Raw genomic sequence first — 58969 nt, 5'->3', positions numbered from 1 at the left:
GTTCAGAACCTGCTGAATACCAACTCTGGACCAGGGGTGACATGATAGCAGTGTTCTGATCAGGGACTTGCAGTCAGGGGAGGCAGGGGAGGCGGGGCCTCACCAGTGTCATGAAGAAAAGAAAAGAATAATTAAAAGGAAAAAGGCTAAGGTAGTTGCTGACAGAGTCACAGTGGATGACTCTGCTTAGTGCTTAACTGCAGTGGGAGGCGAGAGAACTACGGGCCTCCTTTACTCTAGCTTTATGATCATTTGAGCAGAGTTAAACAAGGGTTAAAAGATGAAAAATTCCTTATGCAAAGGAGGCATGTGTTCTCTCACCTCCTGTAGAGGGCATTTTTAGAGGCTTTTTAGAGTTCTCTGGGAGCAACTAGCTCAGTCTGACTCAGAGCTCTGGCCTTTCATGAGGGCAGGCAAAAGCAGAGTTGAAATCCTCTCTGAAACAGCTGGAATAGGTGCGTGTGTGGGGAGGGGGAGGAATGCAAAAGGTTTGATTGCATGCAGAACCGCATTGCCTTTTCAAACACACACACACACAGCTAGATAAAAGTATATAAGCTGATTACAAGTTTGAAAAGGCTTCACCTGCAATCAAAGGCTCAGATCGGAAGGCAGCAGGGGAAGGGGGGGTATGGCAGAGGAGCTGCTTTCAAGCCATTGGAAAATATATCCAATCCAACTTCTGTGTTTGTGTTTGTTTGAGAGTGAGTGAGTGAGTGAGAGAGGGATCCAACTTCTCTGTGTGTGTGTGTCTGTTTGAGAGAGGGAGAGGGAGGGAGAGAGGGAGGAAGGAGGGGGAGGGAGAAGAAAAAGAATGGGAAAACTTATTTTGCAAGGGGGAAAAATGTGTCGCTTTAAATCGGATCTGAGCATGCCTGGCTGTGGAATTCTGGGAGTTGAAGTCCACAAGTCTAAAAAAATTGCTGCCTCGCCAGCCATAAAGCTCACCACACATCACTGGTTCTGATATATCAGGGGTTGCCACAAAGAAGAGGGAGTCAAAGCATTCTCCAAAGCACTGAGGGCAGAACAAGAAGCAATGGGTAGAAACTAATCAAGGAGAGAAGCAACTTAGAACTAAGGAGAAATTTCCTGACAGTTAGAACAATTAATCCGTGGAACAGCTTGCCTCCAGAAGTTGTGAATGCCCCAACACTGGAAGTCTTTAGGAAGATGTTGGATAGCAATTTGTCTGAAATTTCCTGCCTAAGCAGGGGGTTGGACTAGAAGACCTCCAATGCCCCTTCAAACTCTGTTAATCTATTCTAACATAGAACACTGAGCAAGTAAAGAAGTATAAAATAGATCTGAGAAATATAATACATATAAAAAGTATGCAAAACAAAGAGGAATAGACTAAATGACATTTACCCAATATCATGGCAAATGAATAGTATTTTCTCTTGTCAATATGAAGTTTTATCTGTACATATTGAAGGAGATCTGTCCACACTTGTCCAAGAACAATCAATTCAGTTAATGGTGTGCTCAGACAGCAGCAGAAAAAGTCCTGCTTTGCAAAATTCTCCCATTTCCTCACAACCCATAGTTTCGGAACCTTTTATTTAACTGATCTAAAGAGACTTACTCATGGCTGATGTTTATTCTTTGTTCTTTGATAGGAATGTGAATTTAAAAATAAAAAGTCTCCCAAGTATCCGTAATATGAATCATATAAAAAAGTTTAGTGCATAAAGCATATATTAAATATCATATATTTATTTAGTACTTGTCACTTTTTCCACTTTTTCCACTTTTTCCAAAGGACATACAACAGATAGGAGTAGTCAAACAGAAAAATCCTAGACAACAGTTCCTACCATTTAATGTCATTGGCAAGGCTGACAGAAGCTGATATTCAGAAAAACTTGAAAACAATGGGTTGCTCATCTTCGAAATAGAACATAGAATTTGGAAAATCTGGGTAACTCTTGCTTCTGAATGTTTATGTATTTATTGCAGCTTCAGTAAGTTAATACCTTAGTTTCCTTTAAGCAGTTGGTGAAACCACTGATTTCAGTACATTCAAGTGTTCAGTTGAGTCTTTAAAACAATGGTTCTTTGGTGGTTGTTTTTAAATAGGGCCAATCACTCTACCAAAAACCAATGATGCAGATAATGTTCGCTTGATTCATTAATTGTTTTTGTTCTGAAATCTGATTCTAACCTGATTGCTTTTATTAAAATCTAGTCAACTAGCAAAAAAAATACAAAATGTCAAAGAAACAATAAGTCTACAAAAAATTAGCTGTGCCCAAAACTATAATTGTGTTTATAGTTTAATCTCTGGGCTTGAAACTGAGATCACAAATAGGTATTGTGATTGTCCTATTTTTTTAAAAAGAACAACATAGTACCTTTTTATTATTTTTTCAATTATGCCACCCATCACGCCTGCAGGCAACTCTAAGCAACTTACAATGAATTAAAAACATTTTTAAAATTGATATTAACACTAAAATGTAGTTAAGATTACCAAAGACAGAAGGGAAGGGAGCAAGATGCACAAAGGAGAGGTGGGATTTATTTTAATAACACTTTTGATTCAAAGGTTGCACTGTGTAGGAATTAAAAACAGCAGACAGTTAATTTATAAAAGATTAAGGTAAATTCATATGGTAAATAAAATTTAGCATTAGGTTTTTGTTGCCATATAGTGCTCAACCTGAATTTTGCAACCCACATCTGAGAGCCTTAGGCAAAGGTGAATTCCAAATCATTTATAATTAAAGACAACAAGCATTGATTGCAAAGTTTGATTTGGATTTACCTGGGCCAACCTATTCACTGTACTTAGTCTAACAAATAAGTAGGACTTGTTATAAATAGGCCAGAGCATGCCCATGTTATACCATTGTTATATAAGCTGCACTGGTTGCCAGTTTGCTTCCCGGTCCAATTCAAGGTTTTGATTCTTACCTTTAAAGTCCTTCATGGCAGCGATCCAGATTGTCTGAGGGACAGCCTTGCTTCAATGAGATTAGCCTCACTTTCTGGCTTGCTTGCCCTGCAGCCCAGCTGATTTCAAGGAGAGAAGCAACTTAGAACTAAAGAGAAATTTCCCGACACTTAGAACAATTGATCAGTGCAACTTCTGGAGCTTGCCTTGTGAATGCTCCAACACTGGAAGTTTTTAAGAAGATAACCATTTGTCTGAAGTGTTGTAGGGTTTCCTGCCTAAGCAGGGGTTGGACTAGAAGACCTCCAAGATCTCTTCCAACTCTGTTATTCTATTCTATTCCAGCTGGTGGGGTCCAAGGTGAGAATTTTTTCTCTCATGACTCCCACACTCTAGAACATTGTGCCACCTTCAAAGTGAGATCTGCACCCACCCTTTTAGCCTTTCAAAAAAGGCCTCTGCCAATTGGCTCAGGCCCTGATGAGAACATGTTAAATTGGAGGTGATTAATGGACTGAGATAAGACCCCACCTCCCCTGTGACCTCCCTTACCACCAGTAGAGCAGGGAGGCAGGGAATGTTACAGGTCCCGTCTCCTAAGGAGGTATATCTGGCAGGAGTCAGGACCCAGAAGAATAGCCTTCTCCATGGTAGTAGCTCCCTCCCTTTGGGACACCATTCCTACAGAGATTAGACTGGCTCTCACTTTGACAGTCTTTTGCAAGGCCCTCAAGACCTAGTTCTATCAACAGCCCTGCAGTCCCCAGAGTAGGATGGAACCCATCAAGTGCTTGTTGTCACCAGAGGGCTATTGTTTCTCTCTCTCTCTCTCTCTCTCTCTCTCTCTCTCTCTCTCTCTCTCTCCTCTCTCTCTCTCTCTCTCTCTCTCTCTCTCTCTCTCTCTCTCTCTCTCTCTCTCTCTCTCTCTCTCTCTCTCTCTCTCTCTCTCTCTCTCTCTCTCTCTCTCTCTCTCTCTCTCTCTCTCTCTCTCTCTCTCTCTCTCTCTCTCTCTCTCTCTCTCTCTCTCTCTCTCACACACACACACACACACACACACACACACACACACACACAAAAGAGACCAGTCCAAGCAGTCACTAGAAATCAAGAACTGACTCAAAGGCATACATGCACATAAACATCATGGAAAATTCATATTTTAATGGACATGATAGAATTAAAACACTCTTACTCTTAAGTAACACACTCTTACTCCTTATTTCAAGTATTTGATACTTCTTTTCTAAGACATGATACAGGTAGTCCTCACATAATAACAGTAATTGGGACCAGAATTTCCAACATTAACTAATATTGTTGTAAAATGTGGTTCCACCACAAAACCGCGTTCGACTAAAGCGCACCCGACGAAACCGCGTAGCTGACGTCATCAACAGGGCGACAACAGCGCGGAGACAGAAGCACGCTGTAAACGCTAAATCTAAAATTAACCCCTAAACCTAAACCTAACACCGCTAAACCTAATCCTAAACCTAACCCTAAACCTAACTCTTAACCTAACCCAAAACCTAACCCAAAACCTAACCCTAAACCTAACCCTTAACCTAACCCTAAACCTAATCCTAACCCTTAACCTAACCTCATGTGAGCAAGATTTGTGACATCCACCTGGATACCCACAAGCGAAACAAAGTAAATACTATGGGTGAGGTGGTGTGGGGGTGCTGCAGCAAGAAGGAATGACCTGGGAATGGTGCCATATGACTATGTGTGGGCTGGAAAAGGATTGCTGCTATGCTGCAAAAATGCATGCAAACACGGGAGAGATGCTGCAATATTGTATGAGTGCAGTTCGGCAGGGTGCAGGTGCTGCAGCCACACACATATGGCTGGGAGGGAGGGAGGGAGGGAGGGGGAGTGAGTGAGTGAGGATCTTGCAGCGAATCTTCAGGACAAAAAGTGGCAGGGGTGACTTGCAACTTTCCCTGCCAGTTTCCCCACTTTGCTTGTGGGAAGTTAGCCCACCATACCACAGATGTTATTCAAGATGAAGGCATATTTAGCCTCCTTCCAAATCTTTCCCATCAGAGTTTTTGGTGAGGAAAGGGTTACTCCGTTAATAGCTAACATGCGAGCCTCCAAGGTGACTGACAACACCTCATTTTCAACCTTGGAAAAGAAAGGAATGTTAGTGGGAGTCTTGTCTGGAGAAGAGCACAGAAGCTGGCCTCATTAACGCTTTTGGTGCTCTCCCAAAGAAAGAACAAGACAATATATTATACAAGTTAGAAAATTTAAAGAAATCCTTATTGGTCACAATGGACACAGCAGAGCCACTTATAGACCTGGTTTCCCCAATAATTGAGCTTCTCACTTCCCTCCCAGAGGACAAGGGATTACATGAATACAAGATCATAGAAAATAGAAGCCAAGCCCCAAAGGGGGTATTAGAGATCCCAGTAGAGATGGAGATGTTTTCATCCCTGTGTGAAAATCCCATACTCCTTCAGCACTGCCAGCTCCAAACCAAGATACTGAGAGTCAACCCACGTCAGAGCCACCATTGCAAAGAATGAAAGATAATGCCTTGTCCTATAACCAGAGAAGAGGCTTCGGAATGGCAAGCTCTGTTAGCTGGTGCTAAAACCTCTTACCCTGAACAAGTTTCTCAAGAGTCTACACATGACCTAGACGGGTCCTCCCTATTTTTAAAGAAGGCCAATTCGGTGTGCGATGACACTTCAATCCATGGTAACAACCAGACAACTTCCCTTTGTATAAATCAAGTTTCCTGATGAGCTCCAAAAGGTGACCCACTTTCCCTTATAACCTGGAATATAGCAGGTTGGTCCGTCCCATCAAAAGACCAACTCTTTTTTGACTATATATCACAATTTGACATCCTCTTCTTGCAGGAAACCTGGGCCTCCACAGAGATTCAGTTAGATAACTATTGGGTTAACTCAATTCCGGCTGTTCCCAGCAAGGTGGGGGGGGAGAGCTAAAGGGGGTATTGTGACATTAGTTAATACATCCTTGCATTTTAAATGTGTACCACTGCCACCTTTCCAGCCATGGGTTGTAACTACATTACTCTTATTTAAACAGGTGGAGATTTTGCTTTTTAATATCTATATTCCTCCACTTAATAAGAATAATGTGATTAACAAGATTTGGAACAGCATAGAAGATTTTATTATTGGCTGTTCAGCCAAATTCCCCAAAGCTGCAATAATTATAGGGGAGGACTTAAACGCTAGGATGGGTCCAAATGATCAAGCATTATATAAGCAGTGTAAGATTCACTATGATGAAAATGTAACAGATGAATCTTTGCATGCCAGATAATTTAAAGACCCTAAAGCTAATCGGGCAGGCTTATGTGTAAGACAAATGACTGAACTTTTGGATCTTTGTATCCTTAATGGGTCCCCATGGGGCAACTTCCCAGCAGGATATACTTATCAGGGAGCAGGAAGAAAATCCACAGTTGATTACTGGATAATATCATATGACCTCCTGAAGTTCTTATAGAAGATTGAGGTAGACTCACGACTGGAAAGTGATCATAATACAATACTCCTTACTCTCACATTGCACCAGAATTCTCTAAGGGCAGGCACAGCCTATCTACCCAGGTTAGAGACTCAAAATACCCAGGTAAAAATTAAATGGAACGAGAAAAATGCTAAGGAAGTTACCAAATGGATGTTAGCCCCTGAAACCATAGAGTTACGTACATCTCTTTTAAGAAATAACTGTGGAGGATCTTACCTAGAGGGGTTTGAATCCTTAATTTTAAATTTTAATTCGGTTCTCAGTAACAGATCACTAGCTCACCCCAAAATGATAGTTTCAAAAAACAAAAAATGGTTTGATAGAGATTGCGTTCAACTAAAAAAGATATATAATGAGGAATACAAGAAAAGTAAAAGTGCTCCCTCCGAGAAGCACACTCACTACTTAAAGCAGCAGAAAGCACAATATAAGAACCTTCTAAAAGAAAAGAAAAGTGCGGCCCTGAAGGAGTCTTGGCATAGACTAATTAGGCAGTCAGGACAAAAAATACATCCCTTTTTTGGTACATCACCAGGGGACTGGGAAAACCTCCCCTACCCCCCCCCCCCCGCAACAAATCAGGTTCCGATTCATGCCTGGGAAGAGTATTTTAGGGAGCTTTATACAGATCCTGACTATGTAACCAAGGACAGCCAAGCTAGTTTGGACCATACTCCTTACTGGCCCCCTGTTACACCAGAAGAGATATCCCCGTTGATTGGAACCCTAAAGGCTAATAAGGCACCCGGAGCGACTCTCGGTGCTGCTGGAAGAAAGATGTGGGCATAGAGTTTGGCCACCTTCATTACCCGAACCCCGCTGGCCCCGCAGCCCTCCGGCGCTTCCCTTTTATCCACACCGCCTCAGCCACGCCCCTGCCTGGGACAACCACGGCCGCTCGTGGTTCTGCCAACCTCTTGCCCTCCCCTCGTCCTGGGCTTTCCTCATGGTCTCTTGTCTTGTGTCCGAAGGGGAGGGGTCCCTGGCCAACCACAGCCTGTCGCCCTTTCTCCCTCCACTCATCCCCTCCTGAGAAAGGAAGGAAGGAAGGAGGGAGGAGAAGGAGATCGAGAGAGGAATGGAGATAGGAAAGGAGATAAGAAAAGAAAGAAAGAAGAATGGTGTTAGGAATAAGGAGGAAGGAGGAAGGAAGGAAGGCTCCTCAGAGGCAGATCTACAGAGATCTACTGCACATGGGAGAAGTTCTGGCAGATGGGACGGAGCGAGCTGGAGGAGGTGTGTGGGGCTTATAAGGCCGTCCGGAGAGGCGAGCTTCCCAGAGGCTGGTCTCCTGCACCCCACGCCCTCCCCTCCAGCCGGGCGACAATGCCAAACTCTTTACCACCAGCGACTCTTGGCGCTGCTAAAAGAAAGAGGCGGGCATGGAGTTGTCTGCCCCCCCGACTCTGCCTTGCCCGGTCACACCTCCTTGCCTTGCGGAGGGCTTGTCCGGTGAAGAAGACGCTTGGAGCGTCCGTGCCAGCAGGCAGGCAGGAGGGGTGCAGAGAGAGGGAAGCGCTGGTGCAGTTAGCTCGAGGCAGCGCGCCTTGTCACAAACAGCTCTCCAGCCACCTGGAAGAAAACAGCGAGTCGAAGGGTGGGCTGTTTCTGGCAGGAAGTTCTAAGCGAGGCGGCAAGAGCGCAGTAAAATCAGTGCCCTGTCAACCCCTCGGTTGCCCCCCCCCCCGCCTCTCGAGCGCACGTCTGGTTGGTTTGGTTTTTTTACATAAAAGCATAAAGGAAAGCTGCCCCCGAAGCCCCGACGCATCCCGCTCTATGGTCGTTGTCCTGGTCTATGGTGGACGCAGCGGCCATAGAGCGGGACATGCTGGCAGACATCGGGCGGCTTTTGCCTGCTTGCCTCATCGGCCGTGAACCTCACCGCACATTACTGCCTCTCTCCACACAATATCTTGGAGGCCACTGCCCCTCCCTCCCTTTCTCTCCCTGCCTCCCTGCCTCCCTCTCTCCCCTCTCCCTGTGTGTTTGTGCAGTTATAGCCTCTGTAATACGTAGATAATTTATGATTTCTGCATTTCTGAATCTGGGCACTGAACAGAGAATGTTTCTACAGAAGCTAATTCTGCTTCAATTCTTTCACAGAGGGGACAGATAAATGGGGCTGTTTTACAGACGCTACTTTTCAGTGGATGCACCCAGATTGTTAAACAGGCTACTCCACATTCTGTAACTTCTATACAGGTAGTCCTCAACTTACGACCACAATTGAGCCCAAAATTTATGCTGCTGTGAGACATTTGTTAAGCTTTGCCCCATTTTACGACTTTTCTTGCCACAGTTAAGTGAATCACTGCAGTTGTTAAATTAGTAACACAGTTGTTATGTGAATCTGGCTTCCCCATTGACTTTGCTTGTCAGGTCACAAAAGATGATCACATGACCACTGGACACTGCAACCCTCATAAATGTGAACCAAGTACCAAGCATCCGAATGTAAATCGCATGATCATTGGGATGCTGCGATGGTCATAAGTGTGAAAAATGGTCATAAGTCACTTTTTCCAGTGAACTGTTGTTAAGTCGGGGAACAACCTGTACTATAAACTGAATGGTTTTTGATAACCAAAGGAGGATAACATGTCATCATCAGTTTGTTATTGTTGCTTGAGTTCAATTTATTAAGCCAGCTTTAACATGTATGTTATAAATGTTGAGCCAGCTTTGTTGATGGCTCTATAGCTGGTTTTAACCACGGAGAACAATAGCTATATAAGCAAATACATAGACTTCCGGAGATTTTTTTTTTTTTCACAAGCGTCATCTCGCCTCCACGTGAACTGACGCACAAACGCGTTTCCCCTGCTGCCCTTTTTCCAGCAAAGATGTGCCTGCCTGCAGAGGGAGTTGTATGAATTCGCAGTTTCGTAGGAATGCGAACCCATACCCTTTAAATAAAAGGACATGGATAAAGGGATAAGGCTACACGAAAAACCCAACTCTTTTTTACTGGGAGGGAAACGTATATACATATATTTAAATTTAGCTTGAAGGTCTGAGGCAACCTGCAGATCCGAAGAATTGTGTGGAATATGCCGAAGCGGAAACGGAAGCCGCGATCTGTAATCTACCTGGTTCCTTTTGGGCCTGAGAGGAAAGGAGAGAAAGAGGCCGTGAGGTCTGACGAGAAGCTGGTGAGTCTGCAGAGGCCGGACTCAACCCGTTTAAAGAGAACGGCCTGAGAGGCGGCAATCTCCCCACGCCCCACTTAACCGACGGCCTTCCCACTGCAGTAATTGTGTGAAGATGTTTCTTCTTAACCCTTTGCTTCCTTCTGCCGGCCGAGATGAAGAACAAATGCAGGGGCGGGTGTGGTGGGGGGAGGGGGAAGGATTCTGTTGTGTTCTGTAAAAACGACGGTTTAAAGTCAGAGCCCTTGATTTTGGAGACAGATATAACCTTAATATCTTTGGCCTTACCTTTTATTTTTTGCTTCTTGCAGTATTGATTCAGATCAATACCGGGGATAAGTGGGTAGTGGACTGCGAACGATCATCTCTTCGGTTCCCCTTTGACAGTATAGTGCTTTAAGTTATAGGTATGGCAAAGGTTACTAGTATAATGGAGCAAAACGCATCTTGGGTACCTTTAACTCGTTTTGAAAAGCTTTTAAGAGTTACCTGTTTTTATCCTATGCCAGTGAGCCAAAGGAACCAGGATACACATGGAGGTTTCAACAGGTAGCATCTGTGATGAATAAAAAACAATGAAGATGAAATGTAACTAGTACTGAAAACCATCAAATCTTATTTCTACTACGTACCTTTATTTTTTTTTAATGGTATTCTAAACTATAAAGTGTATTAAAGTATATGGCATAGATAGGGTTCACACATCACCTAAGCCAAAATGTAGTTGGCTTGGTTGTGGTTTAATGTATTCCATATATCTAGATATTACAATGTGTAAACATCACAGGTAGGTTTATTCAGTAGCATTTTAAGTAGGTTTGGCGTATCAAGTTAATGAAGTTTCAGGGTTATCCAAATTCATTATAATTTGTGAAATCTAAAAGGCCAGATCTTGCCATTAGTAGCATGTAAATACCAAAAAATGAGAGAAGACAGTTAAAAAAAACAGTGAATAAACATTTTATTCTTAAGACTTAATTCTTCCAAATTAAACAGCATGGAACAGAAAAAGTAAAAATAAATTGATAAAGAAACATCGGTAAAACTAGTTTACATCAACCATCTCCTATCCTACTATGTCAGTATATACAACTTCATGTATAACCTTTTATTTTTCAAGCTTATCACTTCCCTCTCTTTTAAAATCTTATCAAGTTCAATCACAACTTTCCTGGTCTTTCCTTTCCTCATGACTTATTCACTCTGCTTCTTTTGTTTATATTGTGTATGCTATTTTTTTTCTAGAGGACCAAACCATTTTACACTCTTTCTACCTGTGTTATTCACAGCCCTCCATCACTCATGCATTCCTTATACTATGTCATCTTACTCTAGCACACAGATTTCTTAAGAATCCCACATTTCCACTGCCCTTAATTTCTACTAATATGTCCAAGTCTAACAAAACGAGTAAAAGCACAATCATATACACAACAATGACATATATTACCTTCCATGTTTCTATATTTTGCTCAACTTAAAATTTCTCTCTGCATTTTCCCATCTTTAGAAAACATACAAAGTACACAAATGCCATTTACATATGTTACAGTTGTTCAGTCTATTTTCCTAGTTAAATGCAAGATTGTTTTGCCTTTGATAGATTAACTAGACAATCCGTGACACATTGAGTCATCCTTTCAGATGACAGTGACAAAACTTCTAATAGATTGCCTTCAAAAAGTTGGAATACATCCAGATATATATTTGCCATGAAAATAGCCCATGTTAAACTGCATAGCACAAGAAAAAACTTATGACACTTTATGGCCTGACAACAAAATTTTCATGTAATAAAAGATTTCACAAAATTTATCAAATCTCAATTCCATGGGTGTCATGGTCCCACATTTTGGACACTTTCTGTTAATTGGTCCATTTAAAATATCTTGATTCAAAAATTGTTGCCCTATGCTGCACTGTTTTGCCAAGTTAAAGGTAGAAGTGGGAGTTTTAGTAGAATACAGATTTTCACACATATTCTTTAAGATCTTTTGCTGCAAGTTTATTGAATTTCTTAAATAATGTAGCATCATCTGCATAGAAAAATATGTACACATTTGTGCTTAGATCCAATAGAGTTGGTGAAATTGGGCAAATTAAATAAATAAAACTTCTAATATAAGCATTATTATATCTATAAATATATTAAACAAAGACAGTACAATCATTTCTTTACTCTCTGTTAGTGTTGAACAATTTCCTAACCATTTCTATCATACTCGTCAACCAACATTCAAATATATTAATAAAAACTGAAAATTGTTCTATAATTCAAACATATTTCCTTTATCATATACCTTTTAAAAAGGTTTGTGAGCATATGCTCCTTTCTGACATTGATAATTGCTGAAATTGCATTGAACTTGTCACCAAAAGCATTCTGACAACCTACCCAGGCATGCTCGTCTAAGTATTACATTAGATTTTACATTCATTCTTGTTATCATTTCATTCTTCCAATAATCGGGTATTAATGCAGTTTTCACACAGTTACTAAAGAAGTTGCACAGCTTCTCCATAAGCAAATGACATCAGTATTTTCATCTTTCTTCAGTTACATCTATACCATCCCCAGTATCTAAACTTCTAACAGCTATTTTTATTCTGATTTTCATTATTAGAGTTAGCATTTCCACCTATCACAGTAATGTTATCAACATAGTATAAAGTATTGATGTTCCTTCCTCCAAATTTAATACCATACTCATGATCTAATCCAGCTTCCCACAGTATATATTCTGGTATTTCCATTCACTTAACAACATTCCACACCCTATCATGGTCAATACAGCCAAAAATTTCCAACAAATCACAATATTTTTTTGGTATTGTTTGGCTTTTCAATTATCCAGCATGCATTAGCTTAATGTTTCTTGTTCCTCAGCCTTTTCTGAAACCATATTAGATTTCCCTTTCCATGAAGGATTCTAATCTATGTTGGGTTATTCTAAGCATTATTTTGCTAACGTGAAATTTAGGATACTGTGATAGTTGGTATAATCAGTTAAAACTTCTTTCTTTGATATTGGTATATAATCTCTTCCAATAATCAATTGATTATTGTGTCATTCTTCAAATTGTTTGGTTATACCTTTGCATATTCTTCAGGTGTTTGCCATATTTCTGTAAATATTCAATTCCTATAGCTTTTGACTAGGTAATAACCAGAGTACTGATCTCACTTCATCTTTTAGTGCTAGAGGTTTTATAAATAGGTAATATTTTCTAAGATACTTCAGTTGCTGATATCTCTACTCTATCCAATTTCATTAAGCTCTTTTTTATCTTTGGTGAATCAATTACTATCTGATTGTAGGCATTCTTTAAAACTGATTCTCTCTTAGTTGAAAATCTTTTGGAACATTGTCCATGTACATATCTATATTGTGTTTTTACATATGTCATTGTAATACTGCATCATGAATATTCTAACATCTCTCTGAAATTATTTGTTAAGTTCCTTCCTGTTATCATTATATTTCTTGGGTTTGGCTTTCTGGCAGTTTTGCCCTTTGTTTGGACATCCAGTTTGTTTTGTTTTCTTTCTTGATGTTTAACAGTCATTTTTTACATTTACCCTTAAGAATTTATTTAATTGGTTATTACATTTCTTCTGGTTCTCTATCAGTGACACTGAGGACTTAAAACTCCTAATGTTTTGCTTGAAAATGAACTATACTCAAGATTATATTATGGAAACTGGTGGATTTCTTTCACTTCAGCTTGATTTGAAATTTGTATGTGAGCAGTTTATGATGTGTTTCATAGTTCCCCTGGCCACATCCTTATTTGTAACAAAGATCTACAATCTCCTTGCACCAATAATATAATTAGATTTTTCTGTGATCAATCTCTTGATTTCCATTTATATAGATATTATTTCTGTCAATGAAAGACTGTTAGCAGTGAAGGAATAATTGGATTGGTGGAAATTGATAAATTGTTCTACTTCATTTTAGTTTCCTAGGTCATACAAAACAACATCATTTTCTTTTTAACTATTTCCAACAAGCAATGCATATAATTTGCATGTTCTATCAATTTCAGATTGAATTTTACCCTGAAACTCATCAAATTCCTCTTCTTTTTCATTAGTAGCATGCAAAATGATTACCATATTAAAGGGTTGGATGTTAAATCTAATAGTATTTGGTTATTGATTCCATTGTAGCTGAGTACTGTCCTGCCTACATTGCTCCTAATTATAAAGATACTGTTGTATTTTTTTTCATGCCCTAAACAGTAAACACTGATCTCCTTTCAGTATCCCCTTAATATAAGTTTCACCCAAATACTAACATCATTTTTATTTTTAATTTCACTATGTTGAAGGCTTTTAGTTTAGCTTTTTTCAATTATTTCCAAATGCTTTTTGTTTCCATAACAATTACTGTACATTTTTTCTTTTAATTGTGCTCTATAAGTATATATCTTCCTTTTCTTTTTGTGTGATGTAGCAATAGCCATTAGACTTATATACTGCTTCACAGTGCTTTCCAACCCTCTCTAGGATAAGTTATTCTCCTAAATGCGGTTTATTTTCACCTACATCAAGCTTCACATTAGTATAAATCCGTGTTCTTAGGGATACACAATTCACTGTTTAAAAACAGTTGTTTTTATTATGTATTTTATGTATTTGTTTTTATTTAGCATTCCCTTTTCATTCTTTTTTTAGTATTTTATTGTGTATTTTTCTTGTCTAGTATTTTTTAAGGAACATAGCATATTGTAGTACATTTCTGTGAACTCTGTATCACATAAGAAAGTTTTCAAGGAACTGGATTTTTAATGGTGGCACCTGGTGGTACTAGGCTCAAAGTAATAACTGTGAAAAAGATCTAGATTTCTTAGTGGAAGTATGAACCGGCAGTGTGCTTCAGCTACCAAAAAAAAGCCAATGCAGTTCTGGACTGCTTTAACCAAGAGACAGCACTGAGACCATGAGAATTGATAATACCACTTTATAACAAACTAGTGGGGCTATACTTGGAATACTGCATCCAGTTTTGGTCACAATACAAAAAAGCTGCTGAGAAAGTATGCAGAGAAAAATTACAGACTCATTTGCTGTGAGATGGGCTGCAAATAAATTCAATAAATAAGTAACAAAGATGATAAGGGAGGCTAAATCATATGATGAATGGTGGAAGCAATAGCAGCAATAGCAATAGCAGTAGACTTATATACTGCTTCATAGGGCTTTCAGCCCTCTCTAAGCGGTTTACAGAGAGTCAGCATATTGCCCCCAACAATCTGGGTCCTCATTTTACCCACCTCGGAAGGATGGAAGGCTGAGTCAACCCTGAGCCGGTGGGATTTGAACCGCTGAACTGCTGATCTAGCAGTAGCTTGCAGTGCTGCATTTAACCACTGCGCCACGTTGGAAGGAGCTAGATATGTCTAGCTATCAAAGAGAAGGATTGCAGGGACATAACAATTGCCTTCTTGTACTTGAGAGGCAGACACAAAGCAGCAGAGGGCCGAACAAGAAGTATTGGGGTGGAAACTTGTTAAAAGAGATCCATTCCAAGGAGAAATTTCCTGACAATGAAACCAATTTATCAATGGAATAGCTTGTCTCAAGGAATTGTGGGGTTTTTCAAAATATTGCACAATCATTTGATCTGTATGATATAAAGTCTTCTGCCTTGAGTAGGGGATTGGACTAGAAGACCTCTGAGGTTCTATGTTCTAATGTTCCACTAGACAACCCATGACCCAGTGGGTCATTTTTTTCAGAGATATTTCTTTTATCTAAATAGAGAAACAGAATGACGAAGAGAATAAAAGCGGTATGACTTATGAATAATGATCGATGTAAAATACTACTTAAATTGCCCCCTATTGTGCTATTTGTAGATTTCCATATCTCCATTTCTTCATATATACTAAAATGACTAACAATACCTAATAGAATATTTCTGTGATCCAAATTGGTCATTATCATAGTAGTAGTGAAAAAAATGAATTATAGACTACAAGCTGGACTTGAACATCAGTAATATTGTCTCACCATATTCATTTTTATAACATGCTTCTAATTTGCTGAGAAATAAGATTTTTGATATATTTCTTTACTAAATTAGTAAATTATTCATATACTTCAGAGCTCAGAAATTACAAATAAGTTTACTATTGTTTAAAATTATAATTCAAAAAAGGGGTGATTGTGTTTATGTATTCTCTTCAATTTATGTATTTTAAGTGTAGAAGTTTTAATGCACTGCATTGGACCAACCATATAATAGGCTAAGATAAACTTTATTTTATAGCATTTTGTTATTGCTGTTTTTCAGATCTAATTTCCTCTGGTTGAAACTTTTACCTACCAAAATGTCAAGTAAGTTAAGCTGTATTTTTTCTTAGTTTAATCTATAGTATTCACATTTGAAATGATATAGAATTTTTATTCAATAGTTCAACATAAGTTATACAGTACCTGTGGGCAAACTTATAAAAGAATAAGCTCCATTTAACACATATGTGTTCAACCGTGACCCGTCAAAACCGCATTCCACAAAAGCGCGGTCGACAAAATCGCATATGTGACGTCATCACAACGCGACGAAAAAGATCGAAAAATTGAAATAAAAATTAAATTACAGCAAGCCGATTCACATAAAGGTAAGCGTTAGGGTTAGGGTTAGGGTTAGGTTGAGGGTTAGGTTTAGAGCATTAGCGTTACGTTTAGCGTTAGGTTAAGGGTTAGCGTTAGGTTTTTCGTTAGGTTAAGGGTTACGTTTAGGGTTAGGTTAAGGGTTAGGGTTAGGTTTGGGGGGGTTAGGGTAAGGTTTTCGCTTTATTTTTACATTTTTCAATCTTTTCCGTCGTGCTGTGATGACGTCACATACGCGCTTTCGCCGACCGCGATTTTGTCGTCTGCGGTTTTGTGGTGGAACCGTGTTCAACGTATCACAATACACTGTAATGTGGCTTCTTTAGTTTTGTGTTAATACAGGTAGTCCTCAACTTGCAACCATTCATTTAGTGACTGTTCAAGGTTATAACAGCACTGAAAAAAGTGACTTATGGTCATTTTTCATGCAACCATTTTGGCTCATAGTCATGTGATAAAAATTCATACACTTGGCAACTAGCGTATATTTATCATGGTAGCAGTTTCCCAAGGTCACACAATCACCTTCTGACAAGCCAAGTCAATAGGGAAGCCAGATTCACTTAACAACTGCAATGATTTACTTAACAATTGTGGCAAGAAAGATCATAAAATGGGGCAAAACTTACTTAATAACTATTATTTAACAATGGAAATGTTAGGCTCAATTTTGTTTGAAAGTTGAGGACTACCTATATATTGTGTGACTTCAAGTATTATATTTTGGGATTGTTTTTATTTATCAAACTTGTAGGCCACCCATCTTGCCAAAAGCAATTAGTGTGAAATTAATTTTTATGGGTTATTCAGCAAACCAAGTTTCAATAAGCCATTGTTTAAGACTGTGCAAGTAGTCCTAAACTTTCAACAATTCATTTAGTGACTATTCAAAGTTACAATTGAACTAGGGGAGAAATGAATTATTAGCATTTTTCATACTTACGATTGTTGGAACATCCCAATGGTCATGTGATCAAAATTTGAATGCTTGGCAGCTGGTTCATACCTATGATGGTTACAATGTGCCAGGATCATGACACCTTTTGCAGTCAATAGGGAAACAAGATAAAAGTCGTGAAATGGGGAAAAATTCATTTAACAAACATCTCACTTAGCAACATAAATTTTGGACTCAATGGTAGTCATTAGTCAAGGGCTGAATTTGAGCCTATTATTTCTAAATAAGATGAATGTATGTGGTTTAGTTTTAGATGTCAAATACACAGCTAGCTCTGTGATTCCCCACATGCATAAGGATGGTCATAATGCTGATGGAATATTTAGTAATTTTAAAGACAAAAAATGAGCTGATGTAATAACTAAATAACAGCAATAAATAACTTATGAAGTCAAATGTAAAGTTGTTATTTCAGTCATTGATTTTCATTTGATTTATTGTATGCATATCAAAGTTTGTATTGAAACCAGTATAATGGGTTGACTAGACATCCAAATAAATTTCAGATTTAGTCATCTCTAAACATTGTTATATCCATGCCATCGTTTTTCTGAAATCCCTCCATTGTGTTTGGATCCCTTTATGTGGACCTTGATGTTGACCACCATTTAATTAATCCTAGATTTAACAAACCTTTTTTTTGTAGTCTTCCTTCAAGTTTAAGTGCTATGAGAGCTTTTGCAAAATATTTTGCAAAAAAAAGTTTGTACATTACTGTTGTTGTGGGCAGACATTTGTGCAAAACTATTTGCACATTAAAGTTTTACTACCTCTTAAATGGAGAATAAGGATAGGGGTTTAGAACCTTTCTGCCTCAGAGACCCACAGGGCAAAGGAAAGTAAATCATACCTTGTGTAAAGACTAAACATGTCCAATTACATGAGAAAAGATACAAGCGGGATAAGTATATTTTGATTTGCTGTACAAAACTTAATTTGATGTCCTTGTGTTATAGTCCTCTACATAGTCATTTTCCCCACTTCTTTTTAAAACAGAACGACCATCTTATGCTCCACCACCCACCCCAGCCCCCACAACCGTAAGTATGGAAGTATTTTTCCTTATTTTGCAAACTCTGATTCCTGATTTCATTTTTGCCCCACAAAGGCAATACAGGTGAGACATTTTATGGATCCTATCACCCAGTAAGATTAAACTTTTCCTGAAATCAATACCAAGATGTTTTTGGAATCCTGTCAATTGGCCTTTTTTAAAAAAAATAAAGATTTGACATTTCCATCTGTACAGAATTCAAGTCTCCATCTTAGGACATAAATCCATTTGATCGGGTCTTTAAAGTTTAATTTTAGAAATATTTTTAATTTTAGTCTTTACAGAGGTTATACTTTTGATTAAAATGAATTCAATGTTGATATATCTGTAAAAAAAATCTTAAATATCAATATATTGTAAAAAGCGTGGCTAAACGTCATTGGAAACCAAAAAACAGATATTGTCTTTATAATATGCTAAATGGAAGCATGTGTATTGCTAATAATGGGATAGTTTTTTTCTAATATGTTACTTTTATCTTGCATTTATTTCTAAAGGCTGAGAAGTAGATTTGTGAAGAAAAAAATGTTTTATAACCATTAGATAAAAGCAGAAAACACTGTGCAAAATGGTATATAAAGTTTTCAGTCTTTAGTTGAAATGTTCTGTTTTTAAAAAATAATATAAAATAAACTTCTTGAGTAGAAATGTTCAAATTTGTGATGCACATACGGAGGAAAAGATGATAAAACAAATAACTTGAAAAATGGAAAGCTACAATTAAATCTGGGCTTAAAAAATCTCTTGTTTGTAGCTATCTTTGGGATGAGTGGAATGGAGAAATTGTGAGATACATTTAAATGAGGCTTGCAGATTAGATTTTCACCTGTTTCTAAAGCAGCCTTCTTGAGTAATGATGTATGCATTTGTCAACTGATTCATTTTCTGCATCGTTTTAGAATAGTTAAAAAAAACTTAGTAGAACAGAAGCATATCCTTGATACCAGATATTAGAACAAGAATCTTATGCAGTGTATGTTCCTGCTGCTCTGTTAAAGTTATAATTCACCCAAGTACAAGTAGTCTTTAACTTTCAACAGTTCATTTAGTGACTGTTTGAAGTTATAACAGCACTAAAAAGTGATTTATGACCACTTTTCATCCTTACCAGTATTGCAACATCCCCATGGTCACATGATCAAATTCAGCTTCTAAGCAACTGACTCATTTATGATGGTGTACCAGGTCATGTGATTCCCATTTGTGACCTTCCCACAAGCAAAATCAATGGGCAAGCCAGATTCACTTAACCGTGTTACTAATTTAGTAACTGCAGTGATTCACTTAACAATTTTGGCAAGAAATGTTGTAAAATAGAGCAACATTTGCTTAACAAATGCCTCACTTAGCAACATAAATTTTGGGCTCGATTGTGGTCGTGAGCTGAGGACTACCTATATCATGTTACTAATGTTCCAACCTCAGAAAATTTAGCATCTTGCCAATGATTTATTGTTCAAAATTTCCTATTGCTTGCATGATTTAGATTCTTTGGATCAAGAATAGTGAACCAGTATATAGTATTATTGAGCAGTTGAAATATTCTAATGCTGAGGATTCTAATCCTGTAACATTTACAGACTTGAGGAGATAGCTCAGAAAAGGTTCTCTGTGATCTTCCTCTTTCAATCACTTTCTGCTTGGGAACAGGAAAGTTCATGTGAAAGAGAGGGATCTTGGTTTTATTTATTTTTAATAAGACAGTCTGCAGGTCCCATGTAATTTATTTGTCTATAGAGATAAATTATTATATAATTCTAGAATAGAGTTCTTTATTGGCCAAATGTGATTAGACACACAAGGAATTTGTCTCTGGTACATAAGTTCACAGTGTACATATAGCCAGAAAGTAATTGGTCATAAAACATAATAAACAACACTTAATAGATCATAAGAAACAAATAGGGAAGGTATTATTTAAGAAATATTAAAATGTATATTTTATTGCTACCCCTATTGAATAGTTTAAAAACTAATCACATAATATTTTTCTCTGGATATACGTACTATTGGTTTGCTATCTATTTGAACTCTTACCACACTACTGTTATAAAATTAGTAAGTGACTAAAAAGAAGGGCTTTTTTCTTTACAGAGTCTTTCCTAGATAAGCTTTACTAAATATTTTAGAGATTTCTACCAGCAAATAAATAAAATTAATTCTCCTTTACCTTTTGCCTTATTTTGTTGCTCAATTGAAATATTTTTCTGTGCTATGGGATTTTAATTTGGTTTCCACCCCAAATATAAAGAGACAATTGGAGGAGGAGGAGGAGGAGGAGCTAAGATGGCGGAGAGGCAGCAACTACTGTAAATAGCTTCTCCGGAAAAGTATTTCTTTATCACTATATTTCTATTTCTTATCACTTTAAAATTATTGTGTTAAATTCCACCTTCCGCTGACTTTTGGAAGCCTCAGTACTTAAAAGAGTTGAGAAAACTCCAGGACATTCCTAACCATCATGGGGAAAAGTAAGAAGAAACATCCTACACATTCTGCTACACGAGCTGCGTCCAAGCGCAAAAAACAGCAGAAACCTAAAAGGAAAAGGAAGCCAACTCGTGTAAGTATTCTTACTCCCTCAAACCCCTCCATTGGATATGATATTTTAGAATGGGATTTACAAGCAGAGTTCAAAAGTCAACAGCTTAAAAATCTCTCCTCCTCAATGGAAGAGAACTCTCCCCCTCTTTGAACACATGCTGCAATCTGCAGCTGTACCGTTATTACAGGATGAGGATGTGAATAGTAACCTGATAAACTTAAAGAATGAAAGTGTAACTAACTTTCTAACCTGACAAAACAGTGCTTTTAGTCTTTGACGTGTTGTTCACAGTTAAAATCAAAGTGAACTCCCTAAAAGAGATTTTTGTAAAACAACTCTGCTAAAGCACAGATTTTCTAACCCAAATGTTCCAAAATACAGCCAGGAGGGAAAACATGGGCAATCTTAACCTCAAGGAAAGGAGAAAGCAATAATCAGAGAGCTGATTACTCTTGTGGGAAAGAGAGAGAAACAAATCTCTGATGGGCACTTAACTAAAAGAGAGAAAAACTTAAATTGTAATACCATCCACAGCCTAAACAAATCACCTTACAAATATTAAATAATAGAATAGAAAGTTCACTGGGGAACAAAGAGAGCAATTATCTTTAATCCAATTACATCCTACAAAAAGTAACTGATTAATTTACAGCAGGCTGAGAAGTTTCCATCTAGCAAAAGCTGAGAGCAAGTTTTACTTACCTTTATACAGATCACAATTCCAATATTTTGTTTAAAATGAGGCCTTTTCTTCATACTTTTTCAGTCTTTCTAAAACACATGTTGTGCTCAGATGAACTTGGTCCACTCCTGAGCGAATCTGCCTGAGAGAGTATTGCCAGTTTAAAGAATAAATGTGACTGCTGGACTCCAGATAACCTCAAGGACATTTTCACTCTCTCCCACCCCCTCCCCAAAGAGATTAATGCTTATGCAAAAACTTTTTTACCTAAAGCAAGGCAGTGCACAGATTACGTTTTAGGGGAAAATATATATAGAATTAACAATTTCAGATTCACAACAAGTTAATATTATTGAAGACTGGACAATTTGAGAGAACCTCTAGTGGCAACATGTAAAATAGCTAGACCTCTAATTGATTCTGTTTGGTCAACAAATGATCTCTTTATTTGTGATATAAATCATTATTACTCTCAGCAGTTCCTAGCATTGGTTGAGGAAGACATCATGCAAGTGTGAACATCCATATTACAACCACTCTAAATACTAAAGTTATGTCAATAGCCCCATCTTACAACCTTACACAAATAACTACCTTACACAATAACTACCTTAAAACCGTACAACTACCTTACACAAGTAACTCAACTTTACTAGAGAGAAATTGCTTCTCATTAACTTCTATATATTTCCAAACATCCCTTCACCATGTGTTTTTGAAATTTGGGGAAAAGTGAAAAATTACATTAGAGGTATTGAATTATACTTTTCCACTGCCCATATCATCATTTCAGGAGACTTCAATGCCAGACTAAGCCCAAATTGACGATCATTCTCCAAAATTCCATTTAATTTACAGACCACCACCCTTCCAGATTAATTAGAGAATCCAAAAACTACAATGAAGACTTAAGAGGTTTTCAGATATTGTAGACATTTTATAAGCTGTACCTGCACTATTACTGATTACTGGCAGAGTACTTGCATTGGCAGGAACAAGGCCCTCCTTGCTTGAATATACTCCAAGATCAAGAAATGTATCTTTCTCAGTTCTCTTATTTCATATTGACAGCTATCCTGAGAATGAACATTGTCCTTTCTGAAGCTATTTGTTGGCCTTTTTCTGAATACTTATTCCATTCTGTCTAAAGATATCCCCAAAGGACAAATATGAACAAAAAGACAGTTTGAGTGGTTAGCTAGAAAGTGGCCATGAAAGCCAGCTGGGTGACCTTTAGCCAATCACACTCTGTCACCCCAACTCATCTCATAGGGTTGTTGTGGAGAAAACAGGAGGAGAAAAGTGTTTAACATGTTCTTACTGCCTTGAGGTACTTGTAAAAATAAAAATAAAATACCAGGATACAAATAAGTAAACAGGTCAGACAAGGAAATCCAAATGCTCTCTATCAATGAGGTACTTCAATTTCACTTCAACTATGTACAACTATTCTGGATGACAGATCCACTGATTAGACTTTGCTGTCTTATATACAGCTACCATAGTTCAACTTCTTCAGTCAATTATCTCTACACATCCATCTGGCACTAACAGGCACCAGAACTCCTTTATGCAACCTTGATTTGATAGTGATTGCCATGCAGCCAGAAAGCAACGAATTTCCTGTTTTAAGGAACATAAAAACCATCCTCTCTCCTAATCAACTCAGGATCTCTCCCTTTTAAAGGGAAAATATAAACAAAAAAGAATATAAATATAATTTAAAATATAAACAAAGAAAATATAAGCAAAGAAGAAGCAGGCCTTGATACAGTATTGGAACCAACTAAACTCCGGTACTTGTTCTAAGAATTCAGCTCTATTCTATTCTAGGTCTTCAATCTGCTTCCACTGATTTATGAAGTATCATCTTTTATTCCTACATCACTTTGGGAAAATCATTTCAAATTGCTGCACACGCAGGAAAAACACTCAAAGAGGGAACTAAAAATACTTCTTTGAGCCACTGGGCAATCTTCTCCAACCAGCTAGATATTCCAGCCATAGAACCATCTGAAAATTCAAAAGCGTCTTATCCTTAGCTAGATTCAGTGCTCTCCATACAGCCATTACTGAAAGAAGATATCACAAAATCATCTTCAAACAGAGACTGTTTCTGTGCAGTGAAATAATTAAATCAATGGAACTTGTTAATCTTTATTGCCCTCTCTATGCAAGTGTTTACCAGGAATTATTTCCACTCTTTACTTTTATTTGTTTATCAAAAGATGTTATTGAATCAATCTGATTTATTTTCTTGACTATAGCCAAGTACTGTTCTATAGTCTGCACAGTAGACTGTAGTATTAATTCTAATTCTTTTAAGATATTTTAAAATAACCATATTTTTATTTTTATGCTAATTAATTGTGATTCTTGTGTTTTATTTGCAGGTGTATTGATGAATAAAGATTTCACTTGACTTTGTTACAGCTGTAAAAAAATATATGTTATGTTGCTGTATTTTGTCTTTAAAAAGGGTAATATATGTCCTCAAAAGCTTGTTTAAAAGTGTAATATAGATATCTTAAATACGAAAAGTTGAAAAAATAAACTGAATTCTATTAATATAAGCATGAAAAATGTTTTGTGCTTAACCACTTTGTTCTTATGACACATTTTCTAAATATGAAAAAGCCCTCTGAGCATTTCATCCCTTTGGATATGTGGGTGTGTGCTGAAAAGACACTTGCACTGGAGTTCTCAGATGCTACATTATACATATGAAATATATGGATCAAAGAATTAAGTTTCGTGATTTTCAAATGTATTGAAGGCATTTTTCATTTGGCTTAGTTGAAGATCTCCTAGGACAGTGATGGCGAACCTATGACACGCGTGTCAGTGCTGACACGCATAGCCATTTGGGGTGACACGCACAGGATTTCATGTGATTCATCCTCGGCTCCTGCACGGCCGCCGAGGATGAAAGAATCTGTGCTGGAGGAACGGGGGGGGCGGGACGTGTGATCTCCCCCACCCACACTCACTTACTGTATCGCCGCCGCCCCTTTCTGAGCGCAGGGTCTGCTGGTAAGGCGTGCGTGCCGTGCGCACACACGTCATCAGCGCGGCGAGGGAGGACCCGCAGGAGAGGAGCGCGGGAACAGTGCGCGCCTCTCTCCAGTCAGGCCGGCACAGAGTCTACTCCTGGGACTGTCGGTTACGACCGCACCACAGCAGGGAACAGCGGAGTGCCAACGGGAACTGTGAGCGCCATTATACATTTTTGTAGTTTAAACTATAAATTGCGCAAAATTATGTTTTTGTCGAAGTGACACACAACGCGAGTTATGCTTGATTTTTTGCCGATTTTTGACACACCACGCCAAAAAGGTTGCCCATCACTGTCCTAGGAGTTTAATAAATAAGGCTCCAGGATTAGAGTAATAATTGTTAATGTGTTGTATACTAAATGTAGAATTTTCTACTCAGCCAGAGAGAATAGCAGCCTTTAGGGCAGTTGTTGAAACTTTATGTGATCTAACACATTATTTGACTTACAAAGTAATTTGGTATTCTTTGTTCCTACTCTTGGTATATTTCCTCCTATTCAATTGGGAGGAAAACTTTTGGTCCAAACCTGTGGCTGCAAATCCAGCCAGTAAAAGGAAATTGTGGACACGAGAAATAATGTGATTCCAGGGTTGTTAATATCATAAAAACAATGAGCTAACCATGCACTCATCTTTCCTGCAATGTTGTGTTTACAAAAAAAAATCCAGTATATGTACCGCATTGTATGTTTTAATATCTATAAATTATTTCCAATTTTTAACATTGAATATTACAGTATGATACAACAATTAATATATAATTATAGGCCTATTTTATGGGGGGGGGTTGTTTTTAATATAGATATCTTTGAGTTCTGTTGAATTTTCTTAAAAGGTAGCATGTTACACAGATATCTGATCTGAACATAAAACCGAACTATATGTCAGATCTCTGGGCTTCTCCCCATTCCCTATCTTTGAAGAAAAACAGAAGTTTTTACTTTGAGATTAAGTAAATCTGAAACCAAACAACTTTTGGTTAGTTCTAACTGCTTATGAACAAATTAGATTTCAGTTGTCTTCCTTTTTTAAAGAAACTATTTAGTCAAATATAGTAATAAATTGTTAGTTATTGAAAGCAACAAGGTGCTTACTGCTGAAGCTCATTTTCGTAATAGATTTGTATTCTAAACCAGAATCTCCTTGATTTATCTCCTCAGTTTCTTTGATTCAGTTCTGTTTTGTATAATTCCTATTTCCCACGCTTCTTTTTTTCAGTATACGTTAAGTTTCAAATAACATTTAGCTCAATAATGTGTCAACAAATTAGGTGACCCTGAGAAAAAGCTTAGTGTCAACAATTCTTTTTATAAATATTTTTCTCCTTGATCTTTATTCTTCCCTCTTTTTTTGCTCACCCATCAGCATTATATTTGTATCAATTGGTTACTCTATTATTAACAGTTTGTTGTCCGCGTAGCATTTACCATAGCATATTTACCCTTATTTGCAAATTTATAGCTTCTTTCATAATTTTTACATAAGTGGTTTAAGACAAGTCAGGATGGCATATATAAGAATAAAGAGCTGCAACAGAATGGGAAATAATATGACATGAAATTAAATATTTAGATATGGAAACAACCCTTAACCACAACTGCAGATTCTGGAAAATTCAGTATTATGCTGACCACTGCAAATATAAAATATAACTCTTACAAAATCAAAGAGCAATTACAACAAATAAAATACTCATGTCATAACTTTCAGTAATTTTTTGATACTTTTTAAAAAATATGGTCTTTTTGACCTTAGAAATAATTTGTTATTCATAATTATGGAATGTAACATGAATGCCACAGGCTATAAGGAGATTCAAAAGATCTGACTATATCTGAAACAACAAATTAAGTTTAAACAAACATAAATGATAGGATGATGACAGATAGGTTTTGTCACGTTAGCAAAAAAATATTAAATTGTTAAAAGTAGTTATATTTTTGAAGTGTTCACAGAGCTGTTTTGAAAGTTGTTTCTGGTTTTCTGTGCATACTATACTAGGACAACATACTCATTAGCTTCATCAGCAAAACAAAGTATCAACCATCTGTAATCAGGAGAATACGTTTGATTATTCCATTTAACATATAATTAAATGAAGCTAAGTTCAAGAGAAGTCAGCCTCATATTTGGATGGCACCTTCATAGAATTCAAGCAGAAATAATGGCCTTTTTAGTGGAAGTATTGATTTCTTGGACATCATGACCAAATGTTCTCAAAATAAGCTACCACATGTACCAAGGTCAGCATTCCAATAATGCACCCATAGAAAGCAGAACTCCGAGGCAGGTAGATTCCTCAAAGAACAATTTTATAGGCTATATCATATTGGCACAACTGGTGAAAGCTGACTCTGAAAATTCCCGTAATTAAAGAATGTTTTTCCCCTTCTCCAAGTCATCAGTCACATCGTCCAATAGAGTTGCTGGCCAGTTGCTTGGTTAACTTGTTCCTCCTCACCCAGCCACCTGTTGACTGAAAAACCCCATTTAACTATTTCCCTCCCCCTCCCATCTAATGGCAGCCCTGAAGCTGGCTCCAGCCGTATGTATGTGTGTGTTTGTAGATACAGACAGACATGTATTTTCTGCTTTAGTCAAATTTCAATTGGGAAGAGGTTTTCATTAAATATATATTAAATATTCCAATTCCTTGTTGAAATATCCTTAATACAACAGAAAGAATGTGACATAATGGTTAAGGTGCTTTTTTGAAATGGCCACTGGATTTTGTTTTTCCTTGAAGATGTTTTGCTTCTCATTCAAGAATCTTAAGTTCCAAAGAACGGAACTGAAGAAGCTTTAGCACTTGTCTCTTTTGGGTGGGGGGGACACCTTTGGAACAGGTCACTGGTTGATTGGATCAGTCCCGATCTCTCAGCCTCACCTACCTCACAGAGGGAACCCCTGTTGTGGAGTCAAATGGGAGGAGGAGAATGGAATGTAAATTAGTGAGACATGATTCCTGTATGTATATGGGCTATTGAATAGAGCCAATGAAGGGCATCTTTGAGAGGAGGAACTTAACAGTATCAAAACAGAATGCATAACTGGGCAATCAAGCCCCATTTTAACATGGTCACAAATGTAAAAAAAGAGGCAAGGCTTTGTTCATGCCAGTCTTTTTGATACTGTTGGCCCCCTTGATGGTACCTCTGACTTTATCTTTTTTTTGTCCATTAAATAATACTTTCATTTTATTTTGCCTTTCTAAAATGTGTAAGTACACTGGCATTAAGTTACCTATTTTAACAATATAACAGTAACTGTTGATCAGTATCTGCAATAATGAATTTTATGCAGTTGCTTTCTCTTAGGAATATACTTAGAAAATTATGCAAATAAGAAAAATCTGTGTATGGGCAGAACTGATAGGATTCTAACTCACCTTGGGTAATAATAATCTTTTACACAGTTTAAAAGGTTGTAAGCATTAAAATTTACAATGCTGAGTGTCCCATTAAAAATCTTAGTTTTTACATATTCATCACTTCACAAGTCCACTAGTCCTTACTTAGGGGAGATATCCCCTATGTTTATTGCAATATAACTGATTTTATTATATATATTAAAGCTACAGGTTAACTTATAAATTTTGCCAACAATCATGAAGATATTTTTTAATGTACAACTGAAGTTTGCTCTCCAGGGGTGTTCTACAAAATACGACTACAATAATCCTGTGGGATGGGTGGCAGGTAGGAGAATAATAATAAGGTTTTGAAGTCATCTTTGCCTACCTTCGTCTCTTGTAATGGCATAAAGAATTGCCATTTAAGCATCTTTAATTTTGCTTTTCAAAATAAATGGGATAATTATTACAGTAAGTAATAGAGAGGAAGTTTCTTTCATTTAAATTTTGAGAGTTTAGAATATTAAGAGGCAATGCAATGTAGCCATGAATTTTTGAAACAGAAGAAATTATAGACATGCATTTAGTTGTTAATACAACCAAAAAAATCCCTACTGTCATGAGCCTGATATATATGTATACCAGTTTGGACACAACTTTTTCTAAGAACGACCCACAAGACTTTAAATTTCAAATTGACATTAATTTCCCATTGACAAAACAAGAACTCTGATTACATAATTATTTTTTGGTATAATCATGACTTAAAAGAGAGAGTTTTCTACCTAAGCAAAAGGTTAGAGGGCCACAGGATTTTTAATAATCAGCATACTTTTTCTGAACATAGTCTTCGAAAATCTCTCATTGGACAGTTTTCTAACCTTGAGGCCAGTATCAAATATTGTTCCACATTGGCTCTCAGATGCAAGAGAAACTATATTTTCTGGCCTATGTGCAGTGTTACATTTGTGGCACAGTATACTGCCTTAGAGATTTCATATACTAATTAGTGTATCTGTTGGAGTCATTGTCTAATTGATTATTCTGTGTCAGATCTCTTCTTTTTTGAGATGTTCAAGATGAGAGTTCCTTTTATCAGACCCTTACTTAGAGGGACCAAAACCTATTCATGGACAGAATTATTTTCTAATTGCTATGGAAGAGAAACTTCCCTGCTTCCTTCCTGTACAGTAAATGTTAAGATCATATTATTTGTAATTGTATGTAAATGTGTTGTACAAACTAGCTTCCTCTAAAATTGGTTATACATTGTTTAACTTTTAATTGCTAGAGATAAAACAGTATGTTGGAAGCTTTGAAGCTAGAATCTAGTGGTAAGTTATTAAAGAAAAAAATCCTGTTTTCTTGGCAGGTTTCATGAAAATTTACTGTCTCTGAAGAGGGATCTAGCTGCTGCAACACCTCATTTTGCTTGTTTAAATTTCTGGTTGTTTTTGCATGCTGTACTGCAAACCATTTTCATTTTTCTGTGTTCTCCTCGTTGAGACTCATTTCTCATTCGTGTTTTTGTCTCATTTGTTTCCATCAGCAAATGCCAAGCACACCGGGGTTTGTGGGATACAATCCATACAGCCATCTGGCGTACAACAACTACAGGCTGGGAGGGAACCCGGGCACCAACAGCCGGGCCACGGTAGGAGAATCAACTATTACATCATCCGGCAAACAGCAGGAAGTGACCAGAAACGGCTTTAGAATTAGGTCTTCTAAGTCAGTCGGAATGGGCATCAAGTCAGTTCACTTTCCAGCAGGAACACACACAACTTTTTTTAAACTGTTTTCATTGACCAGCTACCATTGACAAGAATTTATCCCTCTGATCATGAAAGCAGCTTTTGCGCCAACTAGTGTGTAGTTAAATTTGGAGGTGGGGTGAGAGGGTAACATGATGCAAAGACCTGTGTAAATCTTTAGATGAAGTAGAGAAAGAAGGAACTGTGTATATGAGTATATAAGGAAAGCCACACACAAAGTTTAATGAAAGAAATCTAGAACCAAAGAGAAGAGTTTTCTCTCAATAATTAGAGGATGGAGTTTTGAAACTTGAAAATTGCAAAATTTTTGTTAAAGATTAAGTTTGCTGAAGTTGATGTCTTCCCTCTCCAAATAGTGTGGAAGTTGACAGTGTTCTATAGTGGGCCTTGCCCTTTTGGCATGGAAATTAGTTGGATTTTTACTGTTATTAGTTCAGTCAAATACTGATATATTACTCTGCAATATGTCTTACTGATAGTGCGTTCTTAATTGAAAGTTTTCTCATAAGAAACCCTGTTCAGAAGACACTGTAGTGTGTTCCATTCTGCCAGGTATTCTCTGAGGTGTTTTAGTGTTCAACCAATAGTTAAAGCACACTACTGCCTATACTTAGTTATTGCTTCAGTTTGTGATGTAGTGGCTGGATTAATTGTATGGTACTTCCTCCTGTAATTGATGTTCAAAAGGGTAGAGATTAGTGTTTGCAAAAAAAAAAGTATTGTTACATTTCATCAACTAATGAATTTATTATTGCATAAGCCCTTTTTTCTTTTTGCATCAAAACAACATTACAAACTTACAAAAATACAAAAATAAACAGTATAAAAATGCATAACAAAAACAAAATAATGATTTAAATTCTAAAGACATTTAATAAATGACATTTTTTTAAAAAATAGAAGGAAAACAAAATGAAATTGTCTAAACCTCTATGCATCCACTGTCAGATACATATAGATTGTTAATAAAATGTGCTATGATTTATGGTAGGAACAAAGGTGTTAATCTTTAAGATGCTTCAGAACTCTTTATAGAATTGTTTAATAATGTCATAGACAGCAAACAGGATAGAATCCTGTTAAAACCTGCATTCATGCAATTCCTTTATATCTCATAAGAATTGTATGCATTTGGATTTAACTAAAAACTAGTAAGTATATCACTATGTTGGGAACTTAGAGAAAAAGGTATACAGTTTTTATTAGCATTTGCAGTAGTGTAATTTAGACATAATTTGACTGTGTCCATTGGAAAAAGTCTACAAGTAAATAAAGAATCACTATTGATACCATTATATATAATGATGCCTCATTACTTAAGGATAAACCTTTGCTCTAATTCATATATATTTTTCCTGTGTTTCAATTTAGGTTTATGCTTTATAGATTCCAATACTTAAGTATTAAGTTGATTTTCTTGAATGTTTTCAGGTCCATCTTTATATATTTATGTGTGTAACTGTACATTACATAAACATGTTTGTTTCATTAGATATGTTCTGTGCACCATTGCTTAGTTCATGGCATTTCATAAATATAACATGGAGAAAAGCTTGTCCTTTTATTTTAAAAATGAGCTTCTCAAATGTTGTACAAATATTTTTTATTTATGTATTATCACAATTAAGCCATAAGATGAGTAGGATCATTCAAAATCTGAGATCTATGTAGTGGTCTTTGTCTGAATGACTAAATCTTGATTTTAACCTCTATAGTCCCCTCCCAAAATAGCTACATGTATTTTGAAGTACAGATAGAATTTGGTGCATATATGCTACCTCATTATTTCTATGTGGAAGGTCACATTGTCTAAAAATGCAGACATGTATCTGTTTCCTTTGTTAAAGTGAATAAGTATTGTTGATTGATTTTACTGTTACTGATAAGGATCTCGGTTCCACCACAAAACCACGTTCGACTAAAGCACGCTCGACGAAACCGCGTAGCTGACGTCATCACAGGGCGACAACAGTGCGGAGACAGAAGCATGCTGTAAACGCTAAACCTAAAATTAACCCCTAAACCTAACCCCCCTAAACCTAATCCTAACCCTTAACCTAACCCTAACCCTTAACCTAAACCTAACCCTAAACCTAACCCTTACCTTAACTTGAATCGGCTTGCTTTTAAAGCGCTATTTAAAGCGCCCTTCTTTCTCCGCGCTCGCTGTTATCGCCCTGTTGATGACGTCAGCAACGCGATTTAATCGGGCGTGCTTTAGTCGAGCGCGGTTTTGTCGTGCCACGAAGGATCTCATTCTATAGTGATTACATTCTCCAGAGTAGAGGTATTCCACTACTATTGAAAAATTTGGAAAAGATCCCCAGCTGCCTAGAAAGCCATTCACCATTCACACATATACACAGACAATTGTATCACAGCCAATGCCAATGCCTGCAAATGCATTAATTTGCATATTAGCTATCTTATGTTTAATAAATTCCTTGAAAATAAACGTTAATGGGTCCTTCTCTTAGTGAAGAGTTGATTCAAATGAAGGATGAGCACGTCTTTGAAAAAGATGAATTGTGTATATATGAAAGTATATTTTGAACCCAGAATATTTTTGTAGAAAAAAAAGGACATTATCTGTTACCCACTAAGACATTCGTATTATTTTTAGCTATTCTTTTTCCTTACTAAGTGCAGGGGGAAAGCTTAGTGTTTCTACAGATCTTTTAGGAAAACAAAGTTGCTCCAGGAACTCACTCTGTAAAATTTCCTCTTGGATAATGCAGTTTGGACTAATAAGATATTCAAGGAAGCAAGCTTGGAGAAATATGTTATTCTGATAAATATTTTAAGAATCTCTCCAATAATGGAATAAGGATAGTGGATATTCCATAATGGAATAAAGATAATTGAGATGATCTTGGATGAGAGTGTAGTATGGGTAATTCTCAACTTATAGCCATAATTGGAACCAGAACTATCACTAAGCAGTGCCATCATTAAGTGAACTTTATAACCTTTCTTGCCATGACTTTCCTTGTTGATTTTGCTTTTTGGAAGCCCCCTGGGAGGGTTTCAGATGGCAATTATGAGATCTCAGTATGCTGAATCACCTTAAATACAGATTGCAGTTATCAAGCGCCCGAATTTTGATCACGTGACTGTGGGGATGCTGTGATGGTCGTAAGTGTGAGAATCGGTTGTAAGTCATTTTTTTCAGTGCCATTGTAACTGCAAACAATAGTTAAATGAATGACCATAAGTTGAGGAATCCTTGTATTCAGAAATAGCAAGAATCATTCATCTGGCATAGAGGGTAAAATATTATTTATGCCTGGGAAGCAAGAAGAGGAAGCTCAGGGAAACTCCTTCCAAATCCAATGGGTTATAAACTTAGGGGAAGTAAAACACAGACTTTTAAGATTCTGTAATTATAGATATCTCAATAAAGCATAGCTCTAGTCTTCCTGTAAATTTGATCTGATTTGGTCTACCTAATGGGACCGAGATCAGTTTTGCAAATCTGATTCCTCTTTACTTCCCCTCCACCCTTCTTATGTCCAAGTAAATCAGAGAGCATTTACTTGATTCATCTCCTAATATTATCATGATTTAGAGAATATTTCAATCTTCTACTTGCATATTTCTGTCAAGGACATTTCCCCATACTCTTTACAATTCCACTTCAGTCCTTTTTACTGTTGTTAATCTATCTCTTCTCTTTACCCTGAGGTTGCATTCATCCTTGATCTTTTCCTGTGCTACCTTAACTATTACATAAAGTACTTTTAATATTCTAAAGTAAGAGTGGCAACTAGATGGCCTCAAAATAGTGCTGGGCCACAGTAATTTCAATATTGAAAACTGTTGTAGTATAGCAATATAGGAAGGCTATAGTTTTCCATTTTTCTTTTCTGGTATTTGCTGGAAAATCCATATCATATTATCCAGAAGTGGTTCCAGGTATTTTCAGAAGTTGGAATAGAAGGGACAAAATTGGACAAGTCAGAAATTTATATCAATTGCAGCTGTTCACCAAGACAATAATGATTATCTGAAAACAACCTGCCAGAAAATATGCTTACATTTTCTAGAGGGTTGCAGGATGTCTATGTCTATCAGAACACAAAGCTACAACAATTGAGCTTGGAATTGATTGGACATTAGAACTGGTTAATATTGCTGTGCACATGGCATGCAGAGACATTGAAATAATACAGACTAAAGTGGCTATTGGGATTCGACCTGGAGTTAAAAATGCAGGTATGAATAGAACCTCAGGTATTTAGTACAGATAACATAACAACTGCTCTCATTAGGAAAAGAAATTGATGTTTTGAGTTATGGAAAGTATTTGGGATGTTGAAAATTGCTGTTTTAATACAAAATCTTTGTCAATCCATAGATTTATTGAAAGTACAAAGAGAAATATTACAGCATTTTTTACTCTGCACATATTAAAATATATTTGTTCCCATAAGAGTTAGTAAGTGTTAACCTGGACCTCTATTATCTATATATTATATTAGCAAATGCCTCTTTTGCAGTTCTTAAATATTTGAAATAACATAACCAGTGTGTTTTATTTGGTTGTTCCTTAGGCATCATCGGGTATTACAATCCCCAAACCCCCAAAGCCTCCAGATAAGCCACTCATGCCCTACATGAGGTACAGCAGGAAGGTGGGTACAAAATGCTTGGTCCTGATTAAAGGTCTGCCTCAGCTTAATCTATTTCATTATTATTCTAAAATGTGTTTGAATTCAAAAAGCAAACCTGTTACTATAGCCTTGCTTATGGTTTTTTTTTTCCCCTTAAGGGAAAGTTAAGAAATCGTTGGTTCCTCCTTTCACAGTGAAGGCAATAGCAACCTACCCAAAATGGAGGGGGGGAATAAGTTTCACCACAGAATGAAACATGGCCACCATACTGTAGGGAAGAAATGAAGACCCTTTTTATTGATTATTTAAAAAATGCTTAAAGTGTACTACCACTTCTTCTACTAAAGATGCATCGGGTGCCTTATTGACAGAATTTTCTATATTAAAGTATCCACTTTTTATGGCAAAGCAGGATTCATGCAACCTCATAACTGCACTTTGCAATAGTGACAATAAGATCTACATTGCTCTTTATTTTTGTTTTGAAATTTATTTTAGGGAGAGGGAATAAGGGTGTAGTGTCATGCTACTTCTTTTTCCTTTCCTTGTTTTTAATTCGCTGGCTTTTTTCTTTCTGATAAAAGAGCTTAGGTCTTACAGACAGGACTTGATCCAGTCAAGTGTCAAGAAGGGACTAAGTCCAAAGGACCTGCTTTTCTGCCTCTATTTCTTTAAAAAAAAAGTTACATCCGTCGCCTCTCTTAATGCAAAAGAGAAGAATAATGTGCAGGATTTAAGGGAGAAGATGCTGTGACAAGGATGCTATGCAGCTGCCAATAAAACCAGGCAATGGATGATAAATGTACCTCTGTCTTCCCACCTCAGAGAAATAATCAAACAGTGGACATTGCCCAAAATAACTATATAGCCTTGCTTTGAAAGAACAGTAGTCGTCGTAATGATATTAACAAAAGATGTGTTTATTTTGTAAGTATTTAGTTAGCTGGAGCTTTACTACAGATGTTTTTATTAAGGTCTGGGACCAAGTGAAGGCATCCAACCCTGACTTGAAGTTATGGGAAATTGGGAAGATCATTGGAGGGATGTGGCGTGACCTCACTGATGAAGAGAAGCAAGAATACTTAAATGAATATGAAGCAGAAAAGGTACACAGAAGAAATCTCCTTCTCCCAAATGATTCTGGAAGTCTGTCTTTCTCTTTCATACACATAAAGCTAAAGAAAAATTAAATTAAAAAGACTGGTTCTGGAGGAGGTCACTTACGGGCTCATGTACAGGAGAATTATTGAGGAAAGAAAACCTGAATCAACTTTTGCTGTGCAAGGCCAGATCTACTAAACAATTATAAGGAGAGTGTGATAAAATCACGATACTTTGGATGAGTTGAAAAGAGCCCAGCTTGAGTCAAGGTTGCCTACTCTCCCTCTGCCCCCAACTGAACATCTAAGCATAAAGGCACCTGGAAATAAAGCACAGTTAATGAGACTCCCCTCTTCCAGTTCCTCCCACATCATATTTCCCTTTGCTGTTCATTAAATATGGACACATTCCAAAATGTTTAAAATGTAACTCTACCTTGCTTCTGGCCGTGAGACCCTTGCAGAAGAGAGCAATTGAGTATCAATAATCAGCCCTGAGGAATCTGTCTCTTGCTTCGTGTGAAGTTGTCCTTGTGTACTTTGAGGATTTCTTAATTGTTTGAAATTCCTACAGTTAAGGGAGATGGGATTTGTTGTATTTTTTTAAAATTATATCTATCAACCTGTAGATAGAGTACAACGAATCAATGAAGGCCTATCATAATTCACCTGCTTACCTTGCCTATATCAATGCCAAAAGCCGTGCTGAAGCTGCACTGGAGGAGGAAAGCCGGCAAAGGCAATCCCGAATGGAGAAAGGTGAACCTTATATGAGCATCCAGCCTGCTGAGGATCCAGATGGTAAGCAAGAACAGAAGAAATTATGTTACTGGTCACAAAGAATGACACAATGCTTGAGATGTAGCTTCTTTTTACTTTACAATGAAATTTTTCAGGATTCATAAATCAGTCTTTTATTCTCTTTTTAAAACAACTTGCTGGGGAACCCTTTGTGGTTGGAAAAAATTCTATAAATATTACAATTCTTAGTTTGGGATTTGCACATAAATAGGATGAAACTGCATAAAACAAAAGCAATGGTATTAAATTTCCATCAAGTATTTTTAGCAATCTATGGTAGATTTATTTTTAATCCATCTTTATTATTACTGTATTATAGCTCAAGGCAGCAAAGATTCATAAAACTAGGACCAGAATTTACAGTGCTTTCTAGCCTGGTACCTTAACCATTAGACTAAATATTTCTTACATGAACTAACATAGTTCTATCATCAAATGTAGAAAAGTCAAGATGTCCACTTGTATTAATATTTGCACCCACCTAGATTTAATTAATATACTGCTTAGGAAAATATGTATTCTAAGCATCTTGGTTTTTGCAGAGTTTTGCAGACTGGACAGTTTTAACAAATAAACTAGGTTTTTCACTGGCAGTTACAAAGGAAGTTGCCTATTGAATAGAGATCTGTAAAATTGTCCCAAGGGATTGTACAAGAGAATATGTCTTCACTTATTTAGAGACCTTAAGTATTTTTAATAGGAATTTGAGAACAGAATTGAAATTTACCACAAAATTAGCTAGATCAGATCAAGAAGTTAGAATATTCAAAGAAATATGGAGAAAATAATTGAAATGCTAAGTATTTTTTTAATTAAAATTTTCAGTCCCCTAGATTCTTTGCCCAAGCTAGTTAAGGTCAACGAATTGTTAATTATTCTTTATTTCTGTGTTTCAGATTGGGGTGAAGGTTAAAACTGATACAGTATAGCTTGCCTAAACCACCCACTGAGTTCTCACAGTTCACCAGCAAGCCTTCCAAATTACAGCTCTTTTCCTAAATATAATATGGAAGTTCTTCATTTATATTTTAAGATATATTTGAAATAAGATACCCAGATTTATCCTCGATCAGTCATCTATGAATTCTATGTAGAATTGCTTTTTAAAGTTTACTTTGGATAGATCCAGCAGCTTCTGCTTATAGATGTCATTTTAGTAGCTTTTCTCATTTTCATGCCTCACAAAAGGAAGTTGACTTATTTCTCCCAGAATTCTTTGCTTTAAAAAGGCAGTACCTGGTTGAAAGGGGAACTGTTCATCTGAAAAGATATGAATCTCTTTAACCCCAACTTTCCTTTTCTATTAAACAAAGATAGGATCATTTTCTTTTTTTTAATGTCATGCAGTCTCATTTTGGAATAATTTCAAGGCTGAGGATAAAAATCAGGGAGACAGATTTATTTTTATGCTGAATCATATAACCGTGGTATATTTCTTTCTAAAGCAGTAGTTTTCATCATGGAAGATTCAGAAAAATAAGCAACCATACATAGCTTATGAGAGATATTATAAACAGTCATTCAGTAGTGAAGTGATCATACATTTCCTTATATTTCCCAGCCTTCATTGATTCCATCTTGCACTGTGTACTAATCAGAAGTTCAGAGACTGCATATCTCTGCCCCAAGTATTTATTATGTGACTCCCAGAAGCTGCTAGTTTTCAACAGTTATTATGGTTGGTCAGACAATCAGCCAGATGTTTAGCTAGGATTTAGCATTTTTATCTATCTATAAGATACTTCCTGAACCTGGTTAGGCAAATACTGTTGTTTTTTTTACTAAAGATGTCATTGCAGATAAATATTCGTCTGTCAAAGTAAAGCTGCCATTTGCAATTAACTGATGATGATTTTGTCAGTGCCGAGATGTTCATGTTCCAGCTGTTTTGGGTTTGCACCCAAGGTGCCTATTATGTTGGTATTATCTTTGTTTTCTTTTATCAAAGACTTTCCATTTCTGTTTTCAGGTATTTTGTATTTTGCAGTTTTCTCCAGTTCTTTCTCTTCTTTTCTGCTGTACTGCAACATCGACTATACAGATTTTTTGTCTTTATTATCAATAATTTTTAAGTTTCAGATGTTATGTAGCAGATTTTTGTCTGTTTGATTATATTGAATTCTAAAGTCCAGTTTCTTCATTTAAAAAAATATATTTTGTGGTCAGTTCTTGCTTTCAGGCAAATTGTATTTTTGCAAATATTCCAATACATCATTGTGGCTATTTTGTCTTGCAGCTTTTTCCTAATTAATTTATCTGATTTTCTTGCAGCAGCTAACAGGCGGTCCAGGATGTCTCTTGTTTCTTTGCAGATGTGGCATTTGTTTTCTATTTCTCTGTAATTCTGGCTTTGTATGCATGTTATCTTAAGCCACAATCTTGCATAGCCAGAATTAACCCCTCTTTTCTGTTTTCTTTCTCTTAGTCATTACCAGCTCTTGTTGTCTTCTTTGCCTGCTTTTTTTTAATGTACTGGCCTGTTATACTTTGCTTGACCATGTCCCTCTTCTGTTGTCGCTTGCACATTTGTTCGATCTTTCTAGTAGTCTAGTAAGCCTTCATAATATAGTAGCTTCAATACATCTTCATTGCCCTTCAGATATTCTTTAAATGCCTGTTTTCCCAACTGTCTAATGTACTTAAAACATTCCATACCTATCTATTTCCCTTGATAAGTAGAGTCTGTCAACATTGCTGTATAATGAAGGACATGATTCATTGCAATTTTTTCTAGCCTTCCTATCCAAGGTTTTTAGTTCCTCTTGAATCCAGTTCACTATTCCAGCTGTGTATCTAAATGTGTGGGATTGTCTTGGTGTCAATTGCCTTGATGGTATTTCTTCCACTGAATTTGGATTTAAGATCTTCACTCTTCTAATGTATTCAACACTAGCCACCTTCTTGACTTTATTATGCTTGTCAGCCTGAAGGATGCCCAGATATTTTTAATGATCATTTTCATCCAGGCTTTAGATATTATTTTGGTAGGCATGTTAATTCCTTCAGTTTTTTGTAGTTTTCCCCTTTGATAAAGTCCAAACTCCACTGGAATATCCTAGCTGTATAGTTGGACTTGGTTGAGAGGTGATTCCATTTCAGATGTGTTTTTCCATACAGCTTCAGATTGTAAAGTAGATGGAATAGCCTAGCAGATGTTTTTGATATTTGATAGCCATGGCATGACATGTTTTCTATTGTTGATAGAGGAATCAGTACATTGACAAACAGTAGTGATTCACTTGAAAGATTCATCTATTAATGTTAATTTCTCCCAAACTTTAACTATTAATCAGTGACTGTCTTTCATTGAGCTTTATTATTACTACTATGAATAGGCCGATTTGCTTTCAGCACTGAATTAGTGGAGCTGCTTGATGTCTTCTCTTAAAGTCTTCCCCACTTGTTTTACCCTGTATCTTTTATTAGGCTTTCACTATCAGCAGAATATTTACTATATTTTGACCCTACCAAAAGTTTCATTATCGCCTGCATGAAAAATCCTTTTTATTGAAGATTTTTAAATCAGGCATTTTGTTTAGTTACTGCATAGAATCCAGATATCTTGTCCTAGAAATAACTTGTTTAGAGAAGGAGCCCCCCCCCCCCCCCAATTTTGTGATGTGTTATATGGGTATCTTAATTATAAAACGTATAACCTTGCTGCCAGGATTCAGAACTCCAGTATCTGGGTGAGAATCCTTGAATTGTATGCTCACTTGGAATTATTAGGATGGGCTGTGATGACATATAAATATAATTTGCACTCCCAGGTATCATTTTAAAAGTTAAATTTAAGTAAAATATAATGTGGATGAACAGATCTAGTGGCCCAATATATAAATATCTCTAGCATAGTTAGCTTTTCAGTTCTTTTTTTAAAACATGGGGTTAATTGGTTGGAGGGGATAAACTAGAAATTCAAGATTGCTGCTCTGAGACACTTTTTCAAAAATAGTTTTGGAAAATACCAAGCCTGTATCTACTATTTGTCATTCTGTTTTTTGAAAAGCAATTTGGAGATATTCTTTGACTCTTAACTCTTTGATGTTCTTGATTTTGACAGGAGGAAAATGGGTGGTTATGAATTCACAATTAAGTTCATTAAGTAGCTATTTTCATAGGGAATGATGTCATAGAAAGAGTGAGAACTTGTTATATGGGATTCCTATAACCACCTCCATTCATTTTTAAAATGGTAACTGATCTTTTTTCTGTTTAAAATATCAAATCAAACTATTAATTATCTAAGGAACGTGTATATATAGTAAATATTTTACAAAATACATTTTGTTTTACATAAAATATAATTCATTTTTCCCAGCGCTCATTTTTGCCATTTCAAATATTGGGATAAATTATCTTTAATTTAAAACTACCTTAATAGCAAATTATTAGAAGTAATCAAATGGGCTGATGAAGAGAGGAAAAAAACTGTTGGGCATCACATAGAAGTAATTTTTCCTTATCAAGCCTTAGTGAGTGAGTATGAGTGTGTGTGTATGTGTGTATAGGTTGGATTATACATTTTTTAACCTTCTATACCAGGCCAAACTGCCTGCTGTCCCAGGAATAGACTTCAATGAGCAGAGAACAATTTGCTTCCAAATTAAATTTATATGGGATTTAATTTATTTCCTCTAATTAAAAATCATTTACCATTCCCATATGGAAAAAGCAGTTGGGTATAGGTTGCACAGTGGTTAGGGTGCAGTACTGCAGGCCACTTCAGCTGACTGTTATCTGCAGTTCAGCAGTTCTAATCTCACCAGCTCAAGGTTGATTCAGCCTTCCAGCCTTCCGAGGTGGGTGAAATGAGGACCCAGACTGTGGGGGCAATATGCTGACTCTGTAAACCGCTTAGAGAGGGCTGAAAGTCCTATGAAGCGATATATAAGTCTAACTGCTATTGCTATTGCTATTTAAAATGAAAAAATATTGCATTTAAAACTTAAAAACAAGAAAGTTCAGGTGCCTCCTAAAAAAGCACCTTTGGGGCTTAATATTGTTGTGAGTGTCTGTCCCTTTTAAATGTGATATGTTTTGGACTACCATTTTAATAGTCTTCACTATGGTTCATGCTGGTCAAGGCTAATACAAATACAAATTCAAAAGCTCTATTATCTATGCTTGGCCACCTGAAAGATAAGTTGGATTGTTTGTCTCCATGTCCCATGTTTGTATGAATTTGCTGGATAGATTAAATCTGACATTAGAAATTTGGAAATTGCAAAGACCGGAGTCCCTTTGCAGCTTTTTCCCCCTCCATTATGCCACAAAACATGTGTTTGAATAGTAATAATTATTTCCTGATAATTTTTCATTGAAAATAATTCTTTCTGAGGGAGCAATTGTGTGATTGAAATTTGTGGGTTTCACAGCCAGCAAGTATTTAGGACTGTCGCAGAGTCCTGCAGTCACGTGATGAACATTTGCACACTTCACAGCCAGCAAAGAGTCACTCGACAAGCCAGCAGTGGAATAATTAGTTGTGGTCATGGAATGTCTCACTTAATAACCTGTGGTGACTCATTTATTGACCAAATGAGAAATGATACTGTAAATCATTCATAGTAACATGGTAGTTTGTTTAGTGGAGTTGTCTGTATCAATTGCATTCGCTAAGTGAGGACTATCTATAATTGAATTTACACTTTCATTCATTTCTCTGCATATGTTAATCAATCCCACTGGATCAGATCCCGTTCTATTATATATCTTACTTTCGTTTACATAGACAGTTAACATATTCCATTTATTTGTTCATTTGCTAATTCATATTTTTTACCATGTATTTCTCCGTATCAAATTACAATCTTCCATATGTTATTGTCATCACCAAATAGACCCATGAATTGACCTGCATTACTCACCATATCTTAGGTCAATATTTTGAACAAATATTGTTATTTTTGATAAAATATAGTCCAGAATATCCACCCTTTGACATTTTTATGCTGATTAAAGCATTGCTTGATAATAGTATGGATTATATTAGACAGTTTTAATTAAACAGTTTTGATTAAACTGTTTAAATTTTAATATGCCACAAGTGCAGCCAAACCCTAGTTTTACTCCAAGTATATTTATGCTATTCTATACAATCTCTGATTAGATATTAGTACTTTGCAAGCTACATATTAATGTCACCAAGCCTTCAATATATGAAATGTAATAATGCACATTCAGGATGCATCCTTAACCTAGTAAAGTTATTTATTATTCACTGAACTACTCTGTTACATGAAAACCAACTATTTTATCTTTGCAGAACTGAATCATTCTTTGCTAAGGAAAATTAAATTTTACAGTCACTATTTGGTAGCCTGTATGAGTGTATATTTTACATGTATTTTTATTTTACAAATGTCAACTTTTGAGACATCAGCCGTTGAGGAAAAAAAGCTGAAATGTTTTCATCAAGGGGAGTAAATTGATAAAAAGGAATAAAGGAACAGAATAAAGTTTATATCAGAGTTATATGATCCTCACTCTGCATGATTTTGTTTCAGATTATGATGATGGATTTTCTATGAAACATACTGCTACTGCCCGTTTCCAGAGAAACCATCGCTTAATTAGTGAGATCCTGAGTGAAAGCGTAGTCCCTGATGTTAGATCTGTGGTTACTACAGCAAGAATGCAAGTCCTCAAACGCCAAGTCCAGTCATTAATGGTTCATCAGGTAAAATATAAACACCAAATGTATGGGATGAGGTGAGATAGGATTTAAAGTTTATTTAAGGCAGTGGCTCCAGAATCATAAATGTTCATAATGTAGTTCACCTATTTATTAATAAAAATTTATTTATTAATAAAATTTATACGCCGCCCAATCCCGAAGGACTCCGGGCGTCTTACAAAAAAAGGAAGAAGGGATAATAAAAAGAAAAGACATTTAAAATTACCACACATGCATTCGTTCTGATCGGGGCTGGACCTCAACAGTGAGGTCAACAGCCCCAGGCCTGCCGGAATAGCCAGGTTTTAACAGTTTTCCTGAAGGCCATGAGAGTGGGTAAGGTCCAGATCTCTGGGGGTAGTTCATTCCAAAGGGTCAGAGCAGCCACAGAGAAGGCTCTCCTCCCATGGAGCCGCCAGACGACATTGTCTGGCTGACGGCATCTGAAAGAGGCCCAATCTGTGGGATCTCACCAGCCGCAGGGAAGTATGTGGCAGTAGGCGGTCTCGCAGGTATGCTGGCCCTAAGCCATGTAGGGCTTTAAAAGTAATAACCAACACCTTGAATTGTGTCCGGAGACCAATTGGTAGCCTGTGCAGCTCGCGGAGGACAGGTGTAACGTGGGTGTACCTCGGTACATCCAATATCGCTCACGCGGCTGCATTCTGGACTAGCTGCAGTTTCCGAATACTTTTCAAGAGTAGCCCCATGTAGAGCGCATTGCAGTAATCTAGCCTTGAGGTGACACTAAATACAGCATTTGTTGCCTCCCAAAACCCTGTCCCCTTCACCAAAATGGCCGTGCATAGCCTTTAGGAGGCTTATAGAGTGCTCCTGGGGGCTGGGGAGGGCAGAAATCAGTGAAAAATGGGCCGGTTTTTGCTCAATTTTTCTCATCCCCCCCCCCCCCCCAGGAGCACTCTATAAGCCTCCTAAAGGCTATGCCTGCCCTTTTTCACAAAAAAGGGCCATTTTTTGCTCATTTTTGGGTCCCTTCCCCAAATGAGCACTCTGCAAGCTTCCTAAAGGCTATTCATACCCTTTTTTGGTGGTGTGGAGGTGAAAGGGAGGGTGTTTTCGGAAAAACGGGCCGTTTTTGCAGAGTCTAAACATTTTTTTTAAAAAAATGCCTCTTCAAAATCTTATACTCTGGTGCATCTTATACTCCGAAAAATAATGTAACTCAAGCTAATATGAATTCAATAGCAGTAACTTTCCAAATGAAATAGATTATTATATCCAACTGAGATATGTATGCAATAGCACTTTAGATGAGAATATGCAAAGTGAAGAAGCAGCAGATCTTTTTCCCTTCTTATAAAATAACTAGGGAGCTTGGGGGAGGGGGGAGTTCATTAATAGTTTGTTTTGAATTTTCTTTTTCCTCAGCATGAAGGATTGTATCTCTTGCCCACTATTAACATTTTCATACTGTCCCATTATTTTCAAATGGGCATTTTCTATGAGTCAATGAAGCAGATCTGAATTATTCCCCAAATTAATTCTTATATCTTAAAACACATGATAAGACCATTTCTGCTTACCTCTCTGACTTGCTTTGGGAAAGGGATAAAGAATGAGATCTCACCCAATTACCTTAGATCAGGCGTTATCAGGGCTAGCATGGGTCCATGGTCTATTAGGAACTGGGCCCACAGTGGCAGGAGAGTGAGCAAAGCTTCATCTGTGCATGTGCAGGATTTCGGTTGCAAGCAAAACCATTCCCCCCTCCCCCGGCCAAAATAATTTGTCTTCTGAAACTAGTTCCTGCTTCCAAAAAAGTTGGCCCCACTGCTTTAGATGATATTTTTGGGAGATAAGGTATAACCAAAAAGGTGTGGACTATTCAAATATTTCTGTATATTTTGTATTCTATCAAAAAAAATTCACCTATTAAATTAAATGAAACAAGTAGCTGCTACTTTTAAAGATACTGCCAAACATTTTTATTAACATAGAAAGCACAGAAATGCCATTTGTTACATATTTTAGAAAGATATGAAAAGGAGTATCAAGTGTTATCAGGCATGGATATTTACCTTATTCTTAAGCACAGTCTGTAAAAAACCTTAAAAGGTACTTCAATTCCCATTTTGCATGACTTTTTCAGCAATCAAATATTTCTATTATATTTCAAATAATGTGTATTTATTTTTTCACATACTTTCATTTTCCCCTCTACACAGCGTAAACTTGAAGCTGAACTCCTTCAAATTGAAGAACGTCATCAAGAAAAAAAGAGGAAGTTTTTGGAAAGCACTGAATCCTTTAACAGTGAGCTTAAACGGGTAGGGTTCTCTAGAGCATCTCTGCTTTCACTGAACGTATGTAGAAGCCCCTGATCTTTTTTTTTCATTTCAGATGGAAAGAAGATGTGCATGTTAAATCTAATATTGTGGTGCCCCAGACCTGCAAGTTGCCAGGGGGCAAAATCATACTTTCACTTTTTAATGTATTTGTGGTTGGATCCTGCTGCCTAATAGAATATTGGACATTAGTACAAATGAAGCCTGAGTTCAAAAAAATCCAAGTATCCTATTGAATAATTTGGTGAAAAAAAAGTAAAATATCACCCTCTGCACCAATGCTAATTTTAAAATAAAAGAAATACAGGCCAAAAAATCCACGGCTTTTCTAACCAAAGCATTAAGCTGAGAGTAGTTGGCTTTCCAGATTTTTGAACTAGAATTCCTTGCCTAAGGAGGAAATTTAAAATATCTGACAGGTACCCATGTACTACATTTTCACTACATTATATATCTGGGTAAAACTTTCATCTGCCATCTGATGAGCAAGTTCAAATGATTGAATCAAGTAGAAAATTATCAGGAAAACAATTTCAAATTAACTTTCTGGTCTCATTTGATAGCTTATATTTTTCTTCTCTTTACCTTCAATAGGGAAATATTGCATTTTGTGTTTTCACATCCTTTATTTGAGATCTGAATATAGTTTATGTATTAAATGCTACATGACCAATTATAGCACATTTATTATAGTTGGTGAACTTTCCTACAGATATTCTTATAAATCTGTATTTTAGCCCTTTTTGCAACTCAATGATACTTCCATTTAGACATGTCTGAGATTACATTGTAAGCAAACTGTTGAATTTTCCTTAGATTTTCTATTTCTAAAGTTCCTTGTTTTCCTTCAAAGAAAGAACTTAGAAAAGTGATGATCTGTAGATATTATAACATTGCATAAACTGTCAAAACCACTTCTGAATTCTTAGCGAATTGAATAGGTCAATTCATTGCATTCAGTTTAGCCATATAAATGCAATACTAAAAGTATTGTAAAATGAATAGTATTGACTAAGAATTACATATTACTTTAGATTTATAACTGAATCACTAAAGAATTTTTCAACAGGTTTAGACCTGTTTGGTGAGAAATTTCATTGTTGGCAAATAAGTTTCTTCATTGTCTGGCATGTGGATTAATCTCCTTTGTTCCTTCTCCAAATTCTATGTTCTTTTGGTACTTGGCTTTTCCAATTTGCCGTGATATATTTGGCACAGGTGTATTGCTTATAATAAAAATGATGCATTTGTTGTTTTGGAATTAGAGTATATGGGACAGTAAATGTTAGTCAAGCTAGAGATGTATCGTTGTGTTTTCAACCTCTTAACACCTCTGGGATTTTAGTATAGAGTAATATATCGTCATTTCCTGATGAACTTATTTTTCTTGAGTTAATAGGATTTAAAATCCAGTTTATTCGATTGGCAAAGTTGCCATACTGCCTATGCAGTGGATTGTTGTAAAGCCACGTTGTGAAGTTTTGGTAGAATAAGATTTGAATGGAAGTACAGCTAGTCCTAGACTTAAAACCATTCATTTTAGTGTCTGTTCGAAATTATAATGGCACTGAAAAAATGACTTATGACTGTTTTCTACACAACTGTTGTGTTATGTAATCAAAATTCAGACATTTGGCAACTGGCATATGTTTATAACAGTTGCAGTGTCCCGTAGCCCTGGGATCACCTTTTGCAACCTTCTGACTAGCAGAGTAAATGGGGAAGCCAGATTCATTAGTAACTTAACAACCACAATCATTCACTTAACAACTATGGAAAAGGTGCCATAAAATGGAGCAAAATTCCTTTAACAACTGTCTTGCTTAACAACAGACATTTTGAACTCCATTTTGGTCATAAGTTGAGGACTACCTGTAATAGAATAGGAAAATGTTCTGATAGGAATCCTGGATTGGAAAGTGCCTTATTTCTTTCCCTTCTCTTGCTAGCTCTGCAGCCTGAAAGTAGAAGTGGACATGGAGAAAATTGCAGCAGAAATTGCACAGGCTGAAGAACAAGCCCGTAAGCGGCAGGAAGAAAGGGAGAAAGAGGCTGCAGAGCAAGCTGAACGCAATCAGACCACCATGGCCACTGAGGAGGAGCAGGCAGCCAGCAAGGCAGAGGAGAAAAAAGAAGAGGGAACTCCTCCCATGGAAACAGGTGATTGTGTGCAGTGTGCCGTGACCATCAATCACATATTGCAGAGGAAAAGAAAATATGCCTTTAAAGGGGATCTTTGGGGGAAATTAAATTTAATGGAGGACAAGTTTATAAAGCAGACTCTTTTTTTTCCAGCCATGTGTGTTGCATATGGAGATTTGTTTTTCAGAAATTGTTCTCTTGCTTCCTTCCATAAATATCAAATAATCAAACTTATCTTTTTCAGAGATGATAATTTTTTAAACTTTTATGTTTTCAATAAAAGTAGAAAATTGTGAACGGCTCATAGCCCTCTCCCAATGCTTAAGAAGCCAGAAGTTAATTTCAGAAAAGTGGAATTTGCCTTAATTCAGATAGACAATTTGGGACAAGGGAGAAGACCACTCTTCATGAATGAGTGTATCTTGTATCTGTTTAACATCTGATTCATATCTCAGATCTCCTCAGTAAGAGCTCTTTCCAATTTACCAAATTATTGTATTTTATTATACAGGTATTCATTTAGCAACCATTCAAAATTACAATGACACTGAAAAGGTCCTCACACTTACAGTACGCTAAAAATTCAGGGGCTTGGCAACCAGCATGCATGTGCAATGGTTGCCGTATCCCAGGATGATGTCATTGCCATTTGCAATCTTCTCAGCCAGAAAGCAAGTCAAGGGGGAAGTTGGAATGCTTAACAACTCCATGATTCACTGCAGGAATTTGTTTTAACAATTAGGGCAAAAAAAGTTAAAATTGGGTGTGACTCACTTAACAACTTTCTTAGTTAACAAGGGACATTCTGATTGCAATTGTAGTTGTAAGTTGAGGACTACAGAAAGATAGATGATAGATAGGTAGATATGTATACATACATACATACATACATACATACATACATACATACATACATACATACATATCTATATGGGAGAAAATGGTCTGCCTACTATTCATTTTTGCCTGTTCTCTTGTTCTTGAAAAATATTCTAGTAGTTCAAATTAAGAGTCTTAATTTGTATGTTTGTGTTTGTGTGACAGAAGAACCTCCTCCAGAAGAAGCTATTGAGACTCAGCAGAATGGTGAAGGGACGTCCACTCCTGAAGACAAGGAAAGTGGGCAAGAAGGTGTTGAAAGCATGGCAGAGGAAGGAACAAGTGATAGCAACACTGGTTCAGAAAGCAATAGTGCCCTAGCTGAAGAACCCCCAGCTGACCCAATAACTTCAGAAGATGGTGAAAAGAAAGAGTAAAAAAAATTCACTTCTTTCCATATAGGTCTTCCCTTTTTCAAAAGATTTGTGAATTGTAGTGGAGTTGATATGTAAGCTGTCATTAGTATTGTTTTTTGTAGGTTGTTGCACAATATAACCCATGCATTTTTTAATCTATATGCTATGATTAAAAAACATTAGTTACCAAACAATATGATTTACAAGAATAGCATCGTGTTTCTTAATTTAGCTTTATGATTGATTTTATTATTTTTCTATATCTACCGTAAGTAAGCCTTTGAAAAATGACCTTGTTGTCGGTTAGTAGCGGACCACTTAAAGTGAGATTTATATATTCCGAATTATAGCTTTCAAACCTGATCAATATTATTTGTAGAAACTATAGAATTTAAATAACTGCTCATCTTCAACAAAAATGTCCCATTTTTACTACATCCAAAACAAGTGCTACACTGAACCATGCAGTTCATTCAAAATCAAATTTTCTGCCTCTCCAAAATAGTTTTTAAAAATATTAATTTTAAATCTATAATAAAAATAGTATGTTTGACTTCACAAAAGAAAAACAAGCATCAAAACAAGTACATAAAAATCATAGGATGCCTCATTCTCCTTATAGTTCCCTGTTTTGGGCTCTATAAAAGATAAACACCTGCACTGTTGCATATGCTAAAGATTTTCAGCACTAAAAGCCAACATTGATAAAATGATATTCCTAATTTCTATAACTTCTAAACCCCAAAGGCTTTCATCTGTCATTCACTGCATAGCTTGCTTGTTTGCTTTATTATTTTTTCTCCCTTGCAGCAATTCAGGTTCTTGTGCAAACAGAACACATTATCTCAAGGCACATGACTCTTTAGGCCATTCTTGTCCAAAATATAATTGCATTATTCACCTTCATTATGTTCAGAGTAATGTGGGATTCTTTTTGGAGAGCTCTCTTCCACCCTCCCAACAATACTCTTTGATACCTTAGTTGACAATGATTTTATGTGTGGTAGAACATAATTCCTGGTAGTTGCTTAAAGCTTAACATGCTTTACTCCTCCTATGTACCAAGCAGTAAAGGTATAATATAGTCTTCACTAAACAATTCTCTGACAGTGGAAGCCTGAAATATTTCTTGCACCTTCATGTAGTTTTCTTTTTAAGCATGAGCCATTGAAATCGTTTTGCTTTAGGGTTAAAATCTCCAAGAAATCTTAAGTAAAAGATGATAACTTTAACTAAAGAAAGGCACTGGGTTTTGTAGAAATTTCCTAATCCATTGTTGCTTTACAGATTTGTAATGGCTTTTGTTTAGATTCTCTTTTTTACTCTGTTTATTCGAATGTTTTTTGATATAATAAAGCAGTATTTGTTTTCAAACAGTAAAATAACTGCAGTAGTCTGTACTTGTCTTGAACACATTGATAATAAAGTCCTGTTTTCTTGTAAAGAGAGAACCTAGAACAGACTAGTGAGATTTTAAAAAGCAGAACTCCTTGCAGTAAACCAACATTCATTGGTGCCAGTCTAGTTCTGGGATATGATGGTGGGGGGAATATATTTAAAATATGTCCACTCAGTTCAACTGCTAAGCCTCATAGTTGTGGTTGAGTCAGAACTATTCATAATATTTGAGAAATATTTTTCAGTATTCCAAATAAGTACATGTCTTTCTCATTTGTTTTGCATTTTTAAAATTTGTTCTTTGCAGAAAAAGGTTTGTATATGTTTCCATAGTTTTCTCTCACATCTGTTCCCAGTTGGCTTGCTGTTGATGATACTGCCAGCCAAATCTGATGCGCTCTGCAAAAACAACTTTTTGGAATTTCTATTCCAATTACTGAGTGGTCCTGGGTTGTCTAGTAAGTGGTTTCCCCGTATCCATAATATGTTTTTTTTAAAAACACTAAGCAAAACCCTAAATATTCTCCCAAGGAAATGTTAGGATCATAAATCTGTCCCATTATACTGCCCAAGTCAAAACAACATATTTTTGACAACTCTGTCAAGACAACCATTTAGGCCAGCAAAAACCTGCATCAGTGTAAATATATAATTTGTTGGATTGATGTAATAAAATAAGCATCTTGGTTGCAAATGCTTCCTAACTTTGGCACAGTGTCTTGGCAATAAGATAAATGAGTTGGAAGAAATAAGGATTGGATTTGCGTAACACACTTCAAATGATTATTAATATACCAATTTTCTTGGTTTGCACAACCTATTGAATCATAAATTAACCAAACAAACCAACATGCCAAACCACAAAAGAACATGATTACAATTAAGATTGAGCAAGCTTATACTATTGTTTGAATGTATTCATTAAATCTAAACACTCAGCTAAGCTATGTGAAGCCACAGAATGGGGCACATAGGACAGTAGTTACTCTCAACTTGCAAATGAGGGCTTTGATCTTATAGTTGAATTCTGTATTGTGGATGCAGAATTTATCCATATTTCTAAAATTCTTGTTAAGGATCTTCTGTATCTTTCCTCTTAAAATTCTTCAAGCGGCAGGCAAGTGCTTTTGGTGCAGTAATCCTGAAAAGCTTGAGACTCTAACCTGCAAGATACATATTTTTTAATGATGATTTCAATTTGTTTAGTAAAGATTGTGTCATGATGCCCAACCTAGATTACATTCCTTTTTGACTTACCAAAAACAAGTACTAAGGTAATTTGTGTTCCTCCACCTACTCTAACTTTCTTGCCTCACTTCTTTTCTCAAGAACCTCAAGGCAATGTACATAGTTTCTTCACTCTACTTCTGAAGAATTGTGTAAAGTTGGTTAGACTGTGAGAAAGAATGAATAACTTGGCCCAAGATCACTCAGTAACTTTCACAGTGGATTAAGAATCTAAAATTTTATCACCCATAGTCATAGCTTGATACAATAACTCAGTCTTCCTTAAACCAAATTCTTCCAAATCGATCATTGGTCATCACGGCTGCTCATGATGGAAACTTTAGCCCAAAATAATAATAATAATAATAATAATAATAATAATAATAATAATAATAATAATAATAATAATAATAGTAATAGTAATAGTAATAGTAATAGTAATAGTAGGAGTGCAGATCAGTGAAAAATGCTCTAATCATTGTACCATGCTGTTCTCCTAATTATTTCAATGCAGATTTATTTTTGGCAATACTTATGTTTATAATGCTTTCTGTTCTGTAAGAGCCTATGAAGTAGTTGTATCATTTTGCACAATTGCTCCTTGAAAGTTGGGTGTGGAGTAAATGATTTTTTGTAAGTACCTGAGGCAATTTTAAGAGTGTGTGTGTGTTCTTACGTAAAACCCCAGGAGGAATTGGCTCCTGAAGACAGTTTAAATCCATGCTATCAAAATTTCATTAACATTCTCTCCACCCAAAGCCCTAGTAGTCTTGTTCCAACATGTTCCTGTTCTATCTTGACTTCACCTATTTCAGTTATACTCAATATGGGTTTCTGTTCCTGGTTCTCTTTCTCTCTCTCTCTCTCTCTCTCCCCCCCCCCCAAATCTGACAGTCATATAGGAGCCAGATGAAGGTTTGTAGTAACACCAAACTAGTCTGGAGTATCAAATTGGATAGAAGGGAATTAAGAACAAATGATTAAAATTAAGAGTAATTTAGGACATTTGCGGTTTTGCCGTAAGGATTGAAACTGGTTATGTTAAGTTGTCCAAGATCAAAGTGAAGATTTATGTGGGAAACTACAAAAATCTTATATATGTAAATGTAAATTTGAAGCAGGGACATGATTGTAATCCATTGTTTTTTTCCCATGCTTAATTTCCAGAATTAAATATGCTTATCAAATTAGTGACTTTATGATGATCTAGAGCAGTGTTTCTCAACTTTGGCGACTTTAAGTCCTGTGGAGTTTAACTCCCAGAATTCCCCAGCCAGCTGTGCTGCTTCCTTGGCATTTCCTGAGCGGTTTACTTGGCATTTCTTAGGATATTTAGATGGTAAAAGAACAAGGTCAAAGGAATGAATAACTGGTTAGTATGAAGATTTTAATAGTTTCAAAATAGGGTATTAAATTTTATAGATTCCTTTACATGTTTCTGAAGACAGGTTGTTGTTTATTTTGAATACATTGAAAGTGCATCCTCCACTGAATGCAAACAGGCATCCATGATTCTTATATGGCTTTCTGAATTTCAGAATAACAAGTTGGAAAAGATCCTGTAAGTCATTTAGTCCACCCGCCCCCCACCCAAGCAGGAGATGTACACCATTTCAGACAGATGGCAGTCCAGTCTCTGAAATCTTCCAGCGATGATGCTCCCACAACTTCTGAATGCAAGCTGTTCCATTGATTGATTGTTCTCACTACCAGAAAATTTCTCCTTATTTCTAGGTTGAATCTCTTCTTGATCAGTTTCTATCCATTATTCCTTGTCTGCCCTTCAAATGCTTTGGAGAATAGCTTGACCCCTTCCTCTGTGACAGCCCCTCAGATAATGGGACACTGTTATCATATCTCCCCTAACTCCTTCTCTTCACTAGACTGGCCTTGCCCAGTTCCTGTAATTGTTCTTTGTATGTTTTAGCCTTCACTCCCCTAATCATCTTTGTTGCTCTTCTCTGTACTCTTTCTCAACATCTTAATAGTGTGTTGACCAAAACTGGAGGCAATATTCTAGGTGTGGTCTTCTGCTTCTATATGTTTCCAAATAATTTTGGAATGCAAGAATCTGTTTCTCTTATTTAGAGCTGATTCCCCCCCACCCTTTCATGCCAAAGTAATTTGGCTGTTTTGGGGATATGATGCTATTTTTCATGCCTATGTTGACTTAGTTGCTTGATTCCCTAATTTATGTCTTGGAAAATTATGGAACCATATGCCATTATCTTCATGATAGGCAACCTGCTGCAGCCAATAATTTTTGATACTCCCCTCAAAAGCCAATTATGAATCTCAGTATTTAACTTTTTTTTTCATTTTCTTTTGAGATTAGTTAAAGTGAAAGAGAGAATTCAATATATGAGGCTTTAAAAATGATATGATATACTCCCTTTTTTGCTTTAACTGTTTTTTCCCCATTGAATCTGTTATGACAAGACATACATGGAGTACTCAGCCAAATTTTAAATTATTAGTCATCCGTGAACTATCTAGAAAACAATCTCAAAAGCATACCATTAATACTTTTGGCAAGGGCAGGAATCAGAAACTGTTGAAAACCTCAAAGTTACTGTACTCACCTAAGGATACCTCTACCATCAGCAACAGCCTGGATGCTAAAGAAAGCAGACAGAGGACCTAAAAGATTACTGTTTCTTAAATTTACTCTGTCTTTAAGTAAATGAACATTGAATGTGCAAATTTCAAACTTAACAGCAAAAGCTGCTAAATCTTTACAGTAGAGCTGGTAGAGCTGATTAATAAATCAGTTGATCATAGCTATGGACACTTGTGATTTATAAAGAAGTACTTATATATGTGTTTGTGTGTGTGTGTGTGTGTGTGTGTTCAATTAGCAAAAAAACTGAATGATTGAAGTCATTTTCAATCCAGTCATTTGTTTTTAGGATGACAGTTTAATGAGAAATGCTAGTCCTAAACCAGCTTAAAAGTTATATCATTCCATTTGAAAGATTTAGACTTAGCTCTAAGCATGTATAACACCGATTGTGGGATTGCTTAGTAATAAAGACAGGTATCTCGTAAAACAATGTATTTACTTTAAATATTCAACAACTAAGCTCCTGGTTTTACAACCGAATTGAAAAGAAATGGAAATGTTGACTACATTTCCAGTATATACTGCAAATTAAGTGAATATGTCTATACAACAGCAAAACTTTTGAGCTGCTTCTTTGAGGTATTCTTCTATATTGCAATAATCATTTGTGCTCAGTCATGAGGTTGGTGGGGGCGGGGGGATCTAGGGTTGAAACCCAGATAAATTCTTTCTGGGAATTTTTTTCTGGAGAAAAAAGTCTTCATCAACCTTTTACAGAATTGCTGAACAGAAACTTCTACTATCAAGGATACCATGTGATTAAAAGCAACTCACCTACATACAGCATATTCATCCTTGAGATTATTGTCCTGCATAATTTACATTTTCCCCCTCCCCCTTAATCTCATTATTTATCAGAACAACTTGGCTACCTATCATATGAATATGGCCTTAAACTGCTTTTACAGGAGTATACTGGTGTTTTAAGGGTTTCATTTCATAAGGAACAACATTCCTGGGAAATTATTCTGCTTAGCCTCTTAATTTATTACATTGCATAAAGTTAAAAGAATGCAAGAATGAAGAAAAAAGTTCAAAATGCAGAATAAAAAATAAAACAAGCAAAAAACATTGTGAAGGTGAATTTGGGGACACATTCTCCATTCCCCACATTCTTTTTCCCCTCAACTGCTAACCACTATAATATTAATGTTATGGTTTTAATGTTCAATATAAACAACTGTTTTTTCTCATATCAGTTTACATAATTTCATCTGTTGTTTTTAATTAGTTGTTTGACTCTTCTTAGAAGCCATAATTCAAATGCCTGAATCTGCCTTGCAATGTAATGTGTCATCTATAGGGAATTCCTGCTTAAACTTGGTTAAATTTCTATTATGAATCTATTGTAATTTAATACCATATAATGCCATATTCATCAAGAGCCAGTTTGGCATTAGTGGTTAAGGCTTCAGGTTAGAAGGAGACTGAGTTTTAATCCAACTGCTTTCTTGGGCATAAAGCTAGTTGGGTGATCTTGGCCAGTCATGTTCTCTCAGCCCTAGAAAGGAAGCGATGGCAAGCTACTTTTGAAAAGAAACTCCTGCAGGGATTTGTCCAGGCACTCCAAGAACGAAATACAATTTAACAGAAGAAGAAAAAAGTCAGGAGCATCACATTGTGTCAACATGGGAACTATACAATAGATTTACACATTTATTTTGGCCTCACATTTACATCAAAAACACCTCTGGATTCTTCATAAGACAAATGAAACAAATTGTGCAAAAAAAATTGATGGACACAAGTCTGACATTAGGACTCAAAACAAGGACAATTATCAAAGCACTTCAATATCCCAGAACACTGTACCAGATCTCAAAGTGTCTTTTAGAAAAGTAGGGCATCAAAGCACCATCAAAAAAGAAATTGTTAAATTCATAAATTGTAAACTCTTTCAAGCAATTTTAGAAGGTCTCAACAAACAAAAATTTTTAACACAATTGCTCATGTACTTGTGATGTACAGCTATGATCTGTTACCTTAATGTGCTTAATGAAACACTCTCCCAACATTTTGGACCACTACCATCAATTTCAAATTCGTATCAATCTAGGCACTCTAATCATCTGATGGCATGAAAGGAGGTACCAGATTCCTTAAACAAATCTATCATAACACAGCTCCCCTCTTAAAAATCCCATAGTTGGTTTTCTGCATTTGAAACAGAAGTGTTTGTGCTACCAAAAACTTCTGACCTACTTGGTCAGAAAAAAACCAACTCAAATTATTTTGGAAGACTGGACGCCTTACATAGACATTTTGCTAAAGGGAGAAAAAATGATTTAACGGTTTGATGATATTTTAAAAATGTGGATTAGGAGCAAGAGGGATTCATCGAATATCCAAGAGAGAGAAAGGATTATAAGATTGTAATTATCTGTTAAAGATAATGTCAGAAATCATATGTCATAATTTCTTTCTTTTGCACTTTTTCTTTTTTAGATTTGTCTTTTACTTTTTGTAAAGTTCTCAATAAATATAACTTTAAAAATTGAGTCTTGGCCCAGTAAAAAGATGTCTTACAGCCATTTCCTGCTTTTTTCCTTCATCAGATGATAGTTCTGCGTTATTTCACTGGAGAAATACTCCACAAAAGTCTTATTATAACTCTCCCTCCCTTTTTACCAGCTTGGAACCTTTATCTTATTCTTTTGTTCATATCAAAATGTTTTGAGCCCTAGTACATCTTATCTTAGGGGAAATGGCTTTTCTGATGGCCATGTTATGAGTTTTCAGAGGTGAAGAAAAACATGTCTTGCAAGAAGAGTCTTCCTTACTTTGTTATAGGAACAAATTAGTTATAATCTCAGACATTTCCTTCCTTCCAAGGACAACATTGGTATTCCACTTGAATAAAGACTTCATTTTGCCTAGTTTTTTTCACATCCTCCCATTTCCTTTAGAAACATTACTTCATTCTTTAGATGGAGATCAGGTTCTTGCATTTTATCTGGACCCCACAACAGTATTTCACCTAGGCCAACATTTATTTCTGGTCCTCCAAATTCCATCTAAAGGATATGGCCTGCCCCTTTCCTTAGTGTTGCTCCAAAAGGATACTGTCAATCTTTTAAGTTTTGCTTCTAGATAGGATCCCCTTCCAATGCACGCTACCTCTACAAGAGTGGCAGCAACATCAGCAGCCTGTCTTCTGGATATTACACTACATGAGTTGTGCCCATCAGCGACATTGTATCAACTATCTTCATCAAGCATTCATCAAGCATTTTAAATTGCTGAACATGCCCAACCTTTAGCAGAGCTATCCTCGTTTAGTCACCTTGTAGCAATCAGATTCTCTCAGCTTGTGCCTGAAACACTACAATGAAGAGTTATTATCTGCAATTACAATTCTCCAAGCAGGCACCTATGAAGTGACAAAGTCTGTGCTCTCTACCCTGCTCGATTTCAACTATCCCCATTGACTGTTCCAGTCAGAAACTGAAAAGGGTCAACAGTGTACTTAGTTTTATGATACATAAAGGAGCCGAGGTGGCGCAGTGGTTAAATGCAGCACTGCAGGCTACTTCAGCTGACTGCAGTTCTGCAGTTCGGCGGTTCAAATCTCACCGGCTCAAGGTTGACTCAGCCTTCCATCCTTCCGAGGTGGGTAAAATGAGGACCCGGATTGTTGTTGGGGGCAATATGCTGACTCTGTAAACCGCTTAGAGAGGACTGAAAGCCCTATGAAGCGGTATATAAGTCTAACTGCTATTGCTATTGCTACATATGCTGGACAGAATGTCCACAATGAATTCTCTAAGCTATAGAAGATTATGAATGGTGCTCTGCCCACTGAATCCAATCTTATAAATGTACAAGTGACTGGAGTTACAGATAAGTGGTTAGTATTACATTTCCCTTATAAATGCTCTAGTTTGGGGGGAGGAGGGGTTCCCTTTATCCTGTATAGTCTAGAAACTTCCTTCCAAACGTACTGATTCTTCACTTTTATCAATTCTCCACGAAACCCAAGAATTTGGCAATATCTGTAGCCTAGAGGTCTTCATTGCGATCTGCTGCCTTTCATTCAACTGCAGCTTTTCATTTTCAACCAATACCTTTCTTTACAAGAAATGTTAATTAACTGCAATTACTGGCAGAGATGAAATGTTTCGCTGAAAAGGGTGTGTAAGAAAAGGAGAGAAAATAACACATTTTTCTTTCATTTTCCCACAATAGAGGTGATGAAATAAAGTGTCCCAAACCTCCTAAAAACTGTCTGGATGAAATTATCAAATGAGTAGTTAAGCCGTTAGTCGCCAAACTTCAGTAACACAAGATCAACCTGTCAAATGAGTCACAACAGTATTCGTGCTGATAATGGGCTGATGTTATCATAGCTAGGTTAAGATTATCATAAACACAGACAAACTCTGTAAGGCCTGGCATGCAATCTTGGTGCCTGTCCCACATCAATAGTCTGGTATTTGTAAGGCACACCTATGCTAGGTAGGTTTAAAGGCATGCAGGTGATACAGCCCCAAACATTAGTACCCAAACAAGGAAATATAAGGATTGAAATTTCTGACTGGTTTAATTCCCCTAGTAGCCAGCCACTCTGAAAAATTAAAAAGCAGGACATGAAAATAATAGCCATATTCTATCAGTAACTGATATTGGGAATCAAATGGCCTCTCAGTATTAAGCCCCAAAAGTAAATTTAGCCACCATGATTTATCTTTTCCAAATTCAATATAATCAATGGCAAAAAAGCAGAACCAGTGAGGTATAGTGAGCATTATTTTGATTGGAGCAGTTTAGTAAAGTTCAGTGGCTGACTTTGAAGAAGGTCTTCCAGCCTACACAAGATTGTGGTGAGGATAAAAGAGGAACGAAAAGAACTATATATGTTATAGAGAGCTTCAAAAGAATATAAACCCAGATAGGCCTCGTCTTATAACCATTTATTTAGTGACCATTCAAAGTTATAACAGCACTGAAAAAAGTGACTTGTGACTGTTTTTCACACTTACGACCCCTGAAGCATTCCTATAGTCATGTGATCAAAATTCAGATGCTTGGCAACTGATTCATTTATGACCATTGCAGGCCATCGTGATCACAGTTTACAACCTTCTGACAAGCAAAGTCAATGGAGGAAGCTAGATTAACTTAACAATCATGTTACTAACAACAACTGCAGTGATTCACTTAACAACTGTGGGAAGGAAAGTTGCAAAATGTAGCAGAACTCAGTTAATAACTGTTTCACTTAGCAACAGAAATGT

The 58969-nt window shown here is 36.5% G+C and overlaps 1 protein-coding gene and 1 long non-coding RNA gene across 3 annotated transcripts; one reads left to right on the top strand and one right to left on the bottom strand.

Annotated features, from left to right (window-relative positions):
• Positions 1–9420: 9420 nt before the first annotated feature.
• Positions 9421–49872, top strand: SMARCE1 (SWI/SNF related BAF chromatin remodeling complex subunit E1). Of its 2 annotated transcripts, none has more exons than XM_087713499.1 (11): positions 9421–9570; positions 15870–15913; positions 18144–18187; positions 29386–29490; positions 34165–34245; positions 35199–35330; positions 35954–36125; positions 42635–42807; positions 44991–45092; positions 47060–47270; positions 48300–49872. In XM_087713499.1, the coding sequence occupies exons 2-11, from the start codon at positions 15907–15909 to the stop codon at positions 48506–48508; spliced, it is 1236 nt and encodes a 411-aa protein (XP_087569625.1). In that variant the 5' UTR covers positions 9421–9570; positions 15870–15906; the 3' UTR covers positions 48509–49872. The 2 variants fall into 2 exon arrangements, with proteins under 2 accessions (XP_087569625.1, XP_013929360.1); XM_014073885.2 differs by having other exon boundaries at positions 9423–9570; positions 48297–49872.
• On the bottom strand, positions 10057–21553 carry LOC148045992 (uncharacterized). Its single transcript, XR_015696425.1, has 3 exons — positions 21449–21553; positions 17133–17229; positions 10057–10123 (listed from the first exon to the last, which is right to left on the bottom strand). It is a non-coding gene; the product is annotated as an uncharacterized LOC148045992 (long non-coding RNA).
• Positions 49873–58969: the final 9097 nt, after the last annotated feature.

This window comes from Thamnophis sirtalis, unplaced genomic scaffold (assembly GCF_051295495.1).
Source record: "Thamnophis sirtalis isolate CommonGarterSnake01/CBP01778 unplaced genomic scaffold, rThaSir2_p1.2 scaffold_4, whole genome shotgun sequence".
Lineage (NCBI taxonomy): Eukaryota > Metazoa > Chordata > Lepidosauria > Squamata > Natricidae > Thamnophis > Thamnophis sirtalis.
The sequence above is the reverse complement of the archived record's forward strand: the minus strand, read 5'-3'. Positions and strand labels throughout refer to the sequence as shown.

What these genes read in the sequence shown, in the direction of transcription:
- SMARCE1 (XM_014073885.2), top strand. An exon ending in GCCTGCTGAGGATCCAGATG is followed by an intron (nt 36,126 to 42,634) that starts GTAAGCAAGAAC and finishes ATTTTGTTTCAG; the next exon opens with ATTATGATGATGGATTTTCT. An exon ending in AACTCCTCCCATGGAAACAG is followed by an intron (nt 47,271 to 48,296) that starts GTGATTGTGTGC and finishes TTTGTGTGACAG; the next exon opens with AAGAACCTCCTCCAGAAGAA.